At 41.3% G+C, this 72,089-nt stretch overlaps 1 protein-coding gene and 1 pseudogene across 1 annotated transcript; one reads left to right on the plus strand and one right to left on the minus strand.

Annotated features, from left to right (window-relative positions):
• Positions 1-12,580: 12,580 nt before the first annotated feature.
• Positions 12,581-42,134, minus strand: LOC135713932 (uncharacterized; annotated as a pseudogene).
• A 12,926-nt stretch (positions 42,135-55,060) lies between these two features.
• On the plus strand, positions 55,061-55,507 carry LOC135713933 (uncharacterized). The gene has a single exon (XM_065237149.1). The coding sequence runs from the start codon at positions 55,061-55,063 to the stop codon at positions 55,505-55,507; it is 447 nt and encodes a 148-aa protein (XP_065093221.1).
• Positions 55,508-72,089: the final 16,582 nt, after the last annotated feature.

The raw sequence follows: 72,089 nt of genomic DNA on the forward strand, positions 1-72,089 counted from the left end.
TCAGCTGTAATCTCGGATTCCTCGGAAAACATATTGGGAATCTGATGGAGGTTGATTGCGTTTCCAGCAACCTCAGCTTCGTGAGGGCTGACGATGTTTTGTCCGAGCTATCGCGGCAGCCTTCTCTTCAGGAGTTATCAGATGAACCACTGAGTCGCCGGGACTTAGTCAGTGGGGGAATGGTTCTTGGCTTATTTTTAAGAATTTCGGTTAGTTTCCAAAAGGGCTTTGCACAATCTGGGAGAGAGCGGAGCCAGTTAGCAAAGACCTGATTTTCCTGGCTTGAATCGTTTTTGTTAGGCTATTACAGTGGTTCTTAAGGACAGGCAGACCAGAGCGTTGGTACTACCTTCGGATGGTGTTACGGAGTCTTATAAGGTCTTTGATAGATCTGTCAAGGTTCAGAGTATTGCTCGCCTGTCTGGATACTGGCACGTGTTGTTCCCTGGCCCGGGATATCGCCTCCTCGATGGAATGCAGACACCGGTCAACGTCTTCGGGCGTCTCCGGAAGGACACCGTAGTCGACAGTAGAGTCGACACAGTGTTGGAACTGATCCCAGCTGACGCGATGGTAGTTGCGTCGGGAAGCTTGGAATCGGTTGACGGATGAGCCCACATCGGCCACCACCGGATAGTGGTCCGAACTCAGCTCCTGGTGGGTCACAGGTTGCGAGATGTTGTCTCCCATGTTACTGACGAAGATGTCAATGGTGGAGTGAACGCCATACCGGCTCAAGCGGGTGGGAGAGTCCGGCGCTATTATGGTGTAGTGAGCCTTTGGCAGGTCGTCGTTCAGGATTGTGCCATTTTGATTGCGTCGACTGTTGCCCCAAGCCTGGTGTGTGGCGTTCAGGTCGCCAGTGATGATGTACTTCTCACGGCGTCGAGTTAGTTTGATGATGTCTCTACGCAGGTCTGCTGCCGACCCGTCCCTGATGGTGACTTGTTTGGGACAGTAGGCCGCAATGATGGTAATAACGGGTGGCAACTAAAATTTTGGAATTTTTTCGAGGCCTCTATGCTCAACAACAAACGAGCTCAGAGAGAAATAAGAGTGTGTATGTGTTAGCTCTCTCTCTCCTCTTTCTGCTAGTATTTTCTGTTTTGTTTATGCTTGCTCAGTTTTGCTCAAAATGCCGTCGAAACAAGAAGTATTTCGCGAGTGCGTTGTACAGTTCTACGAACTGCACAGAAATCTCGGCAAAAAGTATACGGTACAACATTTTAAAAGTGAAAATGTTGCGGCTTTGACTGTTTACCATATCCTAAGATCCCCAACAACTGCTCGCAAGCAAGGTAGTGGAAGACCAGCCAAAATTATGGACGCAAAAGGACTTCGTTCTCGTTCTCGTGCCTTCAACAACAAGGATTCACTGAGCCAACGGGATGCCGCAAAAAAGTTCAACTGTTCTCACCAATACATCTGCAAAACATTGAAAAGAGTCGGAATAAAGTGCCGAAAGAAGACACGAGCCCCGGAATATACTGACGCACAGATTTCAACGCTGAAATTCCAATGCCGCTGGTTTATTAAAAATTATTCCGGAAAAAGTTTTGTTTTGGACGACGACGAAAGTTACTTCCCTCTTTCGAAGACGCAGATTCCCGGAAACGATCGATACTATTCAACGGATAGTTCTACTGCACTTCCGAATATAAAATATAAGTTTAAACATAAGTTTGAACAGAAAGTGGTGCTGTATATTGCCATTTCCGAGAAAGGCATTTCTAAGCCATGGTTCAAGCCCTCTGGTTTGGCAATCAATCAATATGTGTACCAGAACGAATGTTTGAAGAAAATTTTGATCCCGTTTCTACAAAAACATCATGCTGATGGACAATACGTGTTTTGGCCAGATAAAGCGTCATCGCATTACGCCAAAAAAACACAATCGTTCCTGAATACCCATTCGATCCCATTTGTAGCCAAAAACCACAACCCGACAAATCTGCCTCAGTGTCGCCCAATCGAAGATTTCTTCGGCGTTTTGAGCTCCTTGGTGTACAAAAATAACTGGAGAGCCACGAATTGCAAACAGTTGATTGGTAAAATCAAGAGATGCATTCGCAAAGTTGACATGAAGGCCGTACAACGCTCCTGTTCCGACATCAAACGGAAGCTTCGCCGAACATCCGATTACGGACCGTTTTCAAATGTTCACTAATTTTTTTTCAACAATGGACAATGTATTTTTAATTTCAATCAATCAGATCTTCTTCATGTATGTTTGTCTTTTTTTGACAGCTTGAGAAAGAAATTCCAAAATTTTAGTTGCCACCCGTTAGGGCCGACAGGAGTGGAGACTTCCACACCCACCGCATCGATCATCTTCAGCTGGAAACTCGGTAGCAGTCGACAGCCAATATTTCTCCTTAATGCGATAGCCACTCCTCCTCCGCAGGAGCTGGTCCGGTCTAGCCTTACGAGCCGAAAATCAGGGAAGTGAACATTTATCTCCGGCTTCAGGTGTGTTTCGGTGATGACAGCGTTTCAGTTGGCTATTTTGATGGCTTCAGGGTCCATACTTTTGCACGAGGGTCATAACTGCACGAAGCTGTTCAGGTAGTGTCTTGGTGGTGCGCAAGAATATGATCACCTCAGTCACGAGGATCACTAGTTCGTCGCTTGTGAGTGGAGAATTTTCTTCTGACTCACCTGACACAGTACGGGCGTACGATAATCCCGGGGCAGTAGAGCCATGGCTCGGCTGGGGGCAGCATCAGTGAGGCGTTGTGCCTGGGACCCGCTTGATCTGATGTTGGATTCGCAACGGGGGAGCGCTGGTTTAGTGGAAGCGGTGCTAGGTCCGGGACCATACGACGAGCCGGAAGTACAGGAAACGTGTCCTTGTTGACAATAGGAGCACGATTATTGTGGTGGCAACCAGGTTGGTTCCTCGTGGAAGCCTGTTGTCGGATATGGATGAAGGCCACTCGCTTGGGACATCTCCTATCACTGCCCAGATGGTTGGAATCACAGTTCACGCCCTTAGGTTTAGCTTCTTCTTCCTTCTTGCCTTAGGTTCAGCTTCCTTTTCCTTCTTGCAGGCGGTAGTATTGTGAGCCCCAGCACATTTGCCACAACGAGCCTTCATGTGACAATTATTCGTACCGTGCCCAAATGCCAGACAATTAGTGCACTGTGTCACCTCGAGAGCGATACTGCTTCCACTGAATCACGATGTTGAACAGCGCGCAAATCTTTCGCAGAGCAGCCACACTGGTGGAGTCCTTATCGAAGAGCACCAGGTACAACTGGTCCCGGAATGCTCTAAAGCCCTACAGTAAAAGTATGGTCGCCTGTCAAAAGTTGTTCCAATCGAACCGTCAAAATGCACCGCTTTGCTCGATTGGAACAGATTCAGATTTTTGGTGACAGTCGTCCATACTTTAACTAGAGGGCTTTAGAACCATCTCCTTGCTCTTCACATCGCACTGGTTTCATCACGTCTCGCAATGAGAAAAAAGTTGATTGGCTGCAGATGAAGGAGCTCCAATTCCGCTTTAATCTCCTCAACATGGAGATTTGGAAGACTAAGGATCACCACTTTCAGTGGTTTTCTTCCAGGGACGTCGTGAGTGTAGAACTCAAACCGGTTCAGCTGAAGAAAAGTGCCAACAACATAGTACGCCAGCGCACTATGGGGATTCAGGTGGCCAATAAGAAGAAGATCAACTTATCTCGATTCGGATTCTGCTGTTGCTGTAAGATACTGTAAAATAGCATGGGAAAACCAAGATAAGTCCAAAATGTGCAAAATGCATGTTTTTAACTTACTTTATTAGGTTTAACCAGATTCTTATTTTACTGCAACATACAGCGCAAGCGTTAAACCATGTGCGGGAATAAACCGAAGGGGGCGACTCTATCTACGATGCAGGGAAAATTGTGTTTTGCTGTGCTTTGCTGAGCACACGCTGAGTAGATAGAAAGAAGATTGATGACGATTCTGAAGATTTCCTGCAAAAATATTATATGCGATGCAAGTAGATGCGAGAAATGAAAGAAGATTTTTTGAAGATTGACTCGCTAGTGTGAGATTTGTTGAGCATCTAGAATTGATATTTAGATGTGTCGTCCCCCTTGGAACAAACCTATTATTTACTGAAATTTACGTCTCCCAGTGGTGCTTTATGGAATGGTCTCCCTTATGGATTTATAAACATTACTGACATTGGTTTTCCTTCGACGAACAAAGACTCTGATGAAGTTCAAAATCGTTGAAACATTTAATATCTGAAATTTTCGAGATGGTTAGTTTCGTATTCCGCGGCCGCGAAGCAAAATGGTTATCGTCCAGTAAAAGTTCGAATGGTGTTGGAATATTGCTTGTTTGGAATAGCAAAGAGTATTATTTTCTCAATGTGGCGAAAGTGTTATATTTTAGAGAAAAGGTAAGCTCCAAAATCACTGTTGCCGTCATCCCTGTCATCATTGTGATCATTTTTGGTTGGACCATTTGTATATTTAAAATTAATAACCAACTGCGGAAACTATATGAATTATTGCGTATCTCTGTTGTTCACTACATACCAAGCAACAAATAAGTTGAAATGTTCAAATCTCGAACACATTGCATCTATTCCTTTTCTCTCGAAATATAGTTGACTTCTTCCGTTTCTGTTAATTTATGTCATTCTTATTAAAAAACGAGCATCTGTCATAGTGACTTTACTCTGATGTAAGGGGCTTTGTTGTCTAGTCCAACCGTTTTTGCTTACTGAGCAGAAAATGATAAGTTCAGTCTCAGGCTTCTTTACAAGAAAGTGTTGATAGGATCTGTTTCTCATTGCTACGGAATCGTGTATTCATCAAATTGCCATTATATCAAAAAATTATCACATCCCTTATCAAGGTGAATCCTGATCCAACGAACCCCACTCTACTAACAATACCTCCCTCCTGTGACCTTTGTGGGGACGTTGATGTAAACACGGCTTAATTGGACTGCATTTCCTCTACCATCCTACGAAGCACGCTGCATGCTCATCAATCTATAAACACTAAAGGATCGGTGTGAATTTGCAATACTTTTCTTTATCAATGACATTATTTCTCATCGCATAGAATCTGCAGCAATACTCTCTGAACCATTTTTTATGCGCCCTGTAAACCTCTTAGAACCCGAAAACTTTTCTACGAAAACACATGCAAAACATATTACGCAAAAAATGGTTCCATCAATCGTATAAAAAATATGAAGAAATTAACATCACTATGCCCTAAAACCAGATAAAAACTCGACTAAAAGGAAATAGAAATAATGCATAGCATGTATGGTAGTAAAACATTTTAAACATGTTATGTAGTCTACTTTGCTTGACGAAATAAGTAAATAACTATCGACCCATCAAACTCATGGACCGAGGGACCAACAGCTTTACTTCCCTTCCGAAGGAAGGCGTGATCAGAGATGTTATGTCTTTGAAAATCCCGACGGTGCCGACTGGGATTGAACCCAGGCTCCTCGGAGTGAGAGGCAGTCGCGCTGACCACTACGTCACCGCTAGTTGGAAAACATCATTTTACTATAAATATATTTAAAAAAATTCTTCAATCGAATAGCAAAGAATCTTCAATCTATTCCACCAACCACATCCCAATAGGTCGCCACAATCTGCTCAATCAAAACAAAAACAACGAGGATAAAATTTTCCCAGTCCCCAGTCCAAGTGGTAATGACGGAAGTAAACAGCTTTTCCAATTCCTTGTGTGAAAACAACCGCGCCGAGCTTTGTGCACGAAAAACTATTTCCCCAGTGATGGTCGCTTGACTGATTGCACAAAAGTTTGACATTGCTGCACTTTGCCCAGCGAGTTGTGTCGATTCTGACGACCACCGACGCTGTTGACGCCGTTCTTCGCGATCTCTCTCTGTGTGTGTGTATAGGTAGAGTAATGATTCAAACGCGAATTTGATCATCCAACCATTTCGCAATAAACGAGTTTATTCTTCTGCGGGGAAAAACATTTCATTTTCCTACTTTCGCAGCGGGCGAGAGTTTTGACAAAGAGAGCTTTTTCCCCAGAAATAAGTTCCCTCCTTGTTTAATGTGCTGCTCGGAAGGAAGTGCTCTAACAAGGAAAGTTCCAATGCTTTGGCAACTAAATTAATTTAAAGTTTAACTCTCAAGTGTCGGTTTGTGCAAAGCTGTAAGCTCAACACATTTGTTAACCCGGGGACCGGATCGAAACGGGGTGGTTTTGGCATTTGGGGAAAGGCAAGCATATTTGGTCAGAGATCCACTTGTCCACCATCACAGTGCTGTGCATTGACTGTATGGGCTTTGATTCCGTTGTTGATCTGATGTTCGGCATCCAGTCTATTTGTGTTGCCACATGCAAACAAACAAGTACCCCCTAGATTAATTGCAATTATTTATCATCCCCTAAGCTCATCGAGCGATAAGAGACATACCGAAAGCAATTTCAAACTCTCCGTCCACATCGGTTATGGTATGCATACCGAGGAGTGTACGTGTGTAGGTGTGTGCGGTACGAGTGAGTGCTTGATCCCGAAACTGACTTTCCGTCATTAGATGACATAGTAGATTTTCATAAATAAATTACTTTGAAATATGAAGCAACTGGACCACTCATCCTCCGGGGAGGGACACAGGCGAATGTTTAAACTGTGTGTTTTCCCGCTCATGTGAATCGCTATATAGACCAATGTACCAAGGGTGGAATTGTGTTGGTCAGGTTTCCTGTTCAGTGGAACTGAAACGGGATTAAATTCTGTTGGTCAGTGGATAAGTGCTGGCTTTTACAATGCCACCAAGTGTTGGGAAAATAGTAAAAATCAGTCTGTGTGGGAGAATTAAAATAACAACATAGAGTTTCCGTTGAAGGACCTCACCATTTCACAACCAAGCATAGTCGTTATTAGAAAGGGGCACTGGAGCCGAAATGGATTAATACAGGTGGCACACAAAGTAGAAGTGTTTGTTTGGTTACTAAAATGAACTATGAGCATTTCGGATGGCATGTTTTGCTATATCATCTCTGTGCCACGATATGATTGTACCTAAACGTGCCCCGTAGTGATCATTTAGTGGATTAATAGGAGAACAGTTGTCACTACAGCTGGTTCTCGTTTAATTTGCATTAACAGTACAGTATTTGTAACAGTTACAAACAGAGCAATTGTAAGACTCGTCCAGTCATTGTGATAAAATCAAAAGAGTCCAAACAAGCTTGCGAAGATACTCGTTGGTTTTTGAAAACACAGTTAGATTCAAAAACACACAAAATCAGGAATGGTAATGGTGCCTCTATTATTGTTTAATGTGCAACAGGAGCTAGTCTAAATTATGTCAAAAATGATATTGAAAGTAATCTGGGTTAAAAATGGAGTTTTGTTGTTCCCACTTCGGTGCCTAAAATTGAAAATAGTGGGCATGAGTGATCAGTTTTCCTCCGATGTCTTCATTGATTGACTTTTCGATCAGAAGAAAATCAGCTTGCGTTTCAATAGATAGCAGCCAAGTTCCAGGAATGTCAATCAATTCGATTTTTTGTATTTCTATATTGCGGGGTTGTCAACAAACTACGTAACATTACGTCAGATTGTTGAGGAAAAACGTCCTCTTTTAGTTTTAATATCTGAAACTCATATTGTAGAAACTGAAGCTTTTGATCAATATAGTATTCCGGGATATAGTGATTCTAGTAAATTAAAGGTATTGGCTGGTGATTTTAACATTAATTGGCGTGATAACTGCAATTAGGACGATGAGCATACGCGTATTTCCAGGCACAGTATATCTTCAATTGGTCATGTTTATTCTAATTTTGATTCAATTTCGTCAGTTACGGATAATGATTTTAAAAATAACCGATTATGTGACCTTAGTGATTAATGTATTAGCGAATACTACAAATCAAGAAGACTGGCAACTGATCCCTTCTCCCATACAAATGTCAAACGTCACTGATAACAGCGCCTCTGTCAATCAAAGGTGGAACTTTGAAGCACAAGTGTCTGTGAGACTGCTCATAAACAGTGACTTTGCGTGTGACCTAATTTCACCGAAACGAATAATCATTATACGGTACTCGTTGTTGTTTTTTTGACGTAGAACTACGTCTTTCGGGAAAATGGGGGTACACTTTATGAAAACCGAAAAATGAAATTATGAAAGATTTGGAACGTTAATAATTTAGCTACCCCTGGACCACTTTCAAAAATTTTATCACCAATCGATCAGACACATTTCTACGCATCGACAACAATGCTTTTGACTGTTGATTTTCAAATTGAAAGTATTGCAAAAGTGGTAAATTTCAAGCATTGTCCAAGAGCGTCAAAATTACTTACAAATCCACCCATTACGTACATGCATATGCTGCTTCCCCAACACAGTCATCAGAGAATGGTTCCTAGATGAAACAAGTCGAAGTGACATTCGCCTCCGATTTTCTGGCGTGTACGAATAGGGAGGATGCGATTGCGGAACATTTTGCTGCCAATTCAGAACCACACGCCCCCAACGACCACTCCGGTTTTTTCCTTGGATTTGTTTTCCGTCGATCTTGTTTTTCGTTCTGAGCACCAATGCTAGACCCTACCTATCGACCCATCAACTCATGAACCGGGGATCAACGGCTTTACTTCCCTTCCGAAGGAAGGTGTGATCAGATGTTATACCTCATAACATCCCGGCGGCGCCGACTGGGATTGAACCCAGGTAATTACGCTTACCACTACACCACCGGCGCCGCTGCTCTCCAGAGTTGTAATCTTGTAACCAAACTTAAAAGCAGGGGATACTTTATATAAATTCTATTCTAACTCTATTCTGAAATGAACTTGGTGGCCCTGAAAAGGGCCGTTTTGTTACGTTGATGATAAGTTTTATCCTCCAAAACCGTACAGAGTGCGCCCCTGTCGCTTCAGAGTGTAGACAACAACCATGGCCGTGACGGTTTTGCGCTTGGCGTGTTCAGTGCAGGGCTGGTAGTGAGCTACTTTTTAGTGACTTGGTCACTTTTTAGTGACTTGGTCACTTTTTTCAATCCAGTCACTAAAGTCACTTTTTCTTGTAATCAGTCACTATTTTTAATTTTTTTTTTGCGTGAATTTATTTCAAGGTTGACCATTCTTTGCTTTGTGACGTTTAATCGTCTTTCTCTATCTGCAGGGTGTCTACTCATTTTTCTGTATAAAATTTCCTGAATTTTCCAGGTTTTTCCAGAACTTTAACGAATAAAATCCAGGCTTATAAAAAGAAAGCTATTTTTAAAATGCGTTCAAAATATGCTTTTTTTGGAAGATCAAAAACAACAGTAATTAATCTTATCCTTTTTAAAGACATGGCAATCAGTTTTAAAGAAACAACTTTATAATCAAATAATAAAGTACGTGCTTAATTTGAGTAAGTCATAGATCTAAAAATATTCAATTTCTTGTAGTTTCGGATTCCATGTACAAGTTCAAGATATATAAAATTTTCAAAGTGCCTGAATTAAGGAAAAAAATAAATGATTTATTTCAAGTTCGTAATTAAATTTATGAAAGATTAGAAATCTTCATTGCAGTCTCATTAACTTCACAACAATTGTAGGAACTTTGAAGAAGTTCTGAGGAATGAAAGGAAATGCTGAGAATTTCTGTGAAGCTCCATAAACAAACTACGGTAACATAATGGAAGTTAACCCACTGAAAGGGAAGTAAAGCCGTTGGTCCCCGGTTCATGAGTTGATGAGTCGATATGTAGGGTCCAGGTGTGGGAGCTGCCTCCCTGGCGTCGGTAACATTGGTGCTCAGCACGGAAAACAAGATCGACGGAAAACAAACCAAGGAAAAAACACACTGAAATTATGGGGAACTTACTGGAAGCTTTACGATCCTCAAATCGCTTCCGAAAAATTTCAAGGACATTTATGAAGTTCCTAGAAGTTCAGAGCACATCACAGGTGTCAACCGAACTTGAGAAATATAGAAACCTTGAGGGGCTATGCGCAAATTTTTGAAAAGTTCTAAGCACCTCAGAAAAGCAAGATCTTCAGAGCAGTTCCCATGACTTTAGTTCAGACTTTTTGGAACAGTTTAAATATCTATGATTGTAAATTTAGACAAAACTGAGAACCAGAGACCGTCAAAGAATTTATGAAAACTTCAGAAATGTGTCAGGAACTTCACAGAAGTCCAAAGAATTTTATGGAAATTTATCTTCAACCGAATTGAGAGCTTTAGGAAAGCTTCGAGAACATCAAGGCAGATCAGAGAATCAAAAGGCAGTTCAAATTATTTCAAGAAAATTGTAGGAACCTTAAAGAAGTTCCGGAAACTTAAGCAAAGCTCCGATAGAACTTCTGGAACGAGATAAAAATCAAGGTTGCAAAGACTCATTTCAGCTAAAATAATGTTTTTCGGAATAATAAAACCAAAAGATGGTATGATGGCATGTGTTACTTGTAACTTACAAGAAGAGGTTACAAAGTATGCGTTGGAAACATAAAACCTGTAAATTTTGCTTTCTATGAGTCACAATCAGCGATTTGCTGATCGCTGAGTGAGTGAGTGAGTTTGTGAAAAATCGCTGATTGTGACTCTCATGAAGTGAAATAAACAGGTTTAATATGTCAAACACATTCTTTGCAACCTCTTCTTGTATCCTACCAATGCAAAATTTGGTCATTGCATCTAATTATTTCATAATTTAGAAAAACATTGTTTTAGCTGAAATGAGTCTTTGCAACCTTGATAAAAATATATGAACATCCGGAAAACGTGAGATTATTTTAAAGGTGTTACATCATGAAGATTTCAAGAAATTTAAAAAATGCGAAAATTTAGCTTATTTGATAAGATTCCATTAATTAAAAAACAAAATGCGAGGGGCTTTATTAAACAGCGATAAATAGCTTCAAGAAATTCTAGTGAACTTAGAATTTAGATAGTTTAATTTTTTTTCTTGGTTTGTTTTCCGTCGATCTTGTTTTCCGTGCTGAGCACCAATGCTACCGACGCCAGGGAGGCAGCTCCCACACCTGGACCCTACCTATCGACCCATGAACCGGGGACCAACGGCTTTACCTCCCATCCGAAGGAAGGCGTGATCAGAGATGTTATGCCTCAGAACATCCCGGCGGCGCCGACTGGGATTGAACCCAGGCCTGCTGGGGTGAGAGGTAATCACGCTTACCACTACACCACCGGTGCCGTTAGATAATTTCATAATATTCAGCGAAGTTCCAAGTAGCTTCATAATAATCCCATTAACTTTAGCAAATTGCAAATTTGCACAAACTTACAAGGAGTTTCGTGGATCTATGGGGTATTCGAAGAATTCTATGATTGATCCAAACACGTTTATTAAACCGGATTATTAAACAAATTTAGAGAACTTGAGGCAAGCATAGTTCAGGGAAAAAAAGCAAGCGTTTTTAATGGTTAGAATATTTAAGGAAAATTGTCGAAACTTCAAGGCAAATCAATTAATTTCAGTAAAGTTGCGAATAAATGAATAAATATGAAAGGTTAAAGGACTGCAATCCCAAACGGTACGTATTGATAAAGAAAATATTTAATTTAATATGTTGTCAGAACATGAACCACCGGATAGTGATCCTCAATTTCAGCTGAAATTTTACTCGTTGTCAGCATAAAGCAATGAAAGAAACGTTCAACTTTTCACTAACGTCATAACAAAACCAATAATTGGGTTATTTAGGGGTATTGAGGTAAATACATATTCGTTATCTTCATTAGAAAGGATCCGAAACCCAAAATTTCATCGATTTTGGTACACTGGAACTATTTTAAATAAGTACGATTACATTAGAAAAAATCACCGTCTTAGCGCCCCCCGGTGGGACTTCGTATGGGAGCGAGCTGTCAACGAATAGACTTAGTGTCAACCACAAACGAAGTGACAGACGACTTTCTCCGAAGAAAATAATTAAAATAATGTGGTTCTTTGTAATAGAATTTTAGTTCACCTTCCGCCCCTCACCACCAGGTTCGCTAGTATTTTTGTTTTGAATTAATTCATGTTGGTTATGTGTGCAATGATCTGGCAACCCGCGTTCTCGCTCGCGTTGACGAGGTGCTGTTTTCTCACTCATCGAAGGAAATTTTTGATTAGAGTGAGAAAGTAAGGAACAGTCAGCGCGGGAGCCGTGTGCGTTACTATAGGTGCGGCAGAAGGAATGTAGTCGACTCTTTCGTTCTCACGGTGTTCTTACGCATGATCCAACGTTTCGTCACACTAGATTATGCATAAGAACGTCGTGATAATGCAAGTGCTGGCTTGTTTCCTTCTGCCTCACCAAGCACATTGATCACAGCACCTGCGATTCTCCGTCGGTTCCTGGTGCAAACACTAGAAGTTTTGGAAGGTTCTCCCTCAGTACCTGTAAGCAGCGTGATACTAGCTGACATTCGCTCAATATGGGTAGAGAAATCCGGAACATTTTCTCACCTTTGAGTATCAACGTCAACCCGGTCTCGAATCGCATTTCCGCTTGAGGTAGCACCGTTGGCAGCAATCTACTGCGCCGTGAGAAAGACCTGCTTAGTGCACTAGTGCTGGAAAATTCACCTTCTAAGGAAGGTCGTCATTAAATGAAATCAACTTTTCTTCGCTGTAACGTACTCCGGATCAGACTCGCTGGTGGAACGTTTTCGTGGGACGGTTTTCGACCCGAAAAGCTTCTGTTTGAACTGCTTTGCAAAAGATTTCTGGGCAGGCGTCTTGAGACGCACGATCTCCTGCCCCACCGAGGCATCCGTTAGCGTGTTCGTGTCAGAACGGATGACCTCTTTGATCGACTGCAATTCTACCATCGATTTTCGGCGCTGCTTTTTGTTTAATTTCACACGATAGTTGAAATCGAACACGGTCGACGATCCGACGGAGGATGCTTCGTCTTCATTCTCCGAAGAAGTCAACGATTTGATCTTTCCGAGCTGAGCTTCTCGAGCCTTACGACCGGTTTGGCTCGAAGCAATTTTTCGACGAAAGTTCCTCGTGGCAGTGGAAACTTCTTGACCAGTTCCTTCAGACTGATTTCTTCGCTTCGAAGAAACGAACGAGGAAGAACTAGACGAAGACGTGGACAGCCGTCACTTCGACGTTGGTTTCTTTCGTGTAGAAACCAGATCGGAATCGCTGTCGTCACTGTCTATTGCGGTTCGTCTTTTCTGAGATTTGCGTTTGGTCGTCGATACAACTGACTCTTCAGAATCTGAATCATCCGATTCAATCTGACGTCTGCCACGAGATCGGCCCCTGGAACTCCCCTCTCTGCTATCGTTACCGGCTTCCGCCCGTCTTGCTGCTTCCGCTCTTCGGGAAGCCTCGGCTAGCTTCAAAATCGCTTCCGGCGTCTTTCGGACAATCGGACGACAAAAGGTGCAAACATAGGTCTTCGAGGGAACCTCCATGCACTGCTCGTGGCGACAAGTCGAACCACTCGTTGCACACAGTATCAGATCCCAACGCTTGCAATCGTCGTAATCTCGCCCATACCGACAGCAACACTCTACAGCGTCACACTCCGAAGAACGTTCCAACTGATCGTTGAATGCATTCGGTTCCAGCTCCCACGAGGCATCCTTGAAACAAATAAAATAAAATATGCAGTATTCAAATACCGATTCACCCACCTCCGCCGCTTCACTTAATTTTCCGGAATATAAATGCCACGCTGATGCATCTGCTGACTAAAATCGTCCTTGCTGTTGCACAAAGGGCACTTGAGAAAGTACCTCGCCGATTGGGCAAACTGTGCCACGTAGCTCCGATGGAACCAGCTATTCTGACAGCACGGGGCATGACTCGATTCCAGCTTCCTGTACGGTCCCATATCATCGCAGAAAATCCCACAGGCTTCGGTCTCGGAGTGTTTCACCTTATCCACCAGTGCTACGTGCTTATCGCACCACGACTGGAACGTATCCACGTAATGCGACAGGCACTCATTCTGCATCCCACAAAGCGTATGGAATGAACGGAAGCACTTCTTCGCGCAACACGAAACGTTTGCATACCGTTCCTTGCAGATTTAACACTTTTGTCCTCGGATACGAGCTTCTTCATTTCTGATGTCCTCCTCCATGAATCCGAAGATTCCCTACCCGTCTACAGGTAACAAGGTACACGTAGCAGGTATAATGACTAGTTTTGCCACGTCTAGTAGACCGGTCCAGAATAGAGCATCGTACCATCGTACCGCAATCATGCTCAAACGCGTGACATACAGCATCTTTAGCCGAAATAAATAATAAATTGAACACAATCGGTTTCATCCGATCCTCCTTCATTCTCACCTTCAGCACGTCGATCGCCTCTTTGATTCGATGGATCTCGGCATGATTTTGGAGTAAATTTTCCTCCTTCAGATCGCCCTCGTCGAGAGCTTTCGGTTCCGCTACGGAGGAGCGAATGCATACCGAGTATGGCCGCCCGAAAAAAAATAATTATAATGAAATAACTAAATTACAATGATGTTTTCGGGCACATTATAAATTTATTGTTAAATTATTGGATGGGAGAAAAAATAAATTTCGTTTTTAACGATACAATATCAATGAAAATTAATTTGATGAGATCAAATTTGTTCGAGAAAAATCAGTTATTTTATTGTTAAGATGCTTAACAACCCCCCTTTTTTACTGTACATTTCTCATATACCATGATTTTCGTTGTGATTTTATGGTAATCAACAAAAATCTCCATTCAAAATCATTGTATTTTTATAGGATTTTTTTACGGGTGGGTCCTGTTTGGCGTCCAACAACGATATCTTCTCGGTCGCGAATGACCGTGGCTTTGGTTAGGAGCACCGAATGATGAAATCTTTAGCAACAATTGCCACCAACAAGCGCGAGTCATTGACAGCTCAACATCGTTTACTTGTAAGCAAATGTTAACCCGATGTGTTTACCCCTAATCATTTTGGCCTATGGTCTTTCATTATACAAAAGAAGTGCAGATAACAACAAACACAACATAGTGATATGCACTTTGACAACAGGCTCTCCCTTTCAATTTTCGTTAGATAAAAAGAGATAACAGGCGGTGCCCCAATAGCATCAACTTCTTTAAGCTAGTACATATGAGTAGATAGTGTTGCCGTGAGTTACACTCGAAAATTTCAAATGTAAGTGCGTCAAATCAAATTTCGAGCCGCTCCGTCTGTCACTTCGTTTGTGGTGTCAACGATCAAAACTTTAAATCTTGGTCTAAAAATCGAGATGAATGTCTACGGGATCGATAAAAATATCAGAAAACGAAGCTCTATCAGATTATGTATAAAAATTGGTATATTTTTCGAAGTTAAACAACAACTATTTATTTCTACCTATGTGTGTGAATGCACTCGTGAATAACACACATCATCATACACGGGTTCCACTTTTGCTTAGAAGAAGCGTTACCGTTACTGGTTGCTGATTTTGGCAGAGTTGCCAGTCTTCTTGATTAGTAGTCTTTGGTATAAGATAATATCAATAACAACGATGAATTAGTACAATTGAAGTACTGGAGGAAATATTCGAAACAGGTTGTTTCGAATCTTGTTGAGAGGAGAGTGGATTTTCCATTCGTGGCCGGTAATTTAGATGAATCTACATCATTGGAATAGGTATACAATCACGTGTAATAAGTATTCACAAACGGTAAAGAAAACTCGTTGTGAATATGTTCGAAGGAATATTGATTAGCATCAAAACAACAGCAAAGAGTTATGGCAAATTTTGAAATCTTTATTAAAACCTAGTAATTGCAAACCGCGGTCCATAACTTTTAATTAACATCGTAAGCGATTTGTCGATCGTAAATATCGACTTCCATAGTGCTCACCTTAGAAAGTAAATCCGCCTTCTCATTGCCCGGAATCGAGCAATGAGATGGGACCCATGCAAAGGTGATGACAAAAGATTTTAAAGATAAAGCACTTAGAAGTTCTCCCCAGACAACCAGAAGTCGTAAAACAATGTACAGACAGTATCGTAAATTGCTACAGTTTAAGTCAAAATCGCATATTAGAATGGCATACCTCGAATTATGTTTAAGTTAAATCGTATAGAATGCAAATTTCCGACTTATATGCGATTACTCATTTTTCCGTCGTACTGTATCACAAATTTAATTGGATTACATCGTAAGACTTTTCAAAATGGATTTGTTATTACAGATCAAATTGCATATGATGTTAAATCAACTCGTTTAAAATTAAACGAAAATATGCACGTATATGGCCTCCACTTTTGTACGTATAAGCAATTTCTTTGCATTCTATACGACTTGTTTGTTTGTATATATGTTTGTATATCACGAAAACAACTTTGAATATACGTGCATTCTGGTTGTCTGGGTCGTATTTTCATGAGAAAATACGAGGAGTGCTTTACCGGCCTCATTGAGCGAATAGCTTCGACAGAACTGAGACTATCCGTAAAAATAAAATAGTTATCTGGTGCAAGTGAGGCGATAGTTTCTAGCGTATAATATATTGCCGCCAGTTCAGCAACATATATGGAACAAGGAGCATGAAGAATTCGAGAGGCGCTATGAAATTCGTTATTAGTACCAAAACCAGCGGTCGCCTCTATTAGAGATCCAGCTGGGAAGAACGATCTTGAGGAATCAACTTGGCTAAAATTTGCAGCATAAACTGACGGAGCAATCATGGAACGATGATTTTCTGGGATTCCGCGAATCTCTTGCGTCACAGATAAATCAAAACTAACTGAATTGCCGAAGTCGTAGAAGCATACACGATGAGGATTATGCTGTGAAGGGCTGATATCGTGTATTACAATGACATAAAACGAAAAGCTTCTCAAAGTTTTCGATTACAAGTAGGTTCATAAATTCACACCAAGTGAGGAGCCTGAGGGACAATTCCGAAAACCGATCAGAGAGTGGCAAAATGCCTGCCAACACCTCTAGACTCATCGTATGAGTCGAGTGCATGCATCCTAACGCGATACGAAGACAACGATACTGGATCCGTTCCAGTTTGATAATGTGCGTTTTAGCCGCCGACTGGAAGCAAAAACTACCGTATTCTAAAACCGATAAAATCGTTGTCCGGTACAACGTTAGAAGATCTTGCGGATGGGCTTCCCACCACGTTCCGGTAGTTGTACGGAGAAAATTGATCCTTTAATAGCATTACCGCTTCAGTTACTCAATGTGGGATCTCTGGGTGCATTTGGAATCGAACCAGACCCCGAGATATTTGAAGGACATAGAATGAGTGATCGGTTTACCCAAAAGTTGAAGCTTTGGTTGTGCTGGGCTATGCTTCCTAGAAAAAACGACCAACTCAGTTTTCTCCGTGGAGAATTCGATACCTAGCTGAATAGCCCAAGTAGACAAATTGTCCAAGGTATCCTGTAAGGGTCCTTGTAGGTCGACCCCTTTGGGCCCTGTCATAGACACTACTCCGTCATCTGCAAGTTGTCTCAACGTGCAGTTGTCACTTAGACAATTGTCAATTTTTCTGACGTAGAAATTATACAAAAGGAGGCTTAAACATGAGCCTTGAGGAAGATCCATGTAACTAAATCGCGAAGCTGTAGAGTTTCCATGAGAAAAGCTCATATGTTTCTCTGACAGCAAATTGTACAAAAAGTTATTTATTAATGGAGAAAGGCCACAAGCGCGGAGTTTGTCTGAAAGAACTTCAATCGTTACTGAATCAAAAGCCCACTTAATATCCAAGAACACAGAAGCCATTTGTGTTTTGTTTTTAGCAAAAGCCCACTGAATTTCTGTGGGGACGCGAGACAGTCGTTCGTTCCTTTACCCCTACGGAAGCCAAATTGAGTATCTGAAAGAAGGTGGTTCATCTCAACTCTCAACCCATTTGTCCAGGCGAAAAAGGATCATTTTCTCCAGCAATTTTCGAATGCACGATAACATCGCGATGGGACGATACGAGTTATGATCTGACGCGGGTTTTCAAGGTTTTATCATGGCTGCAACTCTCACACGCTTCCAATCCTGTGGAACAATATTGAGCTCCAGGAACTGACAAAACAAGTTAAACATGCGCCTCTTAGCGACGTCTGGGAGGTTCTTCAACAAGTCGAACTTGATCCTATCAGCCCTCAGAGCCGAATTGCGACACGAAAGGAGCACGAATGAGAGCTTAAGCATTGTAAAAGGTTGACTGATCTCGTTTGATTTGATCTATATAGCATTCCGTGATATAATGTTGATGATTGTTTATCGCATTCTCCATGTTATCAACTTTACAAGTATTGATTGTTTGATAATTGATTTGTGATTCGCTATATGAAGCTTTCTTTTCATAATAGTGAGAATGATGCATGCTAGAATACCTTCTATGCTCAAGTCATCTTCTGAAAACTGGTGAAAACATAAATACACGACCGACGTAGGGCCTTTGAACACATCCTGAAAGAAACCAGATTTTTTTTTAATCAAAATTAGGAAATGCTTAGGGGAAATGTTGGCTTCGGCAATACCTTAAGCTATTATCGTCAGGGGGTAAACAACGTCCTTGAGAGCTCAATTTTGGCATGTGGATACATTGTGTTTCAGAGCATCTATTGGCCAAATTTGAGTGCTCTAGGACTTTGTTTACCCCCTGACGATAAGAGGTTAAGGTATTGCCGAAGCCAATATTTCCTGTAATCAACTTTTAGTCAGCTAAAATGTTGGTTACGCATTATCCATCTACTTCTTTCCTTTCTAAGCTATTTTCTTATTATAACGTTCTACTTTTCTACTCTAAGCTTACAGTTTTTTGAGCAAAAAATAACATTCACATCAGTAGTTGTTAGTTGAGCGCGTTCTTAAGCATGTCCCATTTATGCACTCGCAAATTGTGTGTTCGAGCTTAATAGCTTCTGTTTAAAATTTATAACCCCTGATTCATCAAACCACTCAACACGCCTCTGCCCCGACAGTATTTATTTAAAAACGGAATGATTTATAAAGTTAAACTTTTACGCTCTGATTCGGGATTATGCCGTAGTATGATAAAAGGAAAACGCAACCAAATGCATAGACATCCACACTCGCCCACTCGGCCTCCAAAAAGTGTAGTAGCTTTGGGAAATCATCACCGCAACCAGTTCATCGCCGCACTCTCTACTGACGCTCGCCCAAAGACGACTACATATGACTATGGCTGCGATGACGACGACGGCGACGACGACGATGACAATAAAAATAATACATGCGCATACATTTTAGAGTGCATAAATCTATTGCTCCAATTGAACCTGGTGAGGATGTTTGCTCGAAGTCGGACTGGCGGGTGGTGTACAAACAATGCTCCGTGTTTTGCCGCTATGGTGTAGTTTTTGGCTGAGAATATCCCCGTGGGGGGTCCCTCAGTTGTGCATGTGTCGGAATTTGGCATGTTTGGTGTGGTGAAAACTAAAACTGACAGAAGGTATAAATCACGGATCATTCGGATGTCTGCTGCCGGGCTTCCATAAATAGTGGACATGGTTTTAGTGTTTATAGCTTGGTTCGGAGGACTCAACATACCGTTCTGTTTTCGCTTGTTTGTTGTTTTTGGGATCCAATCCAATACAAGTTTGCTTAGAGCGTTATCATATTTCTACAATAATTTATTATGATGCCTTGTTCGTTGTCACAGATTACTACTTTTTTTAAAGACCTTACACGGCGTAGCTATGGCTACTCCGTTACTGATCAGAATCAAAGAAATTAAACAGGGAAGCACAAAGAAGGAGCTTGGGATAAGATTTCCACCTTCAATGTACAAAGTTCATCGATTCGTTCTATAGAGATCAGTACTGACGCGGGCCATGTACTCACGGTCTTTGAAGGAGGGAAAGGATAATTAGTTTGACAATCGTTCAGTCCGCATCATGCTCTCTTGCCGTGCGGATCTATTTGATATTTGTTGAAAGAAGTGTAACTACTACCTAAAGCTACAACAATACCTGTAAATTGTCTACCTTTTCGACTCTTATTCCTATTCGATCCTTGTTTGGAACCTACCCGAGGTAATCCTGCTTGGATATCGATTTGGAAAGTTCCTCTTCGATACATCTGATTCTTATAGTTTGGATTTTACTGGTTTTACTGTCGTCATGGCGCCTAAGCGCAAAAGAAAAGGGCAATCTCTTGATCCCCCTTCTGATGAAATTAATTTGAGTAATCAATTTGATTTGCTCACGAATGATGAGAATGATCCATCATCCAGTAAAAAATCTAGTAAACTTGCCCAGCTTAATGCCAAGAAGGAAAAGATTCCCCCTATTGTGATAACCATTTCCGGTTTCCATGCACTTCGCACAGAACTTTTGAATATCGTGAAATTCAACTTTTCACTTCAAACCTTGGACGGATTCAAACGTCTTCTCAAGTATCTTACTAAGAAGCAGCATATTTTGTTTCCTTACGACACCAAAACTGAACGTGTGTTCAAGGTTGTCATCAAAGATAATTGACAAAATTACTTGAAGTTGTGTCACTCCAAGTAATCAAAACGAAATGAAATCCCGTCCTGGCGATTTGCGCAACGAGATTTCTAATGATTTTTATTTAGTTCACTTCAAGTCTAGTGAACTAAACAACCTTAAGGCCTTAGAAAAGGCTAGCCCTATGCTCCATGTCCGAGTGAAGTGGGAACACTTCAGGAAGACTGGAGGAAATTTCCAAAACCTCACCCAGTGCCAGAGATGGGGTCACGGAACTAAAAATTGCTACATGGCAGCTAAATGCATGAATTGTGGTGATTCCTCTCACGCAAAGGACGGCTGTCCTGTGAAGAAAGATCCTAAGAAATTTAAATGTTCAAATTGTGGTGAAAACCACAAATCCATTTTTTGGGAATGTAAGACTCGCAAAGCGATCCTACAATCTCGTTCTAAGCGACAGGTAGGAAACGCTCCACGTTCCCGAACAGGTACAAATTCTTCTGCTGTTAACAACGGTCAGCGAGGAACAAATTCTACATTCGAACCCGTAGGTACAAATATCACCCCTGCTTCAAATTCTTCATCTATACCTACTCCTCTCGCTGCAAACAATGTTCAGCTAGTAAATTGAGCTACCTATGCTGCTATTGCAGCAGATAGAAATCAAAATGCTAGCCAACATGATTCAAACGGAAATATGGATCATTTTGACTCAGAAAGCATTATTACTGATCGAGCGGTGCCGGTGGTGAGCGTGATTGCCTCTCACACCAAAAGGCCTGGGTTCAATCCTAGTCGGTGCGCCGGGATTTTCTGAGGCATTAAATCTCTGATCACGCCTTCCTTCGGAAGGGAAGTAAAGCCGTTGGTCCCTCGGTTCATGAGTTGATCGGTCGATAGGTAGGGTCCAGGTGTGAGTGTGCGCCTCCCTGGCGTCGGTAGCATTGGTACTCAGTACGGAAAATAAGATCGACGGAAAACAAAAAAAAAAAGATTACTGATATGCTTACATCTAACTCCATGTTTGATGCTATTCAAACTGGGGTTAAATTTGCATAAAATTCTGCCATGACTTGTAACGCACGCCTCGCGGCCTGCGAGATCTCGACCTACGAATACGCTTCCTGTCTCTAAAACGAGTGGCTTAAGCGCCACCTCCGAAGAGGACCACTCGTCAAGTTTAATTTGCCCGGCAAGAAACCCAACCTCAGGGCGGGTTTATGAATGGAAGAGACCGAAATTTAGTTTAAGAGCGATTCAGCAGACTGAACTTCCATGAGGGATTGAGATCCTCACAAACAGAGGCCGCTTCCAACGGTCTTAAGCGAAAGTTGAAGTTAACCGTCGTTCTACCGTAACACAAAAACCCCACGCACATTTATCATCACTGGAGGAACTTCCCCGTTCAGATTTCCTCCCCCGATCCTGACACGTGAGTGCGGAGACTGTTTTCCCAGGCAGTCCAACCTGGAGTAAATTCAACTACAACCAAAAATACTACAAGAAGATAACGCAAAATAGAACGACCAAAACGTGAAGAATCTAACCAACAAAAATTAACATTACGGGGAAAGCTTTTACTTTACGAAAATAACATTTATTTCATGGCTGAATACCGGAAATCATTTAGGATTTATTCGTGTTCCTAACCTAGGTTTATTCATGACTCTTGTTCCTTTCCCATTTTTGTTCGTTTGTTTGCTAGCTCTCCCTAAACGTGTGTGCGGTATCCTGATCTGTTTCTAGCGATTGCTAGCCTAACTTACTTATTTTCTTCGAGCTCATGTGTTTGTATGTGTGGAGATTCGCATGCGTTTTTTACTCACGGTCGTCGTTGTCGTCGCTGCTTCATCCGTGTCGGCACAGAAGCATCCCTTTGTCGAAGGGAGGTCGGCAAAGTAGCAGCCTATTCAAATGGTGGTGGTGTTGCACATTGCACCCCGGACTGATATGGTGCGGAAATTCCCAATCGAACCCTCGAATTGGTACTGAACCAGCGCCGACTGCCGGTGGCGCAAATGTCAACGAGGGGATCGTCGAAGACGAATAATGTACGTAGGTTCACGTGGTTGACATTGGCGGATTTGGCCAACGCTCTGCCGGAGAACAGTTAAACGGTGTCTCCCTTCCAAATTCTCTCCCAAACCGGGAACCTTGAAGTTGAAGCGTGGGGTCTAGAGAGCGCGATTTATTTCCTCGATTGCGGTGTGCCGAGCAAAGCCATCTATCGCTAGAAGCGAATCGGTGCAAACTCCAATCCGCACAAACGATCCTACACAAAACGATCCTAAACAAAAAGCCGTCGAACGGCTGTTCGACACATTTCAGTTACATCTCCACACAAAAGAGGCTATTCACCTTACCTTTCTATAAACTTTGCACACACAATAAATGGACCGCACGGAACTTTTTACATATAGTTTGCACTCTACAGGCTAACAGAAAGGAACAAAGATGTAACATTAAAATCGGTCTTTTAGACTCCTCACATTTTGAACTTCACATACCACGAAAAACACACCGCGACACTAAGTACACTTAAGTACTAACTACTCGCACTCCCGCCTCTTCCACGGTTCAAGTCAAAGTGAACGAGTAGAAGTTCCAGATACCCTCAGATAGGCGTGATTTCAACGGTCATCGTGGCCGGAAGTACGTCAAATTACCGAAGTAATTCAACGACCTTTCAAACGACAATTTCCATCATCTTTCTCTCAAGAACATTCAATGCTACATCTCTTTCCTTGTCATGCAATTTCAGTATACTATCTTGCTCCAATCTATTTTCGGTTATTCTTTTATAAGAGAGAACGGTTCGGATTCGAACCCCGGACTTTAACGAACAGGTAGCGTATTCGGGTCAAATGGAGTGAATTAGCTGTACGTATCGGGAACTTGTTGGTTTTTGTATGACAAGTGTAACTGTATATATATATGGACGTACGTTCCTTGGCGGTGAATACATTTATGAACTTAATTGTAAAAAACGAACGTTCATGCAATATACTTAAATGAGAAAATTATATAATAGGAATTCTTTGCACAGTAAATAATTAAATGGAAAAGCGTACTTGTTACAGACTTTGAAATTCAGTAATGGATTTTAAGTAATTAAATATTTTGAATTGGAATGCTCGATCTCTTAATGATAATGAAGACGAGCTATATAAATTTTGAGAGTTCATAGCATGCATATTGCCGTTATAACGAAAACATTCCTGAAACCTGACCATAAGGTTAAGAAGGACGCAAATTATTTGATTTATAGAAATGACCGTCTTGATGGACCCTGTGGTGGCGTTGCCATCATTTTTCATAGACGAATCAAACACAAAATACTTTCTTCATTTGAAACCAAAGTTTTTGAAGCTTTGGGAGTTTCTGTTGAAACAAAATTTGGACAACTTACGTTTATAGCTGCCTATTTGCCATTCCAATGCGTAGGCCAGCAAAATAATTTTCTCAAGGGTGACCTCCAGAAACTTACCCGTCATAGGTCTAAATTCTTCATTATTGGTGATTTTAATGCAAAACACCGCTCATGGAATAATGCTCAAAGCAATTCCAATGGTAATATTCTGTTTGATGATTGTTCTGCAGGTTATTACACTATTCAATATCCAAACAACCCAACATGCTTTTCTTCTGCAAGAAATCCCTCCACTTTTGATTTGGTCTTAACTGATGCATGTCAACTTTGAAGCCAATTGGTTACCCATGTTGACTTCGGTTCTGATCACCTTCCAGTAACTTTTGAAATAACTTTTTTAAAAGATAATTTTAAATAGAATGATGCTTCACATCAATACGGACTCAACTTTTGCAGATGAGCAGTTTGGATGTCGCCATGGGCATTCAATTACTCATCAACTATTAAGAGTTACCAATTTAATTCATTCAAACAAAACTGAATGCTTCTCAACTGGAGTTGCTCTTCTAGACATAGAAAATGCATTCGATAGTGTTTGGCATGAAGGTTTGATTGCTAAAATGAAAAAGTTTAATTGTTAAAGGGTGTCCACGATGAAATTGCCACACACAAAATTGATTCGCAAAATTCGAGTTTTCATCCGATTGCCATCAAATTTTCAGGGATTGAGAAATAACTATTAAACTATTAACTATTATCATTTTACCATTTAACTCGTATTTTATTTACAGTCCATACGCAAATGCCCGCACCTTGGCTTTAACCCCGGCCATAAGATTCTGCACAACCTGTGAATCAACCGTTTTTTGCATGTAAACCCATACTTTCTTCAGTTCCTCGACTGTCTTCACTACCTTAGGTCGTTTAAGAAGGTGCTGCTTCATAATCGCCCAGTACTTCTCGATGGGGTGGAGCTCCGGAGTGTTGGGAGGGTTGAACATTTTCGGCACGAAATTGACCTTATTGTCCGCATACCACTTCAGCACGTCCTTGGAGTAGTGGCATGAGGCCAAATCCGGCCAGAAGATTGTTGGGACGTTGTGGGCCTTCAGGAGAGGAAGCAGCCGCTTCTTGAGGCACTCTTTTATGTACACCTGTCCGTTCATCGTGTCCTGGGTCACGAAAGGTGCACTCCGCTTCCCGCACGTGCAGATGGCTTGCCAAACCAGGAATTTCTTCGCAAATTTGGACATCTTCTGAGTGCGGACATGCTCCGGAACGCTGAACTTATCCTTGGCCGTGAAAAACAGGTTGCCGGGGATCTGTTTGAAGTCGGCCTTCACATATGTTTCGTCGTCCATGATGCAGCATTCAACTTTCGTCAGCATGTTGAGGTACAACTTCCTGGCACGGGTTTTGGCGGACTTTTTCTGCTTCTCGTCGCGATTAGGGGCCTTTTGTACCTTGAACGTTCGAAGCCCAGCCTTAGTTTTGGCCTTCTGGACAAAACTTCGGCTTAGGTGCAGCTTCTTAGCCATATCCCTAACGGAGGCGTTCGGATTTCGGTTGAAGGCCCCAACTACGCGGTTGTGATTTTTGGTGTTGTACGGAATACTTTTTCCTTCACTTCTGGGCTTCCGATCGGTGGTCAACCGTTCCTCGAACCGCTTAATTACTCGCGACACCGTGGAATTCGCGATTCCCAACGTTTTAGCGATGGAACGATGCGAGAGATCCTTGTTCTCGTGATGAATGCGCAAGATTTAATCACGCACGAGCTGTTCTTTCGACTCCATTTCCGCGAGTGTTGATCACAGGACTTTAAAACTTGCAGGATGTAAATAATGCACTATGAACTAAATCCACCCAAATTTTCATTAAATTCTACCCAACGGTTAAAAAGTTAGAGCAATTTCATAGTGTGGCAATTTCATCGTGGAAATTAGTTAAACATTATTTAACTGACAGAACTCTGTAGGTAAATTATCAAAATTCCAAATCTGAACGACTTCCTGTTAGAGCACGAGTTCCTCAGGGTAGCATTCTTGGGCCTATATTGTACAACATTTTCACTTCGGACCTTCCTGATTTGCCTCATGGTTGCCACAAATCTTAATTCACTGATGACACAGGCATTTTCGCTAAAGGGAGAAGTCTTCGTGTTATTTACAGCAGACTGCAGAAAAGTTTAGATATCTTCTCTTCTTATTTACAAAAATGAAAGATTTCTCTCAACGGTTCCAAAACTCAACTTATAATATTTCCACATAAGCCTAGAGCTTCCTTTTTGAAACCTAGTAGTAGTCACATAGTCACTATGAACGGAGTTCCAATTTCCTGGTCAAACCAAGTGAAATATCTTGGATTAATACTAGACCAAACATTAACTTTTAAAGATCACATTGTGGGCATTCAAGCCAAATGTAACATATATATTAAATGTTTGTATCCTCTTATAAACAGGAAATCCAAACTTTGTCTGACGAATAAACTTCTTATATTTAAACAAGTTTTTAGACCGCTTTACGCTGTGCCAATATGGTCTAGTTGTTGCACTACCAGGAAAAAAAGCACTTCAAAGGATTCAGAACAAAGTTCTGAAGATGATTATGAAGTTGCCTCCCTGGTACAGTACTACCGAAGTACATAGAATTTCGAATGTTGAGACTTTAGAACAAATGTCCAACAAAATAATTAATAATTTCAAGCAAAAACCGTTACAATCCTCAATTGCAACGATTAGTTCCCTATATACTTAGATAAGATTTAGTTTTAGTTTTTAGTTTAACTTAGTTTTAGTTTAAGATGTAACTTGTTACTGACATGCAGTTTAAAAAAAAAACCTGTTTAAAATACTGAATTGCCAAGGCAAGAACAATGTAAAAACACTTAGACATATATCATGACAATTAAGGCAGGCAAGTAACTGTAGTAGCTGGAGCAATGAAATATAATTTATTTTGTGTTTGGTACACATAAAGAGTTAAAAAAAAAACAAAATACGAGCACCGAAAAACTCCACGCCAGTCTCAAAAAAAAAAAACCAAAATTAATGATACTCAAAGCGCGCTCAATACCTTTTACAAAATTCAACCATATTCGCTTAACTTCTACAAATATCGCTGAACTACTTTAAATTCGCTTCACTTCTACGAAGCTTCCCAAACTTTTGAGTATTTTGACGATTTTCTGCCAAGTTCCCTGAAATTATATTAAAATGAATGCAAGTCTTATCTTTTTTTTAATTAGTTAGTTGTTAAATGTCGTTAGTTGCTCCTCCGTGATTGATCAGATCTAGTGCACTTACACAGAGAACTACAACTATGGTGCATGGGAGTAGCTTTCTTTTTTTTAACCGCCATCTCTGACAATTTAGCCATACAGACTGTTAAAAGTGACTTAATCCTATTCTTAAAACTGGTCTACTTATATTAAAATCAAAAACATCACACACATCATTAAACAGTCTGCAACATCTATCGAGAGGATTGTTATTACCGAGCAGTACGATGTCCGGGAGTCCATAGAAAGTAATAGTTGCGGAGACGGCGAGCTGGAGTGTGGAAATTGATGTTCCCGAGCAAACAACTGCAGTCAATATGATTACTAATCATGTCAAATATGAACATCCTCTGGAGAAAGACTCGGCGATTTGTTAGTGTTTGCAGTCCAATAAGCGCACATCTATGCTCGTACGGAGGTAAGCTATCTGGATTTGTCCATGGCAGACGTTGTAATACAAACTTTATAAACTGTTTCTGGATTCTCTCGATGCGCAGTACATGAACAGCATTATATGGAGCCCAAATTAGTACTCCATATTCAAGAACACTGCGGATCATAGAGCAGTACAGCGCATTCAGGGCGTACACGTCGTCGAATTGTGCAGTATTGTGGCGCAAAAATCCTAGCATGGAGTTGGCCTTTGCAACTGTCATGGATATGTGCTCGTTAAACCGTAGTTTGCTGTCCAAGATGAGCCCAAGATCCTTAATGGCATTAACCCTTTCCAGCGGCGATTGATTCATAGAGTAATCAAAAATGATCGGAGAGTGAGAGCGGGTAAGGGTAATCACTTTGAATTTGGCAGCATTGGCTTGCATTCCATTCATCTGACACCAGGATGACAACTTGCATATAGTTGCATATAGCAACTTACAGGAACTTAGCATATCACACACGTCGTTAATAAACAGAACGAAAATGAGAGGTCCTAGGTGGAACTCCCGATGGTATATGGAATACCTCGGATCTGGAGTCACGTACCTTAACGAAAGCCTTCCTGGATGATAAGTATGATTTCAACCAACAAACGATCCACGGTGGAAGACCAAGGCGGTTTAGCTTCATAATGGCTAGGTCGTGAGCGACTTTGTCAAAAGCCTTAAAGAAGTCGATGTAAACGGAGTCCACTTGTTGACGCTTTTCGATGCTACCTATAAGAGTGTTCGTGTAAGTCATCAAGTTAGAGACTGTCGAGCGCTTTTTCATGAAACTCTGAGATTATGGGTTGAACAGCTGGATACAACTTCTCATGCAGAAGACTTTCGAGGACTTTGGTCAAGCAGTTCAGGATCGAGATAGGGCGGTAATGTTCCACTTTGTGCATGTTACCGGACTTGAAGATTAGTGTAATTGAGGAGAGCTTCCAGGCATCCGGAAAAAACGCCATCCTTAAGCGATCGATTGAAAATGGACATAACGGGATTGGCCAACGGTGCTGCACAGTTCTTGACGAAAGACGGTGGAATAAGGTCCGAGCCTGGACCTTTCGATGGATCGACTGAGCAAAGGGCGTTGAGAATAGCGTCTTGACCGAAGATGAACTGCTGCAGGTGAATGTCGTATCTTGGTAGTTGATCAATTTATTGCTGCGGTGGAGGAGTTTGATCGGGTTCAAAAACACTTTAGAAAAAGTCAGCGAAAATGTCAGCAGAAGCGGTGTCGGTGGTGGAGCTTCTACTACCGTAGGTGACGTCCACGGGAATACCAGCTGATCTTTTCCGAGAGTTGATAAAAGACCAGAACGACGATGGATTTTCCTTGAAACCCCTCTGGAGGTTGTCGACGTACCCACGAAAGCGAGCTTCCTGCAAACTTTTATACTCTGCTTGTTTGCTGCGGTCCGGAAACGAAAGTAACGTTTTGGAACTTTACGCAGACGGTTACGCAGATTACGCAATTGCTAATTCCACCAAGGTTGTTGGAATTACAAACAAGATTTTCGTGTCTTCACCGGAACAGTATCTTGGATTACTTTATAGATGTTGTCGTAGAATACGGTGACGGCGGCATCAATGGTGGGTTGGTCAAGTATTTGTACCCAATCCAAGGCGGCAATCCTCATGTTTACAACATCGAAATCACATTGTGCAAAATTATACTCACTGCGGGCTGCTGGGTACGGAGTGGATGATCTCTCGAACGGGAGTCAACTTTTAAAACCAACGGCTTGTGGTGACAATCAACTTTCATAATTGCAGAGGGTGGTTCAAACAGCTCGATGCAATCGGAGTCACTGACGAGAACCAGGTCAAGAAGCTTACCATTCGTGTTCACCAGATCGTTGATTTGCTTCAATCCAGCAGACAGTATGGACTCCACTACAGCGAGTTCCTGTTCTGATGAAGCATTGAGAGGCAGAAATCCTCTGACGTCCTCATCGAAGTCCCAAGCTAGATTTGGCAGATTGTAATCGCCCACATCTATGGTTGTACAGTGAGGGTTCGCCATACCAAGGAGCTGTTGTACGGACTGAGCGTGTTTGGTGTAAATGTCGGGCTGACTGTTTGGTCGAATATAGATGCAGCACAGGAAGATCAATTGATGTTGTAAATTGACTTGAACAGCAATTTGTTCGAGGCTCTCAACGCCCACAAGATGCACAGCCTTAAACTTCAGCTCGGATTTCACGGCAATTAAGACGCCATGGCAGATTATGCACAAGTACGTATTTCCGGATAAACTGACACGATTGGTCAAGGCGACGATGGATCGAGTGATGTGCGAGTATCGAGGACACTCTCGAGTCCCTTTGAATCTCGAAGGGGGTTACGGCAGGGTGATGGACTTTCGTGTCTGCTGTTCAACATCGCGTTAGAAGGTCTGATCAGAAGAGCTGGGATAGACACGAGTGGCACGATATTTAGGAAGTCCATCCAGCTCCTTGGTTTCGCCGATGACATTGACATTATGGCACGGAACTTTGAGATGATGGCGGAAACGTACATCAGACTGAAGGCTGAAGCTAGACGGATTGGACTTGCCATCAACGCTCAAAGACAAAATACATGAAAGGAAGAGGTTCTAGGGAAGACAATGTTAGCCTCCCACCCCGAGTTCAGATTGACGGTGATGAAATCGAGGTGGTCGATGAGTTCGTGTATTTGGGCTCACTGGTGACCGCCGAAAATGATACCAGCAGAGAAATTCAAAGACGCATTATGGCAGGGAATCGTGCCTACTTTGGACTCCGGAGGACGCTCCGGTCGAATAAAATTCGCCGCCGCACAAAGTTGACTGTATACAAGACGCTGATTAGACCGGTGGTCCTTTACGGCCACGAGACCTGGACTATGCTCGTGGAGGACTAACGAGCTCTTGGTGTTTTCGAACGGAAGGTGTTGCGTACCATCTACGGTGGAGTGCAGATGGATGACGGATCGTGGAGGAGGCAAATGAACCACGAATTGCACCAGCTGCTGGGAGAACCATCCATCGTCCACATTACAAAAATTGGGCGACTACGGTGGGCTGGGCACGTCGTAAGAATGCCGCACGACAACCCAGTGAAAATGGTTCTAGAAAGCGACCCAACAGGAACAAGAAGAAGAGGCGTGCAGCGGGCAAGGTGGATCGACCAAGTAGAAGGTGACCTGCGGACCCTTCGCAGACTACGAGGCTGGCGAACTGTGGCCATGGATCGAGTAGAGTGGAGACGACTTCTTCGGACAGCAGAGGACAACAAGGCCTTAGCCTAATTGTTAAGGTAAGTAAGACACCACCGCCACGTCGCAGTGCGCTGGTGCGAGAATTCCGGTCACAGCGGTAGATAGTTGCTTGCGAGTTCAGCATTCGTAATGTCGGTATGAAGCCAGATTTCAGTGAATACCACCATTTCACTATTCCATGTTCAATGTATAAGTGAACCAATTCAATCTTTTTATAGATAAATGATCTTTTGACAGCACCGACCACGTGCTCACGTTCTTGTGGTGTAGGGAAGGATGACTAAACTTGACATCTGTTGTCCTTGAGACCGAATACACCTCTGAATCTCTACGGCTGTCACGGGAAAGATAGTTGTTGAGCTAGTGAGGTGGGTTATTTTTAGATCAGGATTCACCGGTGGTACCTGATGCGATCGGTTGAAGCAGCATTTTTTTTTTTCATTCAAATCTATTGGGAATAGGCATAATGACTAATATGAGGATGGAGACGGGTCTGGAATTGAACTCCCGACCATCTGCTTACTAAGCATAAACGATAACCACTGAGCTACCGATCATCTATTGAGTACATCCCTTAAACTTTTCCAAGCCCTATCTGTAAAGAAGTCCTAAAGTTAAAAGAAGGTCCCATAATGTTTCTTGTAATAAAACAAAGTTTTATTCTCTTCATCTAAGTTCCTCGAACTTGTACAAATTTTCAGCTTCTGCGAAGTTTTCCAGAATTTATATTAGATTCTCTGCATTTCTTCAATTTATCTTGAAGATCAATATAAGTGAAGAAAATGCCTGAACTTCAACGAACTTCCTCAAATTTCTATTAAATTCTACAATGTTCATTGTAGTTCTACAAAACTATCTGTATTTCAATGAGTTCATTGAAGTTTTCAGAAATTCACTGGATGTCTATGAGGTTCGCTGAGCTTTTACAAAGCTGACAGATCTCCTAAATAATGTGTTGCACTTCTAGAAAGTTACTAGAACTTCTATGCAGTCCCTAGTCCCCGAAGTTCTAAGAAGTTTCTTAAGTCGGAAGTTCCTTGATATTCTATATCATTCCCAAATCATTAACGAAGCTCCCCAAACTTTAAGGAAGTTTTCTGAAATCAAATGATGTTCTCTTAAGTCCTACCTTTACGAATTACCATTGACTTCTAAGAAGGCCTCTGTAAAAACGAAGTTTTATGAGTCTGAAATAGTGTACACCTTTCCCCACACGTACATTTTTAAAGTAGAGGTGTGATATGTGAAGTCGTTTCCCGAGTAGCACATTTCCGTCACAATAAGTTGCAGCAACTTGTTTATGACTGATATAAGTTGAATAGAAGTAGCCACAACCGATTTGTGACAAGCGTGCTACTAGGGTTACTTCCCATAGTTTATGTCTTGTCAGCTAGGGCCATGGTCACCTGTAGCCCAAACATTTTTTTTACAAAGCTTATGAAAAATACTAACTTTTATTATATTGGACACCTTATAATTAAAAAAATATATAGAATACCAACTTTTGGACCAACCATTTGTTTAACTTTATTTTTAAAAAATTTGCAGATAATTTTTTCGTTAAGGTTTTCATTTTTTGAACAAATTTAACAACCAAAAATTGTAGAAACAAAGATTAAAAAAAAAACAAAATATGCTGTTAATTAAAAAAAAAAAATAATTTTATGGACGACAGGTTTTCGTTGTTTATGTTCAAAACACTTATTTGGATTTTTTAACCTTTAGTTACTTTAAGGGGGTATTCCCAATCTTTTGCCTTTTTTTGGCCTGTTTTTCAATTATTTTTTTTTTCAAGGAAAATGAATAGTAATGCGCCTAACTCTTTGGGATTCTTGTTTATTGAACATTAAAGTTTACAAATAAATTTTTTTCGACATAAAAAAAGACATTATTGACGTCACAAAATGGCGACAAACAGACCCCTGTTCGCCGCAAACGCCTGGACGGACGAAGACTTTTCTCTGGAACGGCTTCATCTGAAACAGATTTCGTGATGAAATTAATAATCTGCATAAGATTCTCTGGAGCTTCTCCCGTTGGCAGCAAAAAATCTTGCAAATTAATAAAATGGCGGCCATATGAAAAAACAGGCGATTTTTAGCCCGCTTTTTTGCAGCTTTAAGGTGCTTCAAACAATGTTAAATGTTAATATTTTTGGCTGAAAGTGGGAGAAGCTCCAAAGAATTTAATAAGGAACAAAATGCGCAAAGATTCAAGTCAATATCTCTTATAGTTTCTGAGAAAAATCTTCGCCCGATAAAAAAAAATGTGGTTTCGAGAAAAACGCGTTTAAAGTTTTGATTTTAGTTAAAACCATTTGGGGGTTCTTACCATTAGTCAGCTATGCCTGGACACCGAATTCACTGATCGGAAAACGGCTTGGGGGGATGAAAGTATATAGTCTAAAGTACAAAAAAACGTGAAAAAAAAACTTGATTTTTTGAAAAAAAAAAAAGATCTTGAATACCCCCTTAAATGTCCTGTATATTTTTTCTGAAAAAGAAATTATGCTTTCCTTCAACTTTGTTTCAGACGCCATTTCTATTGGAAGTATGATTTCGAGATAATATTTGTTGAAATAAGGAATACACCATTTTGCTTCTTTTGTGCAAGATTCCAAATGATCGAAATTAAGCTCAAATGTGAATTATGGACCTTAACAAACAATTACGCAAAGCTTCATTCAAATCGGAGAAGGTCACGTGAACTTTTGTCAAATTTGCACCACTTAAAACCTGTTTGGACATCTCCTCTTCGACCTGAAAACCCTAGCCAAGCTTACGATGACTGCATCCTTAACCAGGATGATTCGATTCGGTCTTCATCTCCTGAACGAAAACCATTCAGCTAAGCAAATTCATGTCAACCAATTGCAAAACTGCTGTAATAAATATTAATGACCCGAACCAATCGGAAAGTTCAATAGTCCTGTTTTCGGCGAAATTTCGTTCATCTAACACTCACCCCGTTTGATCTCTAGCTGAGCTCGCACCGAAACAAAATAACACCGCAACATGCTTCTCGTGTTTCCAATCAAGGCACCAAACAGTGGCTCCATTTTAATCAAGCTGCAACACACGCAATCGCTGTAAATGCTAATGGGTCCAAAACACAACCCTTGTACTAAGCACCCCCGAACCAAACCGCTCTCAGCAGATATTGCCTTGAGCCCACTTGCGACAACTCTGCTACAATGATGGCTGTTGATAAGACATTGAAAATTTCGCTGAATTGACTCGCGCCCTCCTTCGCTCCTTCCATTTCACACGACTACAGGACAATTTTCCTCCATTCGACAAGGGTAGATCACTTTTTCCGTCCGGAGAATTGCCACTTTTCACTATTTTCGCTACAACACAGATCCCATCGTTGTGCCATGGCTCGCGTACCTGTCATGAATATTGAAATCCACCCCAACGACGACCCACGGTTTCAGGCAAAGCACTTTCATCCCTCGAAGCGACAGCAGTAACAGCAGAAGCAACCATCAAGTCGCGAGAGCAATTGTTTGTATGGCATTAGTCAGGATTAACTACTAATTAAATTTTATTGGCTCTAACGAGTTGCGAGCGAGTGGAAATTCCGTTTCGGACTGTGATCTGTTCTAGGCCTATGCATAACATTTCGACTCCATTTGAGACTCCAAGGGGACAGGGGGGAACCACTGCGAACCAATCGAAACGTGCTGACAAAGCGTTGATGGCTTTTTGAGTGCGAAAGAAAATTTATATCGTCGCATCATCCCCGGCTGTGCCGAGCCCGGGTGTGGAAAACTGCTGGCGTGGCTGTTTGCGCGTTAAGCTCGGAGTGGATTCTGGGAACTATGGCTTTTTTACACAGCAACGGAAATCCTTCGCTGCAACAGTTATGAATCTTTTAATTTATAATTTTGAAAGCATTCCCAGGTTTTGTTGTACATTTGCGTCCGGTGTGGAGTCGTCATCAACAATTCATTGTCGCGTCGGCGTATCTCCCCGGGTCCGCCATCATGGCACGGTGGTGGCTCGAATCCGTCACTGTCTGCCGGGGGGTCGGAAGCAACTCAACGACTCGTTCACTGCTGAGTGCGTGTGGAATTTGGAACGGATGGCAAACATCTTTAATTGGGATATGAATGATTGAATTTATTAAAAATTATTAAAATTGCCTGAATGCTCAATTATAACTTTAGTATGCAATTAGCAGTAGGGAAATAGGAAAATAACGTCAATCTGAATGAATGTTGATTGATGAAGATTCTGAAATACTGTGGAAAGAATTGGTCAAATTTTGCACTGCAGTAGTCGATATTTGCTCGATCGGTGCTAGGTGTGATGTATTCTCTGTTCTAAGTTCGACATTTGGTGACAGCATGAATTTACTCGAGAAGCGTGCAGCCTTTATGACTTTCCATATTTCGAGTTATTTCATAGGTTGGTTGATGTCAATGCTGTATATCCATTGGTTTAAATTTGGCTTGGGATTTAGAATGGTAATCTGCCCATAAATGAGAAATTGGCTAATATGCCATTGTGGTCAAAATCGAGAAAATGGTGTGACTTGACACGCTTGTCAAGTCCCCACTGCACAAAATTTACAAATCAAAATGATTTACGAGGATAACGACTTGAAAAACTAGATGGTTAATGTGCAATGTAAATGATAATTTGTCTAATGTGTATGATGAGCCTGAAACAGAGTGCAGCAACTGTCTAGTTGTGACGAGCCGAGTGATTCGATCTCGCATGTTAGAAATATTGAGGAAGAAGTGAAGAGAATATCTTCTATTTCGGCCTCGATCACAAACATGCGAGATCAGATTGCTGCTCAAATTGATAACGCGTTGAAGACCGGTATGGAAGCTATCCGTTTAAATGTAAATGGTACCCTGAAGGAAGCCGTTGGCGGACTTGAAATATTATTAAATGAAAAATTGGAAAATATGACTAGTTCATTTTCGAGAATTATTGCGGACAAAAATTTAGTTGCAATGAATAAAAGCAGTGGATCTGAGCCGATTCCCTCTGAAGCGGGTCAAATCCCCGATGGTAATAGTAATAGTCATGACGAAGAGAATTCTACTAATGATAAAGTTAAATGTAGTTTCGCGGATGCTTTGAAAAACGGACAAGGGGACGGTAAAAGTAAGAATATCAGTAAAAATAAAGTTGAAAATGATAAAAGTAAGTTTGAAAGTAAAAAACTGAACAACCGTAAGGCTCGCCCGGTCATTGTGATTAAACCTAAAGAGTCCAAACAAGATTGCGAGGAAACTCGCAAGTTTTTGAAAACAAACCTGGATCCAAAAACACACAAAATTAGTAACTTTAGAAACGGGAAAGATGGCTCCATTATTGTTGAGTGTGCAACAGGATACAATGTAAATGATGTGAAAAAGGGCATTGAAAGCAATTTGGGTGGAAACTACAACGCTGTTGTTCCCACATCGGTGCCAATGTTAAAAGTGGTGGGCATGAGCGATCAGTATTCCTCCGATGTCTTCATTGACTTCTTAAAAAGTCAAAATGAAGACATCGCAATTAATGATGTAAAAGTAGTTAACATGTTTGAAAATCCACGCTTCACTTACAACAAGTTTAGTGTTGTGATTGAAGTCGATATCGAGACGTATAAATGTTTGTTATGTGCGAAAAAAGTAAATGTAGGGTTTGATCGGTGCTCGATAGTTCCCGCGATTAATGTTTTGCGATGCTTCAGATGTGGAGAATTTGGGCACAAAAGCACGGATTGCAAAAATTGCGAACGATGCTCTAGATGCAGCAAACAACATAGCACCTCTAAATGTACGTCAACTGTATTGAAATGCGTTAATTGTTTAAAAACTAATAAAGAGCGTAAATTAAATCTGGACGTCAACCACGCAGCATTTAGTTCTAATTGTTTTGTGTATAAAAAACTATATGATCAGAAAAAAAGCAGCTTACATTTCAATAAATAGCAACCAAGTTCCAGTAGTAATGTGAGTAAATTAGAGATTTTGTATTTGAATATTGCGGGGTTATCTACAAACTACGTAACATTACGTCAGATTGTAGAAGATAATCGTCCACTTTTGGTTTTGTTAGCAGAAACACATATTGTAGAAATTGAATCTTTTGATCAGTATAGCATTCCGGGATATAAAGCTGCTGCTTGTTTGTCACATTCAAGGCACACTGGCGGTGTTGCTATTTATGTCAAAGAATCAGTTCAATTCAATCTTCGCCAAAACGAAGTTATTGATGGCAATTGGTTCTTAGGCATTACAGTTGAACGTGGCATGAAGATGGGTAATTATGGTGTTTTGTATCATTCTCCCAGTTCAAGTTATCAGCGTTTTATTGAAATTTTAGAGAACTGGTTCGAGACATTTTTAGATTCTAGTAAATTAAATATACTTGCGGGTGATTTTAACATTAATTGGCATGATACTAGCAATTCGAATCATCTGAAGCAATTAGCTGATTTCTTTAATTTAAAACAATTAGTAAGTGAATGTACGCGTATTTCCCGGCACAGTAGAACTTTGATTGACCATGTTTATTCTAATTTTGATTCTGTCAGTTCAGTTACTCAAGCTGATTTGAAAATAACCGATCATGAAACTTTAATAATTAATGTTTTAGACAGTGTTAACGATAACGATAATTTTGTAAAATTGAAGTGCTGGAGGAAATATTCGAAGCAAGCTGTTTCGAATCTTGTTGAGAGAAGCATGGATTTTCCATTAGTTACCGGAACTTTAGATGAAGATGCAGCTGTTCTTACTAACGTTTTGAAAACTTGTACCAATAAATTAGTTGAACAAAAGTTTGTTTCTTTGAAAAACTCGAACAGCTGGTACAATTTGGATCTTTTGCGTCTTAAACGTAAGAGGGACAAATGGTACAAAAAGTTTTGTAGATCTAATAGTGATAATCATTGGAATAGGTACACGGTCGCGCGTAATAAATATTCACAATCAATTAAGAAAACTCGATGTGAATATATTCAGAGGAAAATTGATCAGCATCAAAACAACAGCAAAGAGTTATGGAAAATTTTGAAATCTTTGATGAAGCCTAGTAATTGTAAATCGCGGACCATAACTTTTGATGGCATATTAGAACAGTCAGAACCAGTAATTGCTTCTAAGTTCAATGACTATTTCGTTGAGAGCGTTTCACTGATCAATCAATCTATTGAACTGATCAATGAACCGGACGAAATAAAACAGCCGATTAATAGTAATTGTGGATTTAATGGTTTTCACCCAATTACATTAGATGAACTTAAAAATATTTGCTTTTCATTAGGAAAAACGGCTGGAGTAGATAATGTTAATGCTAGAGTTATTCAAGATTGCTTTCATGTCATTCGACACACTCTGCGGGACCTTATTAATCAATCATTGCAATCTGGGCACGTGCCGCATATTTGGAAAGAATCTTTAGTTGTTCCTATACAAAAAGTTGCTGGGACGATTAAAGCCGAAGAGTTTCGTCCCATCAATATGTTGCACACATTAGAGAAAATTTTAGAACTTGTTGTAAAAGGCCAGCTGTTAGAATATTTAAATAGTAACTGTTTGTTGATACCGGAACAATCGGGATACCGGGAAGGCCATTCTTGTGAAACCGCGTTAAACTTAGTGTTAGCTAAATGGAAAGAAAATTTGGAGCATAAAGATACGATTGTTGCTGTGTTTTTGGATCTAAAACGCGCTTTTGAGACAATTTCTAGGCCCTTATTGTTGAGAACAATCAAGCGCTTTGGAATTTCGGGTTCTGCATACAAATGGTTTGAAAGCTATTTATCTGACAGAACACAAAGGACTGTTTTTAATGATTTTGTATCTTGTCCCGTTGACAATGACCTTGGAGTGCCTCAGGGAAGTGTATTAGGGCCCCTTTTATTTATTATGTATATTAATGACATGCGACGAGTTTTACGGTTTTGTGATATTAATCTTTTTGCTGACGATACTGTGTTATTCATTGCAGCTAAAGATTTAGAAGAAGCCGTTTCACGCTTGAATGAAGATTTGCGTTCTCTAAGTAGATGGTTGAAGTATAAACAATTGAAATTGAATATAAGTAAAACTAAATTCATGGTAATTTCGCGGAATCGTGTAGATGATGATGTCTCTGTTGTTATTGATGATGAGACACTTGATCGCGTTCAGGAAATTAAATATCTTGGCGTGATTATTGATGACAAACTCAAGTTCAATTCTCATATTGACAATGTCATCAAGAAAATTGCCAAGAAGTATGGAATCCTATGTCGCTTGAAAAACGATTTAACTATTGGTAGTAAAATACAGTTATACAAATCAATCATCTCCCCTCATCTAGACTTTTGCCCTTCCATTTTATTTTTGGCCAATGAAACACAAATATCGAGATTACAGCGTTTGCAGAATAAAGTAATGCGTTTGATTTTAAGATGTAATAGATTCACTTCCTCAACTTTTATGCTGGACGCTTTGCAATGGCTGTCAGTGAAGCAAAGAATTGTGTTTTTGACTATGGTGTTCATTTTTAAATTAGTTAACGTTTTTTGTTGCCTCGATATTTGTGTGATCGGATTGAAAGAGGAAGTGATTTTCATAGATATAACACTAGAAACGCGGATGAAGTAAGAACACCACATCTTTTGAATAATGCTTCACAAAATTCATTATTTTTCAAAGGTATAAATGTTTTCAATTCGATGCCTAGACACATCAAGCGTGCAACTACACTTACAGAATTCAAGAGACGCTGCATTTCACATGTAAAAGCTGTTTATTGAGCAGTTAATTTTTTATGAATGGATAAATCATGTATCTTGACAAAGTTACCACTAACGGATTAGTTTGTATGGAGACTGTCATCAAGACATTTTAGTAATTTGTGTAGCATACACAAAAAACTACATTGTTTGCCTCGATGGTGATGATGGATTTTTAGTTTTTTTGATTTTGTAGTAGTAATAGTAAAAATAGCTTGGAGTAGTCTACAATGGTTTGAGCCTCGCGCGCGGAATACAGGTACAAATGACTAATACGTGGAAATTGTGGCAAAAGCCTTAAATTAGTAAAGGATTGGCGGGAAGTCGTTTCCTTGGATATAGTCCTGGCACTGCGGAAGCTTGAACGTGTAAATCCCAGGTCACGTGTAAATGGAAGTATTGTCGAGGACTATACTTGGACTTTGATAACTAGCTACACCTTTGAATGTTTTTGGTTGATGCCTATAGCATATTTAACAGGACATTTATATCTGTAATTGTAACCAGCTCGATTTTGTTTGCAAACCTGGTTAAAATGTTTATATTTAATTATCTTAAAGATAACTCGTCCAGCTCAAACCTTTGTAGGGGTAAGAGGTGGGACCATCATCATCATCATCATCATCAACTAGTGTGTTTTTAGTAGGGAATTTTATGAGCATCAAATAAGACGGTCTTATAGTCAAGTGGTCATAGGCATCAGGTTGTGAATCCGATGATTCAGGTTTCAAAACTTAAGACAGCAAAAAAGTTATCTTCCATTTAATTCCACTTTATTAGTTTTGGTATCCATGACAGATACGTATTTCGACTACAATGTGCAGTCTTCATCAGTGTCATTCCCACTAAAGAACTTATCAAAATCTAACCCGCTTAAGTACTCATTCCCTAGGTTAAAAAGTCAAGATCATAGGTATAAAAAATGAAACTAGAATGTGTTGAATCGGAACCTACCTAACTAATAAAACCAAAGATTTAAGTAAGCTAAAGGAGAAAAATCTATACAACTCTCTAATAAGGAAAAACCCCCAAAGGCTTGGTAGGGGATGAGTACTTAAGCGAGTTAGATTTTGATAAGTTCTTTAGTGGGAATGACACTAATTAAGACTGCACATTGTAGTCGAAATACGTACCTGTCATGGATACCAAAACTAATTAAGTGGAATTAAATGGAAGATAACCTTTTTTGCTGTTTTATTTAGCATTCCGCTAACAACCCAATTTCATTACTTCATTTCAAAACTTTTTTTTTGTCAAACTTTTATAATTAAAATTTATTAATAAATGTTAAAGGTTCAAATATTTTTCTGTTCTTGCAGCTTATCACATGAGCTTTTATTAAAATGAATTATGGAATACATGTTTATTGTTTATTGTAGCCCAAATGATGTTAATAATACTAATCATAATAATAATAATAGGAAAATTACATGTCAAATAATCACAGAAAGAAAAACAAAGCAACATGGTCAGAATGTAAAAAAACGTAAATGGAAATGCACTAATTTCCTCTGTCAGTCACTGCGGCCGGCGAAAACAGATGAGAATCTCCGACGAAGCGCATCACGTGTAAGGTGAAAGTCGAATACAGATGCGACTCTGTTGAACACACGCTGTAGTCCGCAAATCGCACCATATGCCCCGTAGTTCGTGCGACGCAGTGGCAGTCTCAGCATGAGGTTGTAACGGAGTGGTCGAGGTCGGGGTCGTTTAGGTCAATTTGCCTTTTGGATAGCCTCACAATCTATTCGTCCCTGTAGAGTGTCGGCGATAATAATTAATTTTAAATATACTAACGGTACTGCCTACGGCGACTACGACGGTGATTATAATCGCGACTACGACGGCGACTTCGACGGCGACTACAGCGAATGTGTAACTTACTATTTGTCTAAGATGTAACACCTATGGACGACACCTTCACTTGAGTTTCATGTCTGCAATCTGTCACTGTTTGCAAAAATATCTTATAGCAATTACCTTTGTTTTAATACTTCCTTTAAAGATAACAATTTTTCTTGCATTTCCATGGTCTCCTGGGAGGAGGTTCGCGTCTACTGCTTTCCCCAGGAACGGTTCACGGCCACTAGCTACCGCCCGTCCAGTCTTGGGCGTATCCAGAGAAGCATCTATCAGTTTGCTCTCAACTGGCGATAGACAAGCAGACGATCACTTTTGTAAGCCGTAAACTCGCTGATTCACGGCAACGTCAACCACCGAATCACCAGCAAAACTCGCGACGGACACATTATCAGCACTTTCCCCGGCAAAATTGCCAACCGGACCGTGTTCAAACTCGCACACGGTGACGAGACTACACCAAGTTAATCGTTGCACACTACCACCAAAAATACCACCATCAGAATCACGAGACCATGATCAACGAGATACGACAAAATACAACATACCGAAGCTTCGCATGACCTACACAAAAGTGCGAAGTGACTGCCAGCGCTGTAAGAATGACCGAGTGATCCCGCGCCCTCCAATCATGGCTGACCTGCCTGCTGCACGACTTGCAGCTTTCGAACGCCCATTCACCCACGTTGGCGTTGATCACTTCGGTCCGTACGAGATCGTCATAGGTCGACGAGTCGAGAAACGCTGGGGAATGCTCGCTACCTGCCTCACAATTCGCGCAATTCACATCGAGGTCGTTCACTCCCTCAACACCGATTCTGCGAAACTTCATTTCCCGCCGAGGAAAACCACGGGCGATCTACAGCGATCGAGGTACCAATTTCATTGGTGCAAAGCAGGAGATGACGGAAGCTGAGGAATCAGTCAACCAAAATGAACTGATGAGGGAGTTCGTGGATGCTGGAACAACCTGGGAGTTCCTGCCTCCCTCTTCTCCGCACATGGGCGGCAGCTGGGAGCGCTTAATCGGTTCCGTCAAAAAGAACCTGATGGCAATCCTACCAGCACGGAAGCTGTCGGACGAGGTATTACGGAACCTCCTGACCGAAATCGAGAACACGGTGAATTCCCGCCCACTGACGCACGTTCCTGTTGATGACGATTCAGCTCCAGCCTTGACGCGCAACCACTTCTTACCCGGGGCATCCAATGGAATCAAGCCGCTCTGCACCCTCGATGACAGTGGTGCCGTGCTGCGCCAAAATTGGCGACTATCTCAAGTCCAAACCAACCTGTTTTGGAAGCGCTGGGTAAGCGACTACTTGCCTGAGATAACTCGCCGTACTAAGTGGTTCATCCATACGAAGCCGATCGAGGTCGACGATATAGTGGTCATAGCTGACCCGAAGATGCCTCGGAACTGCTGGCCGAAAGGCAGGATCATATGTACCCAACCAGGACGAGACGGTCAACCCAGATCAGCAACAGTTAGGACATCGACCGGGATCTACGAACGTCCGGTAGCCAAGATAGCCGTGCTAGACGTGCGGCGCGGAACGGAGTAAGTAGACTGGGTGGTCAACGTACCTGGAGGGAGTGTTGGCGCGTTCACGCCAGCGCGCCGCTACGGTAGCTTGGGTTTGACCATCGCGTACATCATCGCAACCGCCCAATACGCACCGGTCTTGACAGTTCGTCGTATCACTGTAGTAGTGTTGAGTCAGCAGTACATGGGAGAGTGGGAGAGTAACTGTATTGTTGGAAAGATAGATAGAAAAATATTGAATAGTCAACAAGTACACAAGTGAATTGTAAAAGTTTCTCTAAGATCGTGCCGATTGCCTTTGAAATTGTGCTAATATTAATATTAAAAGTGATATTATCACCTAATTGGTAACGTACATGAAATTTAAAATAGTTCTATCAGTTAAAATCAAATTGATTATCCTAGTGTTTTGCTACTTAGTTTGCTACAGTCAAGATCGGAAATTCCTAACCCTGAATTTGCATCCAAGCTGGATTTATCATTAAAAGGTAATTCCTACTTAACCAATACTTAAAATAGTTAAAATGCTTAAACTTAAATGCTTATAGTACGGACTAGTGCGAGCAGGGATTATTAGTACGGATGAGTAGTACGTGCAGGAGATTATTTCGAGTCGAACGAAAAGGTATTCAAGGAATCTGCAACACCGGGACTAAACATAAGTGGTAAAAATCTTTAGCTAATTGTTATGAAAGAAATTAAACAATCCACCACCATGTTAAAATCTAATTCTGAATAATTACAATAATTACAGGAAAATAATAATATTCCAAATACGAAAACGTAAACTCCAATTCTCGGTTGTTTTCATTCGATATTATTATTACGGAAATCATCCCGACCCCCAATCTGTTGGCAATTTCCAACAGATTGTTTTCTTTTTTTTTATGTTTCAACATTTGGTTTAACATTTCAATTGGTTAGCCTTTGTTCTAGTTAATTGTTTATTCTAATGTGATGATTGCGTTTAGCTGAAGACAACAAATCAAGAAGACTGGCAACTTTGCCAGAATCCAAGCGACAGATGCAATGGCGCTGCGCTTGAGTGAAGGTGGAAGCAACGCATAGAAAAATGAGCAAATACACAAACCCTTCTTCTGAGGATGTTATCTTTGCTATCAAATTCGTTCGAAGCATTTACCTTTGAACGGCAGATGACGCGATTGTACCTTCTGAGGATCTTGTTTTGGATCCTCTGAAGCTTTAGGTGGTGGCACTTAGCACAACTCTCCCAGATTAGCATACCATACTCAATAGCCGGCAGAATGATCTGCTTGTGTGGATCAAGATGTTACACTTGGTGGATTGACGTTAGCAGGCGGAACAAGCCGAGGTGAATTCGAGTGTGGAAACAGAATGGTTTGTGTTTTAGCTACATTGATACAAATCTTCCAGCTCTTGAAATAGTCGGACAGAACATCCAGGCCTGATTGTAGTTTACTCGTCAGAGCACGGATCACTCGACCCTTATAGTTGTTGGAGGTGTCATCTGCGAACATCTGCGTCTGGCGTGAAAATGTTGAATAGGATAGGCCCAAGAAGGCTACCCTGAGGGACCCCTGCATCAACGTTCAACGTATCAGAGGGTACATTCAAGTAGACCTGGAATGATCTGCCCGACAAGTAGTTTTTGATGATCTTCACGAGGTAGATCGGAAAGTTGTATCGATGCAGCTTGTACACTAGACCATCATGCCAGACATTGTCGAACGCCTTCTTGACGTCCAACAATGCCATGACAGATGTATTGGGAATGGACTTATTCCGCTTGATGATGTTAGTAGCCCGTGCGAGTTGGTGGATGGTAGAGTGGCCTTTCCTAAACCCGAATTGCTCTTTGAGAAAGATGTTATTATCATTTGAAAACACCAGCAGACGGCTGAGTATCAACTTTTCGAATAGCTTCGAGATGTAGGACAAGAGGCTGATGGGGCGATAGCTTTTGGGACTGGTAGGATCTTTGCCAGGCTTGTGTATTGGAATCACTTTGGCTAACTTCCAGCATGCAGGGAAGTAGCCAAGCTCCAAACATTTGTTGAAGATAGCGGTAAGATGGTTCAAGAAGAAAATACTCAAGTTTTTCAACTCGAGGTTGACTACACCATCCAATCCCGCAACCTTCATGTTTTTAGTGCTTCTAATAGCTGCTATAACCTCATCAGCCGATATTCTACTATCATCATGCACTACTACGGAGGGTGTCAACGAATCTAGACATTGCCTCCAGTACGGCAGGCCCATGGAGGTTCATCATGGTTTGGCCAAGATTATGTGAAATCTCAAAATGTTGGCCAAGAGCATTGGCCTTTTCAATGGAGGAAAGCGGAGGGATCGGTCTCGACTTTATTTTTCAAAATTTTGGTCATCTTCCAAAATTGATTTTCACAATCTGGGAGAGAGCGAATCTTTTGGTTAGTCTATTGACTTTGGTCTTCAAGTGGGGCAGCCCAGAACGCTGGAACTGCCTACAAATGGTGTTACGGAGCCTGATAAGATCTTTGGTTGGGCTGTTCAGATCGAGTCTTGCAGGTGCGCATGATGATGATGACCTTGGCCACGAGCGTCACAAGTTTCTCCGAGGTGAACGGAGAACCGTCGACAGGTTTACCTGAGACAGCACCAGCGTATCATAAACCAGGGGCGGTGAATGAACCTGTAATTGGCTGGGCCTTAGCAGCAGCGAGACGATGCTGAACTATCTGACTGTTGGGAACTATTTGTATATTCACAGGCTTGTTGGTTGTTGAGCGGAAGCGGGGCTAGGTTCGGAACATATCGACGGGACTGGAGAGCTGGGTACTGGACTGCCGTGAGTACATTGATTACGGAGGTGACCGGGCTGATTGTTGATTGTAGCCTTCCGACGGATATTCATGAACTCCACTCGCTTGAGACATCCGCGATTGGAGGCTTGGTGGTTTCCACCGCAGTTGACACACGTTGGCTCGATGGCATCGACTTGTTCACAGGACGCAGTTGAGTGAGCTCCAGCACACTTGCCGCAGATAGTCTTCATATGGCAGTTTTTGGTGCCATGGCCGTAGGAGAGGCAGTTCATACACTGCGTAACATCACGATGTTGGGATTTGTAATGTTCCCAACTGATGATGACCTGAAACAGGTTTCGGATTTTGGATCTCAGAGCCTCAGCTTGTGTTTTCTCAGTTCGGCACCCAGCTTGGTAACATCCTTCACTGGCGTGAAAAGTGGGGAATCCGCTCTCTTATTGCAATGGGAACGGCGTCACCCACGCCATTTTCTTCCGGGAGTACTGCATAATGGTTGGCTTGCAGTACCAGTTTTCCGACGTCATCCTGCGACGCGCTAGACTTGATTAACACGTGCTTTGAAGGGCCCGCTGTTGTCTCATTGGCACGTTTACGCACCATTTGTTTCGTGTTTGCAAGTTCAAGTAAACTTGCCAGAACGCGAGAAGGTGGCGACACTGCCACGGTGCAACGCGACAGCACAAAACGAAACCAAATCGAAACGCGAACTCGAGCGAAAATACGGACTGAACAGCTCGACAGTCGAGCAAAGAATGTATTCAATGTCGCTCAGCTCCGTAGAATTGATTTAAACTAATATTTCCATTCAGACTGTCACTGGTACACGCTTTTTTCAAAACTATCCAAATTTGGGTAGAATCCACCTACTGAAAGTACGCAAAAATAGGTAAACTATATTGGGAGTGACAAGTTCACAAATGAAAAACGTTCATCGGCTCACTTCGATGTTGTCCATTTGTCAACTTGTCACCCCCAACATTGTTTACCTATTTTTGGATAGGTTCAGTTTTTAGTGATCTGGATGGGTTTCACCCCAATATGGGTGGTTTTGAAATAGCATGTACATCCTAATACGTCTTGCAATGAGCACTCATACGTCAAATTTTCACTCATAACTTTTGAAATCAAGTTAGCCGCGCAATATCAGCTACAGTCTGAATTTAGTGTACAGTGATACACTGATCATCTATCGTGTTCATAAAATCAAGAACAACATGTGAAAAGGGCATACAAGCTTTTTGTAAACAAGCCTTCTTATGCCCTTTTCTCGCCACCTACATGACACCCACGCAAACCATCAACATCACCGGGTAGGGTAAACTTACCCCTTCCCGATGATGTTGTTGCTTTGCGTGGGTGACCCTCGGTTGGCGAGAACAAGGCTTACAAAGGTTTGTTTACAAAAAGCTTGTATGCCCTTTTCACATGTGGCTCTTGAAATGCAATTTGCTGATTCATTCCATGAATTATGATTTCCTGCTTCCCAAAATTAATTACACAAAATTCATCCAAATGCCAACAATCTATTACCTATCCATATTCAACGAAAATCAACTACCATCAACAACATTGCATTGTGTTGGTGATGGATCGTGGGAAGTCCTACCAACTTGCACGTGTCTCACTGGATTATTTGTTTTTCGTTGGACCATAGCTATACAGCTGTGTGTAAATGTGCTCACACACGATAAACCGATTGGACGCATGCACCTAATTCGTTAATTTATCCTGCAGGATTCAGCTAATCATGCGAATGAATTAGCAAGTTGCGTGTTCTGCTCACTCTCCCAACTCAGCGTGTGATGGTGGATTCACAAAGAGATAAAAAAAACCCTGACAGAATGCTCGTTTGAAATGATGGGTGAATTTGATATTTATTCCATCGAATTCAATTTCGCGATGTGGCTTGCATGAAATGAGGGTTTAATCAGGGAAATTTCGTTCTGATGTTGGTGTGCTTTTTTTCGGCTTTAAGAGAGAGAGAGGGACACCAGCAAAAGGCAGTTAACGAACATGTTAATGGCAATAAACGCGCTTGTGACGGACCATGTTACATTGGGTTTGTTCAAACACGCAGAGGAAAAGGACCACAACTGGGAAGGGTGCATCGCCGCCGAGTGAAAAATATCAAATTACAGCCGAACAGCTGTGGAAGTGCACTCGGAACGCAGGGATGGCACAAATGTGATGATGGCTGCAATATTAGCGATTAATGTTTCAGGAAAATTGAAACCGGGTGCGATTTGGGAGTGATGTACCTACCTTGGAATACGAAAGCGGAGGGAGTTGGAAAGTCAATTTCGGTCATGTAATCTAATGCGAAAAGTGAGGCTATTGATGAGGTGACCGTTACGCGATGCGTTTTCCCTTTTTTACTGGATAAATGATTTGGTTTGATTGGCACTTCCAGCGTTATCATTAGTTTTGGTCAATTCTAACATGAAAGTCAATTTTTGCATAAATTTGTTCAAAGTGCTTTCGTTCGGGTTTTTAAGTACTGCCTTCGTTTATCATAATTTTTAAATTATGATCATCATGCTTAGTTCGAAAACTGATCCATTTGAACCACTTTGCTTGAGGATCTACAGAAAATAAATATCATATTTCCCGCAAAGTTCATCACCACAACCGAAATGCCACTCCATCAAAAACCACATTTCCGCCTCTTTTTAGCACATGTATCCTGTGTGTTTGTGTGTTTACGCCTGGAAGGCACTCCACATCCACCAACCATATTAATGTTCAGGATACGTTCGACCCGAAATATGATTTCCGTCTTATTGTGTTTCCTCCGAACTGTTTTAGCACACAGATTCAAACACCACGAACACGAACGCGAACGGCACCCGGCTTTGATCCTCCATGGACCGGTAGCAGGTGGGTCGATCCGTGCTCATATTTACCTTTTGGGGGGGCTTTTATGAATGCTCTGCTCAAGTGGGCAAAGCAACAACGGACGATGACGAGTGCGATTTATTTGGATGGTGAATTTGGATCCTCTCCAAATGAAATTGTTGATTTATTACTTTAATTAAATGTCACCGCTTATTGGTGTGGAAATGTTCAATCACAGTAAAAAGAAATGTTTATGTGTTACAAGCATCTTAGCACATCGTTTCACTGGATGGATTCGTTTCCCAGTAAAAATCACTGCGTCAAAGTGTCATTAACAATTCACGAAGAGTCGATGTCGATTCGAGAAACATCACAGACGTGGTCATTAAACTAGCTACATAGAAAAGGGAGCTTAGTCAGAAATCGCGAAACAGCCAGTAGCTTTTTCATCGTCACCATTAGTGTATTGACTATGGAGGTCTTTCGTTTTGAAATGGACTCAGCCGGATGGGACGACGCCGACGGGGTGGTTGAAATAAGTACAATGAATTCGCTTGATGTTCTGATGAGTGTTTTGGCACCGAGCGTAAAATGTGTACATGCCATAAAAAGCTCTCCGTTTACTACTGTTGTTCGCTTTCGAGGCGTCAGTTTTTAATCCCTCTAATAAGTTGCACCATTATGTGCAACGTAAAAACTGAGACTGCCAGGCAGCTGATTTTGGATCCCATGAAGTAATGTTCTAAGACAGGGTTGAACACCGTTGGGACAAATGGGTGGAGTGTGAGTTTTGGGGGAAATTTTATAACAAATGATAGGTATTTATAAATTGCTGTAATTGATTTGCTTAACCCAGGGGGTCCTAGATAGCTGTCAAAAATCATTGTTTGGATTGTTGTTGATCTGGATTTTCAAAACCTCATGAATTAATAAACTTGCATATATTTGAAGAGTTGTTTTCAAATAGCGAGCCTAGTATCATTATAATCGCAAAGGCAAATCTCAATACAAGAGACATAAGCAGAGCAACATGTTGATAAAAGTTATAAAAGTCATCTTGGAGGTTCGATCTTGAAGTTTTACCGATTCAACAAAATATTCTACCATGCCCCAAAGTTGTATACAATGTCCCGATCGAATGTTTGATCGCGTAAAGCTTCAGTAAGCACTATAGCATTCTGTAGTTAATATCTCTAGTCTTATAAATCATCTTGAATTTTAGCTTTTCAAGTTCTACAGGTTCAACGGTTTCTTGTACGATGAACCAACAGATTTTTTATTACTCAACCCGCATCATAGAGCCCCATAATACCATATGAGGTACATATATAGCGGTGTTTACAAAATATGTTCCATTCTTCGAAATGTCCTGGAATTTCAGATCTTGAAGTTCTACAGATTCAACCAAAAACCTTCGTGAAGCCCCATATTATATATGCGGAATATGTAGTTGCAATAGTAAAATATGTTGGGGTTACCAAGTTATCCTGGAGATTGGATCATGATGTTCTATAGGCTCAACAAAGCCTTGTTGATGTCCAGATTCATTATACACTGGAACAACCACGCACCTAGAAAAAAAAACGTGTAAATTTAGGTACTCCGAGACTGACATATAAGACCCGCAATTTTGACATTTGAGTCGTAACAGACGTGAAATTCAACTCAATTAAACGTACATTTCGTCGAATAACGACCTTTTCAGTCTCGGAGCAATTAATTTTACATGAAATATTTGTTTACATCTGATCCTTAATGGATTCCGTCACGTGTAAAATTAGTTATTTCTAAGTGTGCACTTGCTAACCAAACCAGGAGTCCGTAAATCAAATAAGTGCGTAAAAAAGTAAGAGGTTGTATCCAAGACAAAAGGTAGTCAATCCTGGACGATATGTCTTGGATACAAGCTCATGTTATAGTTCTCTATGACACAGCCGATTTAGATTTCTATATCATAGTTCTTTGAGATTTGGGAAACCATTTTCAAAAAAATATGAACTTCAACGTAATAGTAGCTATGTAGTAGAAAACTATTATGTAGTGCTATAAAATAGAATTTTCGAGTGTACACACGATTGAATTTTTTGCGTATTTTTTTTTCGTTTAATGAACCGGTGCACATCATAAAAAAATAATTGCAGGAAAGCTAAAATATATGGGATTAAAGTTAATTGAGGACAAACTCTTATTGTATGGTGATTTGAAGAGATAACATCCTGGCATTGCTGAGATTTGTTATTGTCGTTGACAGACTTTCGTGCGATATTTTCAAAGTTGATCCTCAATTGATTGATAGACATGATCCTCAAAAAATCCTTCGCCAAAATCTCGTTCATTTTTCGTCAATGACAAAGATTCACCTGGTAACCAGTAGTGAGGTGAACTGACAGTGAAGTGATAGTGAAGTGACAATTTTTACCTCGGATGAGGTGAGTCTCCGTGCAAATCAAATGGAGAGTCACCTCACCCGAGCTGACAATTTTCACCTAACCGGTGACAGCGTGTCACTCCATCTCACACGCCGCGCAGAATAGGCCTACTAGGATCAGTTTCACGAATTGACCACTTTTACGGATGTTCTGGATCTTCCACAGGACCAGTCTTGTGACTTAACGGAAACTGACTCTTCCCAAAAGGTGGCCAACTATCTGCTTAATAATTTAATCAAAGACATCAGAAAGTTATCTCTACAAATTGCCTAATAAATTCGAAGCTGTGACCGGACCCTGGAGACCACGCGATGGTCCACTGGAACATCCGTAAAAGTGGTAAATTCATGCTACTGATCCTCAACATCCACGGTTTTTTCGAAACCTCTCATAGAAGTCTTATCATAATATGAACTTATGACCGGAATTTAGTCACTGGAAATCACGAGGTGGTCCACTATATCATCCGAAACATCCGTAAAAGTGGTCAATTTATGAAACTGATCTTAGAGCTCCGCGTTTTTTTTTTGTTCAAAACCACTTATAGACGTCTTATCAGAATTAATTCAAAGTTGTGACCAGAATATAGACACTGGTGACCACAGGATGGTTCACCGGAAAATTTGGAACATCCTTAAAAGTGGTCAATTCATTAAACTTATCCTTGAATTCTACGTTGAATTCTATCTTTTTAATATGAATTCGGAGTTTTCATCGGAAAATTGACTCTTGGGTTCACGAAACACAAAAACACTAATTGGCATCTTATCAGAATCAATTTGGAGATATGACCAGAAATTTTACCCTGGGGACCAGTGCACAAAGGTCCCCAAGCCGTATTTAGGAAGACAAACATATTTGCGCCCAAACCATCAGTTTTAGGTATATAGTGTCTTATTGATAGTTTATTCGTATTTTTTGGCCAATCTTTTTATGTTAGTGAACTTAGGGTGGTCCATAAAATTGGTGAATTGAAAATACATTTTTATTTTATATTTGAGATTGACCAATGTAGTGTTCTAAAAATCAGTAGAACAATCAATTGCATAAGACATCAAATTTCTATCTCTTATGGTCCATTACTTATGATTATTTTAAGCAAGCAGGTTAGGGTGGCCCCTAGAAAATCAGTTTTCTTTAAATATAATTTTATAAGTTCATTTCGCGTAGAAACTTTGTTTAAGAACTTTTTATGACGCATATTTTTGCTCAAGCAACTTAGTTGATATCTATTTAATCTGAAAAATTATGGCTTGATATTGGTAAAAAAATTTACCTTTTTTTTAAATTAATCGCTCTCACTGTTTTCTCACCAAAAATGAATGAAAACACGATCTTTCAAAAGAAATCAAAAATTTGAAAATCGGTTTGCTCCTTTTAGATTTATTGACAATAATAAAAAAAGAAATCGAAGAATATCTCCATGAACTTTCTAATAAAAAAAGATAGCAACATGGTTGCGTCACCAATATGCGCCATCATAAGTTCTAAATGTGTCCAAAACAACGTTTTTACGAGAAATGAACGTGTGAAAAGTTATTCAACTAAATGTGTTTTTAGAGGCCACCCTAACCAGTTTGTTTAAAAAAAAATTAACTCATGAACCATAAGAGATATAAATTTGGTGCCTTAAAAAAATGCTTTGAATTGATTGCTCTACAACGTTTTAGAACATTGGATTGGTCCATCTCAAATAATAAAAAAAAGTTTGTATATCCAATTCACTAATTTTGTCGACCACCCTAATTTCACTAACATAAAAATAACTTTCCCCAAGACACTGTATACCAAAACTTACGGTTTGGGCGCAAACATTTTTGTCTTCCTAAATTCGGCTTTGGAACTTGTGCAGTGGAAAGATCCGAAACATCCGTAAAAGGGAAGTAAAGCCGTAGGTCCCAGGTTCATGAGTTGATGGGTCGAAAGGTAGGGTCCTGGTGTGGGAGCTGCCTCCCTGGCGTCTTATGAGTGGTTTCTAAAAAACCGTGGAGCTCTACGATCAGTTTCATGAATTGAGCACTTTTCCGGATGTTCCGGATCTTCCGGTGGGCCATCCCCTAGTCTCCAGAGTCCATATTCTGAACACAACTCCAAATTCATTTTGATGAGACGTCTATGAGTGGTTTCTTATTTAAACAAAAACAAAAACACCGCGCACATACTGCTGTCAAAAAACTATGACCAATAACCTATGAACTATTCCGGCTTGATGGAATAGTTTATAGCTTGCAACTATGATATAGAAACTATCGCTAGAGTGTTCACACGATTATGAATTCGGCTCTATGTCATAGCTCTAAACTATAACTTGCAAGTCATAACTATGAGCTATCACGTCATAGTTTAGGTGTTCCTATGGGCTATAATATAGTTTTCTACCACATAGCTCGCTATATACTAGAAATAGCCTCCGTGTGGCGGCACTTTTACTTGAATTCTTGACTTGACTTTGTAGTCCTGAGAAGGACAGATGGGTTAAAAGCTTGGAAGTCAGTTTAGAACAATGCTGTGACGTTATTTTTTATATATCTCTATTAAGGAGACTTTCAGCCCTGGGCTGGTTCGTCTGCGGACAAGGGGGTATCCCAAAGGGAGAGAAGGTACAGAGTTTTTATTTCACGAAGTTGAATGATGGTTGCGGTTCCAGAGGGGAACTTATTTTGCCTAAATGTTCTATGTTGCTGTCATCTGTTGTGTTTTCTGTTTTGTTTTGAGGACCCCAGCAGAGCCCCACCGGTAGAAGCTGCCTGTGCCACTGCTACCGAGTCGTTCTGAAGGGCGTCTCGGATGTTGCCCGGGATCCCGTAGAGTTCTCGTGGTCCGTGGAAGCAAGGGCAGTTTATTAGTATGTGCTCGACAGTCATTGTTGTTCTGCAGGTGTCGCATCTTCTGTGAAGTTATTTCCTCGATGTTCTTGGAGATGATAGCGGTGCTCACGCGTTGCACCTGGATCGATTGGTAATCATTTTGGTGAAGGGCAATGGCATAGTATTCCTCAATTGATGAAGATTCTTGGCGAATTAATACGTTACAAAGAATGTACATCTATGTTTCAAAGAGATATAGTCAAATGTTCTACCTTGTCTTAAAGACCCTGCTCCTGCATCCCATCCAGTAGATGTAGAGCAATGTTGTCTCTAGCCGTTCTGATCCTGTCTCGGTAACATCGATTTCTTTCAGCATCAGTTTTCGGCTGCTTCTTCGATATGATGTATTTCATACGAAACTTCTTGACCGACCGGTCATTCCGTGTATTGGTGGGGAACACGTGGTCGAAAAGTTTCAGCGAGGAGACCGGAGTCCCTCAAGGCCCCGTTATCGCAGTCACGTTGTTTCTGGTGGCAATGAACGGGGTATTTGACCGGCTACCTGGGTGGATTTACATATTTGTTTACGCTGACGATGTGCTGATTGTGGCCACCGGTCCTACACAGATCCGAACCCTACGGCAAGCGCAAGCGGCAGTCTCTGCCGTCGTCAAATGGACCGACTCGATGGGTTTCCAGCTGTCCGCCAGGAAGAACATCCGATGCCACATATGTCCGTTTCAGCACCGAGTCAACAGCACTCCAATTACGATCCACGACCAAGCCATTCCAAACAGGAAAACAGTTCGCGTCCTCGGCGTACTGATCGACCGAACGCTCTCCTTCGACCAGTATTTCCAACAGGTCAAAAAGGACTGCCGCAGTAGACTCAACCTCGTTAAAACGATCTCTCGGCCTCACCGATCCAACAACCGCGATGTTCGGTTCCGGGTGGCGCGAGCCATCATCGACAGTAGGTTGCTTTACGGGACGGAAATTACTTGCATCGCTTCCGAGAAGCTGGTAAGAACCCTAGCACCAGTCTACAACAGCTACATCCGCATCATATCTGGTCTTCTGCCATCCACTCCAGCAGACGCCGCATGCATCGAAGCGGGTCTTCTTCCTTTCTGGTTCTGCTTAAACGCAAATATTGCCACAAAAGCCGTCGCCTTTTCCGCCAAAACCTCCGGAAACAATAGGATCTTTCTCCTCGACGAGGGGAACAGAGTCCTCCGCACGGCCGCCGACATCAACCTCCCCCAAGTGGCCAAAGTCCATTGGCATGGAGAAAAAAGTTGGTACTCTTCACGAATCCAATTGGACAATCGGATCAAGAACCGCTTCAAAGCATGATTTTGCGCAGATCGGTCGCCGAGTTACTTGGGTCCAACTATGCCGACCACGTACATCGGTACACCGACGGCTCCCGATCGATAAACAGAGAAGGTATCGGGATTTTTGGAGACGGTATCGCTGAAAGCAGCAGTCTTCCTCCACAATGCTCGGTTTTCTCGGCCGAGGCTGTAGCAATCTTCCGTGCCGCTACGACGCCAGCCAACAAACCGATACTTATATTAACCGACTCACACAGCGTCGTTCAAGCGATCACCTCGGAAGCACCAAAACACCCATGGATCCAGGCGATTATCAAGTACGCCCCACCGAACACCGTGTACACATGGATTCCCGGACACTGCGGAGTGCCAGGTAACGAGTCTGCTGATCACCTTGCCGGAGCCGGGACATCGGCTCCCAGACTCACCAACAAGGTACCCCTACAGGACGTCAGACGGTGAGTCATGCAGACCATTCGAGCAGCATGGGAAACCGAGTGGTTCCGCAACAGAACTGCCTTCATCCGCAAAGTCAAAGGGTCAACTGAACCATGGAGCGTACTGGACAACCTTGATTTCGCGGCTTCGAACCGGGCACACCAAACTCTACTGTCTACTATAGCTATGGTGGCCTGCCGTTCCGCAGAAGCTGCATCATCTGTGGGGTACCCTATACCGTTGAACACATCCTGTGCAACTGCCCGGAGTTCCAAAATCTTCGGGAGTCACTCTGCTTAACTTCCAGCATCAGCGATCTGCTCGGGAATGATACTTCCGCCTCGGCAGCACTAGTAACCTTCTTAAAAGAAGCCAAAATCTACCACATGGTATAGCAGGAATTTTTTTCGGCCGTCGGGACATCTCAGCTGGATGGATTTCCCCTATTGGACCCATGCCAGCTGAGCTCTGTTTTGTTTGGATTAATCGTTTGTGGCTTGTCTTAAATCATTTTGTTTTCTGTTTCATTATTTTATATATTGTTATTTTTTCCATATAAGTTGAAGAGCCAGCAACCAAAGTTATTTACAAAATGATAATATACCATTATTTAGAGGTTACTCACTCTGAGTCCTCTCATTTCTCCGGAGATGAACTAGCCATAGGCTAAAAATCTCCTTAATAAAGAACTAAAAAAAAAAGGCTGCTTTTTCGGAGGTCTGGATCAAAATCACACCACTTTCATCACGCAACCGATTTTGGTTATTGAAATTGCACCCCCAATGTTGCCTTTAAAAAATACATGGTATGTTAGATTTAAACATATGGGAACTGACATCCGATTGATGACCTAGACAAATGTCCAGAAAATACTCCTTAACAAATTTATGGTGGTCGTGAAAAATACCGTTTTGTCGTGATGGTTGAGTAATGCTGAGCTATTAGGGTGTCCAACAAAGATGAGTCTGGTGAGCTATATGTTGTTTGGAGCGATGGTGACGCGCTTGTCATAGATGGCCCACAGCGACTAACAAAGAGCTACTGAATCCGATCAGTAGCGGTACGGCTTCTTCCTCCTTCTTCGGTGAATGAACGCTCATGTGGGCTGTAGCTCGCATCTTGCGGGCAGCCTTTCGTCGAATACTGGAGAACAATCGACAACGCCACGCGCCGAAAGCACTGCTGGTGCTGCTGCTGCTAATGACGACCGACCGGACACCACCACACACAGTGATTAAAAAGCACCGTTCAGTGAGATAGGATGGAATTCGATTTTGAAATCTGTGTTAGGGAAAGTGGTTTTTAAGACAATCGGTGATAATTTTGATCACCATTGTAGCAGTTGGACATATGTGTAATTTACAATAGTGACCTTTTAAAAATTAATAAAGTGTTCATTTTTGCAGATTCGTAAAAAAAAATTCCAATCGATTGGCTTATGTAGAATTAATATTCATCCGCTATTGGCAGAGTTATAAGTAGTTAAAACCTGACCACTTGTCGTAACGTGGTTGGTTTTGTTTTTTTGAAATTGCACCCCCAATATGTTGCTGAAAGACGTAATCCTACGTCAAAAAATCTCGTTATTTGGGATTTACTTCGTAAAATGAGGTTTTTGAAAATATTGTCAAATACCCCACAATATTGGTATTTTTGGAATCAGGGGACATGTTAGAACCGGAAATCCATGTCTGAAGCCATTTTGAAATCAAAGATGTGTGTGGCTATAATAAAAAAAATAAAGGTCTGAATTTCAGGCATTTTGGAAAACCTAATATGCCGAATCAACTGATATTATGGGGCTTCACGAAGGTTCAACCATTCTATCATTAAGTCGAATCTTTGTATATACAAAGATTATATATATCTTGTTGAGTCTGCAGAACTTCAAGATCATATATCCGGGATGATTTGGATAATCCAACAATGTTATGTTTAAGAACAATTAATAATTTTGAATGAGATTATGAGTCTCCGTGAAGTACAAAATGCTGAAGTAATGAAATTGGATTGTTAGCGGAAAGCTTAAATAAAACAGCAAAAAAGGGGTTACCGTCCATTTAATACCACTTAAATAATTTTGGTATCCATGACAGATACGTGTTTTGACTACAATGTGCAGTCTTCATCAGTGTCATTCCCACTAAAGACTTATCAAAAACCTAACTCTCTTGAATACTTATCCCCTAGGTAAAAATGGTAAGATCACAGGTATAAAAATGAAACTACAATGTGTAGAATCGGAACCTGCATAACTTATAATAACCAAAGGTATTTCGTAAAGTAAAGGAGAAAAATCTATTCAAATCTAAACACTGATAAAGACTGCACATTGTAGTCGAAATACGTATCTGTCATGGATACCAAAATTATTTATGTGGAATTTAATGGAAGAAAACCCATTTTTTGCTGTTTTACAAAATGCTCAAAAATTCTGAGTGGACATCGAACAAGATTTCGATTAATCTGTAAAAAATTGCCATGACAATTTGGAGAATCATAAATAATATGGTAACATAACTTTGTATTCCACAAAATGTCATTTGCTTATAGCACTTCAAGATCTAATCTCCAGAAAGCTTTGAAAAACTTTCGTTTCTCCTGTTTAGGCCTCTTGTATTGATAAATGCTTTTTTCGACATACCAAAACAAAATTTAGGCCCATTTTGTACAGTGAAACTCTTTGATTTTATACGAATTCATGATGCTATGAGATTTTGGAGATCTACATTATCAACATGTTAATGCAAATCTCATCTCATTGTTGTTTGCCATGGCTCTACCTCTCACTGCGTGACAAAAAGTTCTGTCAGCGATAGTCGGTTGCTGCGTTCACGAGTGCCGAATGAATGTCGTGATATTTTGCATCACTGATCAGAATTGCTCTACGTCTTTATAGAAAACTTTATACTTTATAGAAAAAAATAAAGTAGACGTATTTTAGAGCAATTCTGATCAGTGATGAAAAATATCATGACATTCATTCGACACTCGTGAACGCATCAACCGACTATCGCTGACAGAACTTTTTGTCAAGCAGTGAGAGGTAGAGCCATGGCGAACAAAAATCACCAGTAATGGTCGGTGCTCACAGACAAAACGTAACACTTACTGCTGATGATGTAAAGCACAGCAAAAACAGTGAAGACTTCTGCAGTACGATGATGAGAAAAAGCAAAACGACAGAAGAAAATGAAAACAATGCCTACGCATTCCAAGTTCGTCTCGGCACACGCGACTATGTGAGCTACAAACAAAGCTGGCAAAATTAAACAGAATCTGTTCAGCTCACTCACTAACACACTCACATAAGCAAGCAAAGCAGCAACTGCTTTAAAACGAGCACATATGAGTGTCGTGATTGTCGGGAATGACCAGATCGGTGATGGATCACAACCGAAGACGACATTCACCAGTTGTTTTTTTTTTTTCTTCTTTCTTCAACTTGATGGATGGTCATGGAGAGTGCTTCGACAAGCACATTGATAGGAATGTATTAGGCGTTACTACCATCAGCTGTTTGACGATCGTGATTGTGATAGGTCGCAACTCTGATTCTGATCAAAAAATGGTATGATTATCTCCAAACGGCTATTTTTGAACGCCCTTTTTTGATTAAGGTAGGGGTGATGTTTGAGTTGGGTTTGTAATTACATAACGGGAAAAAACCGGGTATTGCAAAATTGGACTTGAATGGACACCCTGTGTACTACTACTAATAGCAATCAATCGACGAACGATCTTCTCCTGAACTGGTACTGTGTAGACTTTCTCCATTCGTTAACCCTAGATTCGACCTTTGCTCGGCCTTTCATACAGACTTCTGCACTCATATTCACTCTCTCGTCTTCTTTCGCTCTTTGGATCATCTTCGGTTGATAAATAGCATTGTGATATGACCAGTACGATTGTTTCTGTTGTACGGAAAGTGGCCGTAAGAAACAAAAACGGTCCTCACACTATTGTCCACTCAATTGCACATCTACTGGCCGGTTATAATAAGTAGACGAGTAATGTTGATACGTTCTGGGTAGTCCAGTATCGCTCACATATGGACTTGGTAGAAGGTTTTCGTCTTCTGTAAAGTTGTTCAGATGGACAAAACAGTTCAGAATTAACTAAGCAGATGGCACTAGTGTGACATTCATTTTGAATTATTTTCAGCCTTAACTTAGCATCTTGACTAGATAGAAGTATTTAGATGGACAAGATGAGATGGTGAAGAGTCCTCCATAGTAATTTCCATATAAACTTCAAACGATTTGTGCCAAGTCAGTTTCTTAATAAATGAGTTAAAATTTTGGGAGGCTAATCAGGACCCAATTTGGAACCGCTTGAGGCACCGTGGAGTCAAGTTTTGTTGCTAACGACATTGTATTTAGTCGTGGCTTATCTACCAGATCATTCAACCTAGACTTCAGACCGATTTAGAGTACCTAGAACATTTGACTAAATGAGTTTATTTGCATGGGCTCCAGAAATTTGTTTGCACACGTTTCTTTACAACTAGCATTGTATCGTGGTAGTGTTCGTGGTTGATATAGTAGATCATTTGATATAAACTTCAGTACGATTTTGAGAAGCTAGAAAAACTTAATGATGGTGACGACTGGGGCTTGAGGTGAATTGCTTTATTTAACGGCTTTTTCAGTCTTAAATACTTTATCGACTACGATGTATTCTGTCTGACGTTTCGGCCTTTTTCAAGGGAGAATCTGTATTGTACATAGTTTATAAGTTGTTTTGATTTGTAGGAGTTGTGGTTGATTTGAAATATTTTGGCTTCTTAAATTGGTGATTGTAAATTTTAGGTGTGTTGGGATTCATTTTAACTTACAATAAATTATATTTGTAGATAAAAAACAACAACTGTGGCAACTTTTACACAACCTCTAAACAAGCAAATATGGTGAACCTAGGCAGCTCAGATTAAACAGCTCGTATTCCCATATTTGTAAGCGCTTCTACCCAGCTGATTTTCAGCTGTTTTAGCTGGATATGAAATTGAAAGGCGCTTATTTAACTTTTTCCCAACTACTAGATAATCGCTATACAGCTTAGTCGCAAAGTACACACTACGAAAAATACATGTAAATTTCAGTGCCCTGAGACCGACACATGCAAGCGGCCCTTTTGACATAAGAATCAGTTGAAAAGGACGAGAAAATCAATTCAATTAAACGCACTTTTCGTCGAGTTGCATATGTTTCAGTTTCAGGACACTTAATTTTACAGGCCATGTTTGTTTACGTTCCATGATTTACATCAAAGCTGAATTACGTCTCGTGTAAAAATAATAATTTCTAAGTGTGTAGAGTTAAATATTGTGTGCGTACAACAGCATTACGAGAACTGCCGAATTTATATTATTCTGAACGTTTGTCATCGCTGGATTTAATTAAACGCATAACAAAATTAGTAGATACATGCACCGGAACCTGGACTTGAACTTGATACGATCACAATGGAAAACGTAGATGCCGCCAATTTTGCTTCACCAGCACTTAAAACTGATCTAGAAATCGCTTAGTAGAGACTTTATAATCGTACAAGTGCAACACTTTTTCGACCATTCTAGCTATAGATTTATGGAAGACGCAGTGTCAAAGATAGAAAACAGCGGCAAAAGTACACATCAGAAATCCAAACCACGTTGGCATTGGCGCTATGTATCTACCTCCAGACCGGAAATCTGATTCGAGCAGCATTGCAAACCACATCAGTTCGATTGGTACCGTGTTCTCTCGACTAGAACAAAACGACCTAGCTCTGATATTTGGTGATTACAATCAGTCTGGGCTCTCATGGAACATTCCTGCAAACGATCTTCCTAGCATTGATGTTCTTCGCTCGAACATGCCCGCATCATGCTGTGCTCTCCTTGATGGTTTCAACCTGCATGGCTTAACGCAAATCAACTCGATACTGAATAGCAACTCTCGGCTGCTTGATCTCGTTCTGGCGAACGAAGCTGCAGGACTGGAATGTTCTATCCTAGAAGCCCCAGAGCCTTTGATTGGCATCGACACCAATCATCCTGCGTTGGAAGTTTCCATCAACCTATCTGTTCCTGTGCGCTACGATAACCCCCCTGCTGATGTACATGAGCTCGACTTTCGTAGAGCAGATTTCGTCGCGCTGAGTCACTCGCTTGCCTAGGCGGATTGGCAGTTCCTGATTCTGTCCCATTGAGGAGACCCTCTCCCAAACCCGTATGGTCCAATGCTCGACTACGGAATTTGAAGCGTCTGAGATCAAAGGCCCTCCGTAAATACTATCGTACTCGTAACCCATTCAACAAACGATTATTTTCAACAGCGAGCAACGAATATCGCACATATAACCGCATTCTTTACAAGAGCTTCACAAGGCGTGTGCAGCCTAACTTACGGCTTAATCCAAAGCAGTTCTGGTCATTCGTGAATACCAAACGAAACGAGGAGGGGCTACCAGTCGAAATTCACCTGGGTGATAGAATCTGCAGCAATTCCCTTGAGAAATGCAATCTTCTGGCAGAACATTTCAAAAGCATCTTCAATGACACTACGGCTTCGTTGTCCCAAGTTGCTGAAGCGGTGAGGGACACTCCCAGTGATGCTTTCAATTTTCCGATTACCTTGGTTACAGTAGACCTCGTCGAATCCGCCATCAAGAAGCTGAAATTTTCTAATGCTGCTGGCCCTGACGGGATCCCCTCAAGCATCCTGAAGCGATGCTGTTCAGAACTTGCAACACCGCTTTCGAAGCTGTTCAATATTTCATTACAGCAGGGGGAGTTCCCTACGCGTTGGAAATCGTCATTCATGTTCCCGATCTACAAGAAAGGAGACAAGAGAAACGACGAAAATTACCGAGGGATCACATCACTCAGTGCCTGCTCTAAAGTTTTTGAAATCATCATCAACGACGCATTATTCTCTAGCTGCAGAAATTACATTTCTCTTTAGTTTAGTTTAAATGATCTTTATTTTAGTTTAACTTGGACGATTACCATATAAATTTTTACTAAGTGATTTAATTGCTTTCTTCATCTTTAGGTATGGGCAAAATTCAAAATTTGTTTTACAGAATTAGTCCTAGACTTAGTACACGGTCGACCACCTTGGTGGGATTGGTTTGTTTTGTTTTTAGAATTTGAAGAGAAACTACTTATTTAATACTACTATTGACAGCTTAAAACTAACCTACTCTACTATATACACTTAACCTACTATGTACAAATTGCTTATTAAAGCATGTTCAGAAAGATTGCATTTTTGAATAAATTTAGTTGTCATATCATCAATTTTGGAATCTACTTTGGGAATTTCTGCCTCTTGATGGAGGTCTGCTATTCTTGTGTCGAATGGACGATCTAGGATCATCCTCAACACTCTATTCTGTGCAACCTGGATTTTGTTCCTGTGGGTCTGAGCGCACGATTCCCACACCGGGGCGGCATAGAAGATCGCGGGGGCTATGATCTGTTTGTAAACAGCCAGTTTGTTTTGCCTTGAGAGGCGGGATCTGCGGCAAATGAGCGGATACAAACACCTAACCAAGGCGGAGCACTTAACTAGGGTTTTCTCTATGTGCGAGCGGAACAGGAGCTTCTCATCGAACAACATCCCGAGATAAGTAACATCAGTGGACCACTCGACCCTTGTACCATCCATTATTACGGTACAGGAGGGAGACGGTTTAAGTTTTAATGATTGTCTGTGAAGGAACATGATCGCTTGGGTTTTCGAGGCGTTGATTTTGATTTTCCACGTGGTGGCATAATCAGTAAAGGTGTCAAGGCATCGTTGGAGCTTGTTCGTAATTTCACGAGGCATCCTACCCTTGACGGCTATCGCGGTGTCATCTGCAAACAGAAAGAACACGCAACCGTCTCCTAGAGGAGGGATGTCCGACGTGTAGATGCTGTAAAGCAGTGGTCCCAGCAGACTCCCTTGCGGAACACCTGCTGGGATCGGAAATTGTCCCGAAAGGGAACTATTCAACGACACCCTGAACGACCTTTGCTGGAGATAGTTACGGGTGATTTTCACAAGGTATGGTGGAAAGTTGGAGTTACAAAGCTTGTATATAAGTCCGTCGTGCCAGACATTGTCAAACGCCTTTTCGACGTCTAACAAGGCCATGGCTGTGGACTTGGATACAGCTTTGTTACTTCGGATGTTATTCATCACCCGCACTAGCTGATGATTGGTGGAGTGCCCCTTGCGGAACCCGAACTGTTCCGGAAGAAGAATGTCATGTTCCTCCACAAACTTGTTTAGTCGGCTGAGGATCAATTTTTCGAACAGCTTGCTCAGCGCTGAGAGCAGGCTAATCGGTCTGTAGCTTGACGGTAGTGAAGGGTCTTTCCCAATTACATTTCTCCTGACCAACACGGTTTTTATCCCAAGAGATCAGTTTCAACAAATCTAGCTCCGATCATTTCTTTATGTCTTCTGAGTATGGAAGCTGGAGCGCAGGTGAACATTGTATATTCAGATCTCAAGGCTGCATTCGACCGGGTTGACCACTCCATACTGCTAGCTAAACTTGAAAAACTCGGTGTATCCTCGGGTTTAACTCGTTGGTTCAAGTCCTATCTGACCAATCGGGAACTTTGTGTTAGAATCGGATCAGAGCAATCGGACTATTTTACAAACAGCTCCGGTGTTCCTCAAGGTAGCAACTTGGGACCATTGCTATTCTCGATTTTTGTGAATGAGGCCGAACTGATCCTCCCAACTGGTTGCCGATCGTTCTACGCGGATGATGTGAAAATCTATGTGATTGTTCGTAGCTTCGCCGATTGCTTGCGGCTTCAGCACCTAATCGATACTTTCGAAGAGTGGTGCTCAAGAAACTATCTCACGTTGAATGTACAAAAATGAAATAGTATCTCATTTCATCGCAAGCTGAAACCAGTGGCATTCAACTATACGATAAATCACCAACTTCTGCAACGTGTGGACAATGTTCGTGACCTAGGAATCACGCTGGACTGCGCCTTAACATTCAAGCTTCATTACTCGGGCATCGTTGCGAAAGCTAACAGACAACTCGGGTTAATTTTCAAGATCGCTGACGAGTTTCGCGATCCTGCCTGTCTAAAAGCTCTATACTGCTCTCTAGTGCGATCGATCTTGGAATTCAGCTCGGTAGTATGGTGCCCGTATCAAGCAGTTTGGATAGCGAGGATTGAATCTGTTCATAGGAAATTTGTTCGGTATGCCTTTCGTCACCTTCCTTGGAATGACCCTGTGAACCTTCCGCCGTACGAAGATCGTTGTCAACTCCTGGGTCTTGTAACACTAGAACATAGGTGAACGATTAGTCAGGCCGTGTTCGCAGCGAAAGTACTTATTGGTGATATCGACTCTCCAGGAATCTTGGCTGAATTCGAAATCTACGCACCCGAAGGAGCTCTTCGGTCGAGGAGTTTCCTGCATCTTGTACCTCGTGCTGCGAACTACAGCTTGCATGACCCAATACGTTTCATGTCTGGGCGTTTCAACGAGTTTTACGAGTTTTTCGACTGTGCAGCGGAAACCTTTCGTCACCGTATTCAACGCAGACTTCTGAGAAGGTGAGTAGCTGTCCGTTTAATGAACACGTGAAGGATTGCGCTACCTGTTTATTTTTTTTTGTTTCCGGTTCAACTGCATGACGAGGACTTCTACCTGATTCACGGACAACTCTATGCCATAGGAGGATAACTTTTTTTATGCTATAGACTTGATTAATGTTCGTTGTAATTGTATTGTATTGTATTATTGTGATTCATGTATTTCGAAAAGATATGGGGTTCTTACGCCTTTTCTAGGCTTTTCCGCATCAGGCTTCATTTAGACACGTTAAGTCCGATGAAGAAAAAAAAATAAATAAATAAAAAAAAAAAATGCTTCCAAAAATCGATTATACAGCTAATTAGCTGAGCAAAAGCCATTTAATAGTTGGAAATGCAGTTTCGATGTTTATGTTACTAAGTATGAGTTATTGGTTGTGTAGCTGCCATGAGCTGAAAAACATATACTTATTATTCGCTTCGAATAGCAGCTATGAGTCATATTTTAAGAAACACGTGTATATTAGTAGTGTAAGTTTTTTTTTTTAACTGATAACCTGAATAATAGTTGTGAAAAAGCCGAATAGGCGCTACTCATACTACTTTGTCAGCTTTTACCTGTAGCTGAATTCACAGCTTTTATGCAGCTGCTTTACAGCACGGCACTGCACAAATTAAGCTTACATAGCTGAAACTGTTTGTTGGGCTGTTAGCTCAAATGAATGACCAAAGCATAATTGTGAATATAACTGTGTATTGTCTAGATTCTGCAGCACTGATGAACATAGATTTTTCCTCCGTTATATGGTATGTAGCGATCATTTGAGTGGGATTCGTGTCCAGCGATTTCACAAAATTTCTACCATCGATGGTTTCGGCGAACCATGTGGGAAGCTGAATCTTATCAGTTTTATTCCTACAGACATTCCACTAGTTGTTTACTTCCAACGGGGTATCAGCAAAATTGAAAGATCTTCAAACAAGGAGCAAACACAGACTCGCGTAACTCGCACCGAAAAAAAAAACACACAGCTGCGAGCAAACTGAAAAAAAAAAAACTCCTTTGGAAATTCGTTAAAAATCAAAAATTATAGATATTTTGAGTAAGTTATATGAAATTTTGTTGGGATTTGACATGTTGTTTTTTCACAACTCAAAAAATAAACTCATTTTGGCATGACACAGGAGCTCACCTCGAATAAAAGGCAGTACAAATCGTTGGACTGTTTATTTTTGATCGAATATTTTATAGAGTTAATGGAATACACTCGATTCAGTCCAATGAAATTAAAAATATTCATAAAATTTCAACTTGTCACAAAAATGCAGATCTTTTTTTGATAACAAATTTTCAATCGTTGATTGTAGAAATTTTAAAATCTACATGAAACTGACGACATAGCAACGCTATCACTCAGAACATTCGTTCGGAACGTATCGTCTTAACTACAACTAAATTGCTTTAAATAACTTTTACTTGATGAATTTATTTCTTTTTGAGTTTTTTAAAACGGTTGCTGTTTTTTTTTTTTTTTTTTTGCACGGACTTTGCAATAATTAACTCCGTAGTATTGAATTAATATGCACGAAAATAGCCCGCAACACGCACTAATGTACACCAACGTACCATTTTCAATTAATTTAAGAATTCCGACATCCTGGTTTCGGGCGATTTCACATGAGTTACTGCCATTACAATAATGTGTGAAGCCACTAGTGTAGTGATAATTCACTGATAACAGCTCCATCCCAAAAGGTCCAAAAAACGGCCCATTTCCGTTGATTCACACCCCTCCATAAGATTCCAACCTGTCATCGTCATCAGCGTAATGAAAAGCGTACTAAATCGTCTCTGTCGAAATTGTGTTCGTAGTTGTTTCGGTGTTTGTTGTTGCGCTTGGGAGCCGAAATTATATGATCCATGACACCCCACCGAAATCATAGGGTTCCATAAAAACGGAGTAGAACACAACATAACACTAATGGCAAACTTTCAACCCAAAGAATAAAGACATTAAATTCGTTGATCGGTGCGTTCAGTTGTAGGTCGAGCACAAAAGAACGCCACGCAAACTACAATTTCGGAACAGTCGTTTGTACACTACATATCGCATTCCATTGGGCTAGAGCAAGCTTTTAGCGAAATTTATTACGATGGTAGGTGCCATAACTCAAAGTTAAACAGCAGAACCGCAAGCGGTAGCATATGCGACGGGAGACGTGAGCAGTCCGTCAGCCAGTTGTTAATGGTAATGAGTTATGAATGTTTATGACCACCCTAAGCTGCTTGTCAATGTTTGTCCACAGAACCACAAACTTCTTGAGGAAGTTTCGATCGAAGAAAAATGTATAGAAGTATCAACAGAACTATTACTGCTACACGCAAAGCAAACTTCTGTTACAGCCAATATAACAGCTTTTCAAAATTATTTCAAAAACCTTCCGGCGACCACATTACGGAATCCGTTCATGTCACGACTCATTGCAAATTCTGCATACTTTTCATACAAATCTGTAGTAGAATCTTACATTTCCCGGTTGGGTGTATTTACGGAAGGAGATGCGGAAAGATGAAGCAGGACAGAATGTAATTCGATATCAATCGGGAATCTTGGTCCTCGTTCCGGAGCAAGCAATTCCGGTCAGTGCTGATGTGTGTTGATCCTGAGGACAGATGAGAGCTCAACTTTTTTTTTTTGTTGTTGCTGCCATGAAATTTATTATTCAAAAGGGATGTACCTACCATCAGAAACGAGAGTCTGTTGGTGTGTGCGAAATGATCCGGTAATAGAATAACATCGATATAAATGTTCCTTATTGGAGTTTTTTTTTTTATCATGATAGTCCAGAGCTGATATATGCCAGTAAATACGAACCTACCTGGAATGGGGTATCGGATGTAGGAAGAACCGCAAAACTATCCATATTTTTCGTCGGTTCGTACGGATTTCGTTTTCTTGTGGTCGGACTAGAGGCGTTACTGGTGCGATATGGGGAATCTTGCAAAGGATGGTATTATTACAGGTGATAGAAATAGATGATGCTACTTTGTGGACAAAAGTGTGGAAGACGATTTCGGATATAAATCGGATATGGTTTGTGTTCAATTTTCCTATTCGTTTCGATTTTCTTCATTCAGTGGGAGGATTGAACTCGATGTTGAATGGCAAATTACGGTGTAGTCTATGAAGGTTTTTCTTTTAGGAATTACACCAGAAATTAATTGAATACCAGAAAGTTCTCGGATTCTTCCCCAGTAGTCTCCTGAACGTGAGGATGAGTTTTACTGAGCTACACATTTAAGGTCTTGATGTTGTCCCAGAAAGAGTTTTAAAATTCCTTTTCCTATAAATTATTTTAACTATACGGTCTACACATTTAAAAGACAATTCCACCGGACCAAATGGACCTGTGGCTTGTATAGAACGCTCCTTTAGTTGAGGTACGTTAAAAGCGTTAGGTATCAATATTTGTGTATGATGACTCCATACACAACTATAGGAACCTAATACCTCCAACGTTTCGCATCAATGGGAACGCTTGCCATAAATGTATTCAACATATTTAAGACTGGAAAATTTGCAGAACGAATCCAATGGAAAGGCAGACAACAATCTAAAACCATTCAAAGAACTGAAATGTACTAAGGGATTGTTCATAAACTATATAGCCAGTTTTTTAGAGGTTTTAGACACCCTCTCCCTGCTTAGAGAAACATCCATACAATTTTTTGAAAATGTGTGTGAACCGTAGATATTTGCGAACACCCCCTCCTTTAAGGTGTCTACGTGGTTTATGGACAGCCGCTAACGAGTGTATGGAAAATTAGCTTCAAACTTTGAAATATAACAATCGCATATCTGCTTTGATCGATTCTCTTCATCGACTTTATATTTTCATAACCACTGCTATGCAAACAGATTTTGCGCTAATTATATAACATAGTTTGATAAAGGGGGTTTTTATCTAGCGTCCAAAACGTCAAATACAATAGGGAAAGATTTTGCAGCTGAGTTATTGACGAAAGAGAAAGTCGATGAAGAGAATCGATCAATTCAGATAGAACCTTTTGAAATGTTTATCTAGAAATATTATACAGTTTTCATAAAACATAATAACAGACAAATAAAACATATTGTTGATTTTCGCAGGATAAGGGTTTATATTGCGGCTCATGAACTAACGGGTCGGGACAAACATATTATTGATTTGTGCAAGGTTAAATCATTGATATTATTATTGATTTCTGCTCGATAGAACGAAAATGGACGATTACGACAAAATAGCGCTCTTCCCTATGTGTGTGTGTGTGTGTTTTTTTGTCAAGGAGGAAACCTCCAAAAAGGCCATTATGCCACCGCTTGACGACCGGGCGCACGGTCGCGGTGACACTGTGGTTGCGATTCTTACCGCACTAAAACCTCCTTGGACGCCTTGCCCTTATCCTCCGGAACCACTTGTCGTATTACTTCGGACGGGGCTGTGCATTACGCACCTCACTTTACCTCAGCTATCTGGGGTTTCCAGTTCGCTGATCGTCTCTCCAATTTGTGAGCCATTTAGCTCCCAGCGTCACGTTCTACTCGGCTAACCCCCAGCGGTGGATTCAGCCTACTCCGACGGAGAGTTCTCCTGGCTTTGTCTTTCACTTCGCACATGTGTCAGCACATTACTACTTTCTAGCTGGTCTTCTTGCCATTTTCGCTGCAGCGCTGGCATGATCTGCGTTACTGCTCTGCTGACAATGTTAAAGTTGCCCTCCTCTCAACACATTTCTTCAACGACGTTCTCCGCGCTAAGGGCGAGCATATCCTCTCGCACAGCATCAAACCTAGGCCATTCGAAGACCACGTGCTCTGGTGATTTTTCCACATTCCCACACTCCGGACAGTTGACTTCTCCATGTTTCCTGTTCACCCAGGTCGAAATAATCGGTATTAGCCTGTGTGTCCATCTTCCGTTCTCCACTGCATCCCACTCATGCTGTTACTTAGCCAACGATACCGTTCCCACCATTTTTCGTACTCCTCTGGTTTCTTTCTTCAGGAAGCCCTCGTAATCTTCCGCCAAGGTGATGCCGATTGGGATCATACCGGCGATAACGCATACTGCCTCCGACGAAATAGTTCGGTAGCCGGAACATACTGCTCAATTTACTTTGGCTCTGCCTCGTTTTCAGTGCTTCAATCCAGGCTGGACCTCCGTACCTTAGTATCGATGAAGACACACTAGCCAGCAAACGCCTCTTGCTGCTGCTTGGACCAGAATTGTTCGACATTGCGTTGATGAACTTCGCCGTCTTCTCGCCCGCATATTCGATGTGGCTGTTAAAGTTCAGCCGGTCGTCGATCATCACTCCCAGATACTTCAGCACGCACTTCGAAACAATGGCGTGCTCTCCAACGGTGATTTCTACCCGCTGCACTGCTTTACAGCTACTGACCAACATCAGTTCTGTATCTATCGCCTCGGCCACCAGCATTTCCAATTCTTCCAGGGTCTCACCTGTTACCGTCAAGACGACATCGTCCGCAAAGCCAACGATCTCAACTCCTTTGGACAGCTTGAGCGTCAGTACGCCCTTGTACATTCCGTTCCACAGCGTGGGACCAAGAATGGAGCCTTGTGGAACTTTCTGTCCCGTGTCTTTCTCGTAGACTGTCTCGTAGTTTGAAACACTCATTCTATGGAGCGCCTTGGCAATGGCCTCCCAGCTGGTGCTATTGAATACATTCTTCACATCAATCGTATTCACGGCGCAGTATCGATCTCGTCTCCGCTTCTGTTTGGAAGCATTCTCAGCTCTGTCAATCACTGTCCGAATTGCATCCACCGTTGATCTCCCTTTCCGGAATCCGAACTGCCTCTCTGACAACCCGTGTTCACTCTCCGTGCATTTCGTCAATCTGTTCGGGATAATCCTCTCCAAGAGCTTTCCGACAGTATCCAGCAAGCATATTGGCCTATACGATGCAGGATCCCCCAGTAGTTTTCTGGGCTTCGGCAGCAGCACAAGCTTTTGTACCTTCCACCTATCAGGGAACTGACCCTCGTCATGACCATCATGAACATGTCCGGGCACGTCTGGATCGCCGTCTTCAACGCCACGTTGGGAATTCCATCCGGGCCGGGAGCTTTATTCGCCTTCAATCCTTTGGCTGCTGCTATGAGTTCCTCGTTGGAGAATTGTTCAACGTTGTCTTCATCTTCCTCGCCATATGGTGTAGGTGGCCAGTTCGTTGGGTCATGCTGTGGGAAAAGTCCCTCCACGAAGACTTTCAGCTTGTTGGGGCACATTTCAACCGACATCGTTGGATCTCTGATCTTCGTCATCGCGACTCGGGGTTGGCATCGGCATCGCGGCACAACTCCTTGAAGCTGTTTGACTTGCTCAGCTTTATCTTTCGTTTTAGTGCAGCTTTGACCGATCGGAACACCACCCTGTGCTCCTGTCTGTCTGATTCAGTTCTTGCTATCTGAACGCGCATTCTGGCTAGAAGACAAGTAGCACGGAGGGTGCTAATTACCTCGTAATACCAGTAAGCTGGACGCCGCCTGTTCGTTGGCTCCAGTTTTCTCGGCATAGTTGTGTCACATGCCCGTGCTAATGATTCGGTCAACTCGTTCGCGCTTAGGCCCGGCACGCTGCTGTCTACCCTTAGAGCTTCGATGAAGAGATTGTAGCGCGCAAAATGCGGCTAACGGTTTGCCGTCTTCTGAATCGTTCCCTGGCTCGATAAACGGACGGCTTAAGCGCCACTTCCAAGGAAGACCGTCCGTCGAGTCTTGTTTGCTCGGCTAGAAACCTGACGTCAAAGCGGGTTTATTCAATCAGAACAAAAAATTTATTTTCAAAACGAAACAGAAGACTCAAACGGTATGATGGATCGAGATTCTCCACACAAAGAGGTCGCCACAATCGTGACGAGAGAATAGTTGATGCTACCGGTCGTTCTACCCTGGGAGGGAGAAGTAAATACTACACACAAAATCTAAAAAATCAATCACAATATTGCGCAAGAAAATTCTTGGCAAATAAAAATTATCAAGTAATTTGTTCCC

Source organism: Ochlerotatus camptorhynchus, unplaced genomic scaffold (genome assembly GCF_037179485.1).
Source record: "Ochlerotatus camptorhynchus isolate MF236.1 unplaced genomic scaffold, CSIRO-AGI_Acam_v1.1 ptg000595l, whole genome shotgun sequence".
In the NCBI taxonomy this organism is placed as follows: Eukaryota; Metazoa; Arthropoda; class Insecta; order Diptera; family Culicidae; genus Ochlerotatus; species Ochlerotatus camptorhynchus.

Coding starts and splice junctions, on each gene's coding strand:
- LOC135713933 (XM_065237149.1), top strand. CDS start 55,061: ATGATTTTGCGCAGATCGGTCGCCGAGTTACTTGGGTCCAACTATGCC.